Source organism: Medicago sativa, chromosome 6 (assembly GCF_051527215.1).
Source record: "Medicago sativa cultivar Bolivia chromosome 6, Bolivia_mono, whole genome shotgun sequence".
NCBI classification, from domain to species: domain Eukaryota; kingdom Viridiplantae; phylum Streptophyta; class Magnoliopsida; order Fabales; family Fabaceae; genus Medicago; species Medicago sativa.
In genome coordinates, this window is record NC_140754.1 from 97,685,230 (window position 1) to 97,743,270 (window position 58,041).

Sequence of the window (58,041 nt, forward strand, 5' to 3'; positions counted from 1 at the left end):
GGCAATCTTCCAAGAGTAATAGACATATATCAAAGGTGGAAAAATATTTTGAGCAAGTATTTTTAGGTCCAAAATTAGGGTATAACAGCTGCCCCTATTTAAGTTTCTTTGTCCGGAGGGTCAAGAGACGAAGTCTTTGACTTAACGGGACGAAGATACTTAAATATTAACATTTGCACTGTTTTTGGACATAAAAATACGCTTTCAGATTTTCAAAAACATGAATGCCATGCAACATTTTAATTATGAATGCAAGACAATCAACTGGAGTCTACAGAGCATGCCATATCACTGGGGATCTAGGTATACATTAACAAGGTAGACAAGCCAGGGGACAAAAGGGAGGTACAAGCTGTTCTTTGGATCGAACTAGCCACTTGACCATGTAATACAAACAGAAGGTGAGTACAAGCTGTTCTTTGGATCGAACTTGCTGCTTGACTGGGAATAGAAATACAGGACAGGTACAAGCTATTCTTTGAATCGAACTTGTCACTTGACCCGAAACATAGACATATAGGAAGGTACAAGCTGTTCTTTGGATCGAACTTGCTACTTGATCACTAACACAAACAGACAAACAGATACAAACTGTTCTTTGGATCGAACTTGCTATTTGACCTGGGGGCATAGACAAAAAGTTGATACAAGCTGTTCTTTGGATCGAACTTGCTACTTGATCAATATCACAACATGTAAGTTGGTGCAAACTGTTCTTTGGATCGAACTTGTCGTTTGACCGAAAACATAGGCATGTAAGCAGGTACAAGCTGTTCTTTGGATCGAACTAGCCACTTGACCAATAACAAGACATATAGCAAGATACATTGGAGGTTTGATTTAACAAGATACAAATTGAGGGTAGACTGACATTGATTTGATTTGAAGATAGACATGACCATTATTGTTGGCCCAAAAGCAAATTGAGAGTGGATTAGCATTGATTTTAATTAAATTGAAAGTTGACATTGAAAGAGACATTGGAAGTTGAAAATAGTCAGAGACATAGACATAGACATGGTATTGAATTGAGAATTTTAGCAGAGACAAAGACACAGTCATTGAATTGAGAGTTGAAATTGAATTGAATTGGAAGTTGAGATTGAGTTGAATTGAAATTGAGATTGGAAATGCAACATGTATGTATGGTATAACAATATTATCAAATGTATGAGCACATGAAACACATGATTATGCATGTATGAATGCTTGGAAATGCATGATTGGTTTACAGTTCGGCAGGGAAGTTTCACAGAGACAGACAAGACATTGGAAGATTGGGCATGTAGTGGCTCGTGCTATAGCGTACACACACAAGAATCCTCTTTGGAGAGATCATCGTTGAGAGACGTATCGAAGCCATGGCTGAGGGCAATATATCATATCACAAAACCTGTAGAAGAGGGAACCTTGGAAGATTCTTTGATACAGGTCACCATTGCTAGGCGTGTCAGTGCTGGGTAAACATTGGATGTCCGCATCTGTGGTCAATGCTTTTAACATCGTTTATTTATTTATTTTTCAATCCCATTTTTTCCTGAATCGCCCTTTCGGGTTTTCGGTTCACCGGGGATAAATTCTTTTCATTGCCCCATTTTTGCCTGAATTGCCTTCATAGGTTGTCAATCAGCGGGGTACTCATTTTTGCCTAAGCCGCCCTTTCGGGTTTTCAACTTAGCGAGCTTTTCATTTGCATTTTTTCCAAATTTTCATTCTGTTTTTTCATTTTTGCCTTGACCACAGATCATCCTGGGGAACAACCTGCTTGTAACATGTATTGAAATAGACATTGATATACATTTATTCATGCATGTTTCACTTGGATGTATCCAGTTGCTCAGGTTTGCTTTCAAAATAGACAGAAAAAAGGTTTTTCAATTTTCAAAGATGCTCGTTTCAGACATTGACATTATCAAATAGAAAGAAAATATTTTGTATACAGTATTGAAAATAGAAAGAAAATAGAGTTTCAAACAACAACACAAGCTCAAATTGATGTAGAAGAGTGAAAGTCAGCCAAAGACATAACTCTACGGATTTACAAAGCTTGGAAAATGGTAATTTTATTGGTTGGTGGTACATTGAACACGATGACCACTACATTTCATAGAAATTTTGAATTCACAAGTACGGAAGTTTCTGATGAAGACGATCATTGACAGCTGCAGATGCCCCAAGGGGTGATGGTATTTCGCCAGATATAGTTACTTGTCTTCTATTATCAATCTCATTTTTGCATGAACCGCCCTTTCGGGTTTTCGGCTCATCGAGACGCTCATTCTTGCCTGAGTTGCGTACAATCTCAGCGAGCTTTTTCATATTCATTTTTTGTCCCTAACTTTTGCATGGATCGCCCTTTCGGGTTTTCAATCCACCGGGAAGCGCATTTTTGCCTAGGCCGCCCTTTCGGGTTTTCGACCTACCACGCTGTTCTTTTCTTTTTAGACAAAGTATTTCTTGACTATATCGGCATTTACAGGATTCGGAAGTTCAGCACCATCCATGTGTGTAAGGATCAAAGCACCACCAGAGAAAGCCTTCTTGACAACATAAGGACCTTCATAGTTAGGTGTCCACTTGCCCCTTGGGTCGGGTTGCTGGCTTATCCTTCTTTTCAATACAAGTTCGCCTTCCTTGAATTCTCGAGGTCGGACTTTCTTGTCAAAAGCATTCTTCATTCGTACTTGATACAACTGTCCATGAGCCATGGCATCCATACGTTTCTCTTCAATCAAGTTCAACTGATCATACCGACTTTGACACCATTCAGCCTCAGTTAATTTTGCTTCCATGATCACTCGAAGAGATGGAATCTCCACTTCCAGAGGGAGAACTACTTCCATGCCATATACCAGAGAAAAGGGAGTTGCCCCGGTCGAACTGCGCACCGTAGTATGGTAACCATGCAAGGCAAACGGTAGCATCTCATGCCAGTCTTTGTAAGTAGTGACCATCTTCTGAACAATCTTCTTGATGTTCTTGTTAGCGGCCTCAACTGCACCATTCATCTGAGGTCTATAAGAAGAAGAGTTGTGATGTTCAATCTTGAATTCTTCACATAAAGCTTGCATCATGCTATTGTTCAAATTGGAACCATTGTCAGTGATGATCTTGTTGGGAACACCATATCGACAGATGATGTTATTCTTGATAAACTTCACTACCACTTGCTTGGTCACGTTTGCATAGGAAGCAGCTTCAACCCACTTGGTGAAATAATCAATTGCCACCAGAATGAAACGATGTCCGTTAGAAGCTTTTGGTTCAATTCTTCCGATCATGTCAATGCCCCACATAGAGAAAGGCCATGGGGAAGATATAACATTGAGAGCATGTGGAGGCGCATGAATCTTGTCAGCATAGATTTGACACTTGTGGCATCTCTTGGCATGTCTGTGGCAATCACGCTCCATAGTTATCCAGTAATAGCCGGCTCTTAATAGTTTTCTTGACATAGTGTGACCCGTAGCATGGGTCCCAAAGGTACCGTCATGTACATCATGCATCAATTTCTCAGCTTCTTGTTTATCAACACATCTCAACAAGACCATGTCATAGTTACTTTTGTATAGGATTTCTCCGTCCAGAAGGAATCTGCTAGCCCATCTCCTCAGCGTCTTTTTATCCCTGTTGGAAGCATCAGGTGGATATTCATGATTCTGCAAGAATTGTTTGATATTATAGTACCAAGGTTTTCCATCATTCACATCTTCATCAGCCTGACTTGGCATATTTTCAATAGTAAACACATGAGCGGGTCTATCGAGACGCTGCACCTTGATTACGGGCATGTCATTCCAGTGATTCACACGAAACATGGAAGACAACGTAGCAAGAGCATCAGCCATCTGGTTTTCATCCCGAGGGATATGGTGCAACTCAACCTTTGTAAAGTATGTCAACAGACGTCTTGCATAGTCACGGTAAGGGATCAGCTTCTCATGATGAGTCTCCCATTCACCTTTTATCTAATTAATGACGAGTGCAGAATCCCCATAGACGTCAAGGTGCCTAATTCTCATATCAATGGCTTCTTCAATGCCCAAGATGCATGATTCGTATTCAGCCACGTTGTTCGTGCACTCAAAAGTTATTCGAGCAGTGAAAGGAATGTGGTGCCCCTGCGGGGCTACAATAATGGCCCCAATCCCTTTACCGTAAGCGTTAACAGCACCATCAAAGACTAATCCCCACTTGCTATTGGGATCTGGCCCTTCATTGATCAGTGATTCTTCACAGTCTTTTGCTTTTAGATACATAATCTCTTCATCAGGGAAATCAAACTTAATCGGCTGGTAATCATCAAGAGGTTGACAAGCAAGATTCTCAGCAAGGATACTTCCTTTGATTGCTTTCTGAGCCTTATACACAATATCATATTCAGATAACAACATTTGCCAACGTGCAATCTTTCCAGTAACAGCAGGCTTTTCAAAGATGTACTTGATTGGATCCATTCGGGATATCAACCAAGTTGTGTGATTCACCATATAATGATGCAGGCGTTTGGCAGCCCAAGCTAAAGCACAACAAGTCTTTTCAAGCATTGTATACCGAGTCTCACAGTCGGTGAACTTCTTGCTCAGATAGTAGATAACATGTTCTTTCTTTCTAGTCTCGTCTTGTTGACCGAGAACACAACCCACGGAATCATCTAACACTGACAGGTACATATCAAAGGCCTTCCTTCCACTGGCGGGACAAGGTTAGGTGGTTCCAACAAGTATTCTTTGATGCTATCGAAAGCTTCCCGGCATTCATCATTTCATACAACGGGCTGATTCTTTCTGAGCAATTTGAAAATTAGTCCACAGGTAGTGGTCATGTGAGATATAAATCTTGAAATATAATTCAGGCGTCCGAGGAAACCTCTGACTTGCTTTTCAGTTTGAGGGGCCGGCATCTCTCTGATGGCTCGGACTTTGTCAGGATCAACTTCAATGCCTCTTTGATTGACAATGAAGCCTAGCAACTTCCCAGATCTTACACCAAATGTGCAGTTGTTAGGATTCAATCGTAGCTTGTACTTTCTCAGTCTTTCAAACATTTTTTTCAAATACACCACATGCTGCTCTTCATCACTTGATTTCACAATCATGTCATCAACATATACTTCAATCTCTTTGTGAATCATATCATGAAACAGAGTAGTCATACCTCTTTGATAGGTTGCACCAGCATTTATCAAGCCGAACGACATCACTTTATAACATAATGTTCCCCACGGAGTGATGAAGGACATCTTTTCTCTATCTTCAGGTGACATCTGTATCTGGTTATAACCAGAGAATCCGTCCATGAAGGAGAACACTTTGGATTGAGCAGTACTGTCAACGAGCACATCAACATGAGGCAATGGGAAGTTATCTTTTGGACTGGCTTTATTTAGATCTCTATAATCAACACACATTCGAACTTTCCCATCTTTCATTGGTACTGGTACAATGTTGGCAATCCACTCAGGATATTCAGCTGTCATGAGGAAACCCGCATCAATTTGCTTTTGCACCTCAGCTTTGATCTTAAGAGCCATGTCTGGATGAGACCTTCTCAATTTCTGTTTGACAGGAGGGCATTCAGGTCTTGTCGGTATCCGATGTTCCACAATCTTGGGATCTAAACCCGGCATATCTTCATAGGACCATGCAAAGACATCTGGATAATCATGGAGAAGCTGAGTGATCTTCTTTTTCACTTCTGGCTCAAGTGCAGCACCAATCTTGATCTCTTGTTTGTTCTCTTCAGTACCCAGGTTGATAAGCTCAATCTCTTCCTAGTGAGGCTGAACGGCTCTTCTTTCTTGCTCAAGCAGTCGAGTGATCTCATATGGTATCTCTTCATCATCTTCCTCTTCTTCAGCTTCATATACAGGGAATTCAAAATTTGGAGGAACCATAGAGTCACTGTGTTCAACGGGTTTATTATGGTTCAATCTGCATAATATGATTGGGATGATTTTAGAAAAATGTTTTTCATGCAGGTTTTTGAAATTAATAAGAAAATACAGATGTTTTGGTTTTTTCTGGCATTACCATTATTTCCAAGAAAAAGGCATTAAAAAGTACAAAAACAAAGAGTCGCGGAAAAGACGACAATTTTTATTGATAACGGCAATGCCGAAACAAACATGCCCTTACAAGGATATCACTTTCGCCTTGGGCAGAGCGAAAGGATTGTTATTTTGAAAGCAAAGAAAAGCATGAGCAACAAGACACATTACATGGAAGCATGCATGACTAAAGGAACATCAATGGCCTCCCAATTTCTCACGGTGCCTCCTGGTACAACAAACGTAGGCACACAACTACTTTCAGCAGCATCTTCAGCAATAGCATTAATGAACCCAGCACTATAGAAAGTTCCTGTTGAAACGCCTGAGGTCGGGGAGAACCCAAGGCCCTCTTTACGCTTGTTTTCCAAAATCTGTATCACTTTGCCCCAGTCAGCAGCTTGCCCTTCTTGAACAACTTTCTGGGCGTCTTTCAATGAAGTCATACTAGCACTAGCTCTCCGGGGTTCTGCACCTTCAACAGTCAAGCCTTGAAATGACGTCCCTTCAGCGGACCCTGCTTCAACACAAGAGAAAGATGACACTTGGCTAACCAGATACGCTTCTTCACCATGTACAGTGACAAGCTTACCATTCCTCACAAACTTGAGCTTCTGGTGCAGAGTAGAAGTTACTGCCCCAGCGTCGTGAATCCACGGTCTTCCGAGGAGACAACTGTAAGAAGCGTTGATGTCCATGACCTGGAAAGTGATCTGGAACGTCTTAGGACCAATGGTAATTGGCAAATCTACTTCTCCAAGAACATCTTTACGAGATCCGTCAAAAGCCTTAACCAAATAACTGCTTCCCCTTAGAGAAATTCCATGATGACCCAACTGTCTCAATGTAGACTCAGGCATGACATTTAAGGATGATCCGGTGTCCACCAGCACATTGGATATCATGTCAGACTTACAGTACACGGAGTTATGCAAAGCTAAGTTGTGGTATTTCCCTGCTTCGGGGAGCTCATCATCACCAAACCCCAAGTTATTGCAAGCAGTAATGTTACCCACTATTCCATTGAACTGATCCATGGAGACTTCATGATCAACATAGGCCTGTTCCAGTACCTTCATTAACACTTTCCTGTGAGCTTCTGAGCTCAAGAGTAGAGACAAGATGGATATTTTTGACGGAGTTTGCAGCAGTTGGTCCACAATCTTATAGTCGCTCTTTTTAATAAGCCTCAGAATTTCATCCAGATTAGACTCTTCAATAAACTGGCCTGATGGGCCGGCGTTCTTGTCAACAGGAGAAGCAGCTGGTGGAGTTATTGTGGCAACAGGTGTAACCACCTTCTTTTGGAACAAGGGTGGACGGACCTTTCCGCTTCTCAGAGTTGTAATTTCTCTGGCGACGTTATCAACCATAGTTGGGGATACCAGAGGCACTTCCACCCCATTCTCAATTATAGTTGCATCATACTTGTAAGGGATTGCCTTGGTAGAGGCATAAGATACCGGACCAGGTAACCTGATCACTAAGGGTTCAACATTCCTCGTCTGAGGCACACTCCCAGCAGGAGAATCATGAAATACCGGCACAATCACACAAACATCACTGGCAATCAAGTGTTTGCCATCCATTAGGCTTTGTATATCACCTTGCACCACACAATAACCCATAGGATTTTGAAGACATTCTGAACAAGAAGCATAATCGTGATTAAACAAAGAAGCCTGGCAAAGTTTGACATGTAGTGGCACCAAAGGAGTAGCAACATTACGGACATCTAAAGTGGGAGCCTCTCGAGGAACACGAACTCCTTCAAAAGCCTCGATCATGTTAACAGCAGCATGGTTTGGAAGTGGATTGTCGAGAACATGAGGAACACTATTTTCAAAAGTTAACCGTCCTCTGTCTATCAGATCCTTTACAATGTACTTCAGAGCATAGCAACCTTCAACATCGTGGCCTTGAGCGCCCTGATGGAATTCACATGTGAGGTCCTGTCGGAACCTGGGAGGCAATGGCGTAGGCGGAGGCTTGCCTGGTCTAGTGACGCAGTGGCCTTTAGCGAGTAGAGTTGGGAGCAAGTCATCATACCACATTGGTATTGGCGAAAAATAAGTCTTGGGCCGAGGACCCTGTTGTTGCTGCTGTTGCTGTTGAGCAGGAGGCTGCTGTTGTACTTGCTGAGCAATGGCATTAACGGGCACTGGTGGTTGACCCGGTGGCAGAGGATATTGCTGGTAGAATGGTGGGAAGAAAGGATGTTGAGAGTACTGCATATATTGGTAGGGCAGGGGTAACTGAGTAACAGCTGTAGACTGGTTACCAGATACCATCCCTACTTCGGATTCTTTCTTCTTATGGTGGCCATTACCATACTTCTTTGGCGCGCTAGTTGAGGACTCACCCTTTTCAAGAACAATGATACCTTCTCTGACAGCCTCTTCCAGACGAGTTCCCATAGTAACCATGTCGGAGAAATTATTTGGAGCAGAGACTATCATTCTTTCAACATATTCCTTCTTCAAAGTTTTCATGAATGTCTGTGTTAGTTTTTCCTCATCAAGCCGAGGAGAAACACGGGCAGTTGCCCCTCTCCATCTTTGAGCATATTCGCGGAAGGTTTCATCTGACTTATGAGACAAAGACTTAAGAGAATCCCTATTCGGCTTCAAGCGGGTGTTAAACTCATAATGATTCTCAAAAGCAGCAGCGAGTTCCTCAAAAGTATGGATATTGTCTTTACTCAAACCAGTGTACCAGTCTGCCGCATCTTCCATCAAGCTATCCTGGAAGCAGTGGATCATCAGCGCATCATTATCTGCATAATTGGCCATCTTTCGGACGTATCGAATGACATGGCTATGTGGACAAGAAGATCCATTGTATTTATCAAAATCTGGTACTTTGAACTTCTTAGGAACCTCAAATCGGGATACCAGGCATAGATCACGAGCCTTAGCAGAAACACCGTTCCCACGGCTAGCTTTGACCTCACGGAGTTCTCCAGCTAGCTCTCTTAACTGTTTTCTCATGGCCTCCATTATAGGGTCTTGTCCACGCGGGGTATCAACATCGATTACCTGTTGCACAGTGTGTACAATAGGATCGGTAACAACAGTAGTCACTTGAGGCATGGAGGTAGATGTAGAAGCAAAGGTTGTCACAGGAATCTGTCCTTGATTGCTGATACCAGAAATACCAGCCGCAGTATTAGGAGCATAGAAAGCTGAGAGTCCATAAGGGTGTCCATTGGGCATAACAAACCGAGCGTCAGAGACCACAGTGGATAGTAGGTTAGATGGAATCATTTCAGTAGAAGCTGGGACAGACGTGGCTGGTTGTTCTTGTGCAGCCATCAGAGTAGACATAGCGTCATGAGCCTTAGCCAAGTCTTCTTTCATAGCAGCCAATTCGGCACGGAGCTGAGCATTCTCTTCTTCAAAGTTAGCCATGTTTCTTCTCTTGTACAATCTTGTTTGATGAAATCTATCTGGTTGGTAAACTTTACGAGCACGAGCCACTTTTCAGACTGCGGCAGAAGAACCAGGAGGCAATGAGCACGAGGGAAGTCTTTTGTGACCAATGAATGCATATGATGCATGAGATGTGTTAATGCATATGCAAAAAGACTCTTTTTTGTGTTATCGAAGGGTTTTAGACAAATTAGAAATTTGTAAACATTACTAAACAATTGAAACATCAAAACCAGACAAAACAATCAAACATCACAAAGTCTTACAAGATAATTCCCTTTGAAATACTAAGCCAAGGGATAGACTTTGAAATGTAAAACAACATAAACAACTGGAAATAACAACAGGAAATGGAAATCCTCAAGCATAGGAAGCGGAAGGATCCTCTTCAGACTCAGTCTCAGACTCATAGCTGCAGTATCGTGCATAGAAGTTACGAGCACTCCTAGCCCTCTTGGAGTCCCTCATAAATAACTTATCCTTTTCTTCAATTTCTCTTCTAGCTTTAGCCAACTCTTTCTTCAGTGTCAGAACCTCATGAGTCTTCTGCTCATCCTTTCCATCTAAGGTCATGATCAAGTTCTCAGCCTCATAGTATCTAGTCTTCCACTGATGCTTCTCCCGACTCTCCATAGCTAGGTGCTCCTGATACATCTCCTGAGTAGGTGGTAGTAGAGGCAAAGGCATGGTTGGAATAGATGCAGACACATATCTCATGGCGGGGTAAGGCATGCCAATCCTCTCGGCCTGGTTTATCACCCACTGAGTATAGGCCTCGTGAGCAATACCGGATCTCACACCCATATGTTTCACCCCTTTCTTCCGAAGCTTGGACCAGGCCTCTATGAAATCTTCTCTTATTCCTGTGGGAGCATTAGAGTAATGGAAGAAGTAAGGAGATGTAGCAAGATGGATGGGCTTTTCTTTCATCGGGAAACCAAATTGTCGCAAGGCGAGCTCCGGGTTATAGTTGATTCCACCCCGGGTACCAAGAAGAGGTACATTAAGAAACTTTCCACCACCGAAGATGATTTCTTTGACTCTAGCAGCGGGAGTGAGCCAAACCACTTCATTAGGGGTGAGAGCCATGATCCTCTGTGAAATAGTCCAATTATCTGGATTATCATGGAAAGACTTTGGAAGGTGCGAAATAAACCACCTATAGAGGAGAGGTACACATCAAAGAATGTATCCACGACCCTTGTTGGATCGATCGTGAATAGTATGGTATATGTCAGCTAGCAAAGTAGGAACCGAATTCTTGGAGTGGAAGATCATAATAGCGTTCATGTCCACGAAGTCATCAAGATTCGGAAAGAGAATAAGCCCATAGACGAGGAGTGCAAGAATAGCCTCAAGAGTGTCTTGACAAGTAGTTTTGAGGTTGGCTTTCTCAAGTAAGGACTCCAAAGTGAATCCTCGGATGTGAGCCTTAGTGACAAGATTCTTGGAAACATCGGTAGTCTTGAGATAGAGATCACAGGCAATAACCAAAGGAGCAGGAGGATTCTCAAGTCCCACGAAAGGTACCCCCTTAGCAATAGATAGATCCATCAAGGAAGAATAAGCCTCGAGTGTGGGCACCAACTGAAAGTCGGGAAAAATGAAGCACCGATAGTCTCGATCATAAAACTGTACTAGAGTGTGCACAAGCTTCTCATCCAAATTAGTCCGGAGAAGAGTAAGTAAGGCCCCGTAACGATGTCGGAAACCGGTCGGATCCTTGATCTTGAGTGCCAAATCTCTCAAACTAACCAAATCCACTTCCTTGAACTTGTAGGACTTAGTCTTCCCCATTCCTACAATGTTTACAAATTCAATTCGTCTAAGCCCTTCGATAAATGCATGGAAAAAGAGTTTATGCATGTATGCATGTATGCATGATTATGTTCAAGTACGGAGAAAACATGGTGGGTTGAAATTCGAAGTCAAGGAGTCATGGGTGGACACGGTGTCCGGTGAATCTAGGGCTTTGGATAATAGTAACCGGGTTCTAAAAAGTTCCCAAGTTGCAACCTCTCCGACGTATATCATGGTTCCACGAGACGAACACTCGCTCCATGATTATCCGTAAGAAGGTCTAACTTGAGTGTAGCATCGCATGACGACTAAAACTCAAGACAACACTCGGTTTAGCCTCCACACTACATCCTAGAAAATGGCCATGGATGGGTTTGGTTATCTATGGTTCATAGCGTCATAGAACAATTAGAAGTAAAGTGCCTAAACGCGACAACACGCGCCGGCAACATCACCCCCAAAATGCCTCAGCTATGTGGGATTGATCACATAATCCAATACACGAGGCAACCCTCGGAATGAATTGTCGATTATATCCCCCCTAAATCCTAAGTTCACTCAGCCCGGGTGTAGGACTTTTGATATTCTCACCCCACACGTTTGCAAGAATTTAAGCATTTATTCACATAAGAAAGCAAAAAGAAGCAAGTAAAAACAAAAGCGCAAGCGCGAGAATAAAGACTAGGCGTAACTCTCGAATCTCCCCGGTGAAGTCGCCAGCTGTTTTATCTTGGTTTTTCGGGTGTCAAACATTGATTACGTTTGAACCTTTTTAACCTTTGATATCTCATTTTTTCTTGGGAAGGGAAAAATAAGAAAAACCCTTGAGAATCGAGGTCTGGGAGTTGTTTTCGTTACGGGAAGGTGTTAGGCATCCATAACGACTATAGTATCCTATAGGAACCGTCTTTACTTTCTACGCGCGCGCTTTATTTTTAAATGCTATTTGAAAAGAGTTATTCACATCTAAGGTTTATTAAGTCAAGAATTGGAGGGAGAAGAAGATGTTTGAATTTTGTTTTATTGGAATTGAAGGAATATTGGTTCCTTGCCTACGGACCCTTCTAAGTGATCAAATCCACCGTAGTTCTCTTCCAAAAAAATGTTTTTTGTTTTTGTTGATTGATTTTAAGTTTGAAAATGGAATTTTGAAGAATAAGAGAGAGAGAGGCCTCAAGGGCATAAGATTTGGAAAAATGTGCGGTGGAATTAGTTATTTTGCAAAGAAAAAGTCTAAGTATGATTAAAATTCATTAAGATTTTTGTTTAAGAAAATAAAGGGAAAACCAATGGGATTTTGATCCCAAAGTTTATTTAGAAAAATATTTGAGTGAAGTTATTCATATTCTTTGGAAAAGAGAATTTTTCTAAGTATCACGATTCCTAAGCATACATCTAAAGCATACATTCCCTAAGCATACATCTAAAGTAACCATGTGATGTGTGTGCATGTGTCGGTGCTTGTGTCGGTGTACATCATTAGAGTCCATTGTCCTTTACATATGCCCTAGTTTACATGCTATGGTCTTGCAAGAAATTAAAAAACATAAAGAAAATTACAAAATTCCTAGGGTCTTTACATTCTAAGTCTTGGCATGAGAATTAAAGTGCAAGAAATGGAACTAAGATTGAAGGATGAAATATGCTTATGGAATGTATGAAACATGAGATGGAAATGCTAGTAACACAAGATATAGAGCAAGTAAAGGCTATCATAACAAAAGTAAGAAAATATCACAAAAAACAAGTAAAAACAAATCAAGAAAATGCCTAGAATCATCACAAAAATGCCAAGTTCACATGACCTATAATCCTCATAGTCCAACACATTCTCAAAAGCATAAGTTCAGGTTTTGCAAAGAGGATTAAAAGCATGTATCACAATGAGCATTTTTTGGGAGACAATTAGACATATTCTTCATTTATTTATTCACAAACAAAGCTTGCAAAACAAGTAAACACACATAATATATTCACATGCAGTAAAAACACTTCAAAACAGCAAGAAGTTCATTACAAATTCACATTTCACAAATCAATATCATGTATCATGATTGGAGATCAAGAACATGCACTTTTCACAAGTTTTTAATATAAAATATCACAAAATAGCAAGAAAATCATCAGATTATTTTTTATCAATTTTTTTAATATGTAAAATCATCACAAAAATATCACAAAACTAACAAGAAACATACATGAAATTTTTTAGAACTTTTCATGGAAAATTGACATGGCAGGAGGTTCATATAGCAAGAAACAGTGCGTAAGCAGCAAAAACAATTATCAAAACGCATGGGACAAAGGCCCAAGCCCACAAGCAAGATCCAGGTCCATACAGGATGAACAGGAACCGTATGATTGATCCAATTGGATCAAATCATAGATCCTGCGATCCCGAAGGCGAGGGAGCATGGTATGAAACATGTACTAGCACGCATGGGAGAACAGGGAGGTATATAAGCGAGAAACATGAAGGGAACTTCATTTCCCCATGTTGTTTCTCTCTCTAGAACGAAAAGAAGAGAGAAGACGTCTGCAACACCCCCTCGTCTTCTCCGATGAGCTTGAGGACGCCAGCGTGGTGTCTGCCGGCCCAACAGGGCGGCGCCGCCGCACCAGAGATCCCAAATCCCTCCTTTCTTCGTCCTAAACTCGAATCTAAGCCCAGAAATCAAAGAAGACAAGTAAATCGGCGTAGATCGGGGAAGTTCTTCACGGTTTTGATGTTTTTCTTTTATTAAATCCTTTTTACAAATTCTTTGAAAAGTAATGGTTCTAAACACTCCGATCTACGTTGATCCGTAACAACAAACACATACGAAGCAAGAACTTAGATTTGTGAAGGAATAGTGAGAGGAAAGGCATAAGAGCTTGATACCTGTGTTTAGATCGGTGGTGAGACGAATGAAAGAAGAAGAAAGCTTTTCAGTTGCTCCTCTTCTGGTAAGCTTCGAAAACCGAAAGTAAATCGGTTCTTGAACCTCTTCTCTTCCTTCTCTTGCTTCTGTGAGCCTTCGATTTGATTTGAGTTTGTTACGAATAGTAACGAACTCGAGTCGAACTCTGTGATGTTGAACTTTGTAGAAAATGATGAATTCGAAACTGATTTGATGAAATGATTATTGAATCGAATTCGTTTGTGGTGGAATTGATGAGAATTGGTATGAATTCAAGAGGTTTTGGATGAATTGTGGTTCTGGAGAAACGGTTAGGGTTTGAAGATTTCTTCAAACCTTCATCGTGTTCTTGTGAATTTTCTGAGTTTGATCCCTTTGATTCTGGAGAGAGATGGGTAAATGTGTTTGTGTGATGTGGCAATGAATGAATGGTGATTTTTTTGACTTGTACAGTGATGTGGCCTTTTATAGGCTGCCATGTGTATCCCTGGACCAATAACAATTTGACACCTGGACTGGATTGAATAATGGCTCGGCCTTGGATTGTTTTGGACATGGGGACCTTTCTACATATTTTGGAACTTTGGGACTAATCTGCAATTTTAAAAAAACAAAGGACAAAAATGCAATTTGCAAAAAAGGACTAAAAGCAGAATTAGAAATCTAGAGGGACTAAAATGCAAAAAAGGACTAAAATAAAATAACTAAAATTGAATTAAAATTGGTAATTTTGACTAAACGTAAAGTGAAACAAATAAAAAATAACAAAATGGACTAAAATGAACCAATTACACAAATGAGGTACTTTAAAGTAACATCTCTCTGTCAAAATTTCATGTGAAATGACCAAAATGCCCCTAGGGACTAAACTGACTCAAAATGACTCAGATGCAATTTTTGGAATGGATTTTGACATAGAATCAAGACAAGACTTTATCCAAACCAATTGAAAAGACTCAGAGGCAATTTCAGAGATTAAAATGAAGTTGGATACATGAAATGACTAAAATACCCCTTTGTTATGAATTTTACAAAATAATATTGAAATAAAGTGCAGAGAAACATGCAATTGATCAGAGACAACTTCAAAATGACTTGATATGCAAGAAAAACATTTGGATGGTTTTAAATGCAAGAAAACATAGACAAATTCACAGTTTGAAAAGATTTTTAAAGCTAAATTGGGAGATAAAGCAGAGTAAAATATCAGTGTAAAACAATAGCAAATTGGCAATCTTCCAAGAGTAATAGACATATATCAAAGGTGGAAAAATATTTTGAGCAAGTATTTTTAGGTCCAAAATTAGGGTATAACATCAAGTAATCAGCAAGTGAATTATTTTCACCTTTAATATATTGAATATCAAATTCAAAGGCAAATAATTGAGCTTGCCATCCTGCAAAGATTTGCTTTGCAACAATGTTTTTAACTGATGACATGCTGTCATTACGTAATTTTTAGGACTTATTGTGACATTTTGATAGAGTTCTCATGCAATTTATACTGTTCTGGAGTGCAAAAAGCTTAAATATTGAAGTCTGTTCGAAGGAAATCGCGCCACGCCAATTTCAAGCCGTGCTGCGATTTTTGAAGCAAAATTACATCCTCCCTGTTTGAGGGAAATCGCGGCACGCCTATATACATGGCGCGGCGCGATTTTGATGGGTCAGGCCCATGATTTCTATAAATACTGCACTCAATCTGAAGAACAAGGGTTACGATTTTGAAGAGAAGTGCGATTTTAACACCCAGAAGGCTGCAGCGGAGAGGATTTCATCATCTCTAACCCAATTTATGTATGTTTTAATTCTTTCATTGATTATGCTATTTGTAAACTCAATTATGAGTAGCTAAATCTCTTAGAGATTAGGTCAGAGATGAATCTATGTAACCCTAATTGATCATATGTTGCTGTGAAACTCTATTGTTTATTAATGAATTTTTAGTCCTTATTCAATTCAATTGTTCTTAATGCTTTTTATATCCTGATCAAATATAAACATGATTTTGTGAGATCGAATGACTACTGACCATAGCTTTCGACTTAGACCTAATTGAATTGTTCTAATAAACATGGTTAGTCTAGGAATAGATAATCGTTTGTTAGTGATATTAGGTTAACGTTCATAAAACATTCAAGGATTATTAGACCACCTAAGGAATTAGGGGCTGTAGTTTAAGAAGAGGGTCCTAACTCAAGGGATTGATAAGGGCTAATTTGTTAACTATCGTGAAACTAGAAAATCATTAGTAATAATAGGTGCAGTAACCAATTAGGGGAAACATAGAGGATTCGAAGACCTGATCTCATCTCTCTCCATATTTTCTTAATCAAATCTTATTCTTTTATTTGATTTCTTAAAATCAAACCAAATATACTGCCTAGTGGCAAAACAAAATAAACTTTTATACATCCTAATTTTATAACGCAATTGAATTATTGAAGTTAAAAACAGTCCTCGTGGGATCGATATTTTTACTACTTCGATAGTATTTGGTGCACTTGCCAGAGATCTATCATTAACATCCTTTTCAATAATAGATTTAGCAGAACTACAATCAATTCTAAGTAAGAACTTTTGATTCAAAAGATCACTTTGAAATTTAGAAATGCATTTTATAATTGAGAGCATTTCTTTTTTAATCGTAGAATAATTAACTTGAGTGGAATTCCACTTTCCAGAAGTAAAGAGAACTAAAACTTCTTTATTGGTTTCGGGTATAACCTGCTTTAAAATTCCTCCGTAACCTAAATTAGAAGCATCAGTTTCAACTATTTTGAAATATTTAGCGTTAGCCAAAGATAAACAAGGTAAACATTTTACTTTGTTCTTAATTCTTTGGACGGCCTGAGTATGATCCTCAGTCCAAGGCTTTGGGTTAGCCTTTAATCTATTATATAAAATAGCAGTATCCTTAGACAAGTTCTCATAGTAATCTGAAATATAATTTAGACAACCCAAAAATCTTTGTAATTGGGTTTTGTCAGTAATAACGTTGGGAAATTTTGAAGCAAATTCAATACTCCTATAAATGGGAACAATAGTTCCTCTATCAATCTCATGACCTAGAAATCTGATTCTAGTTTGGAAAATTTTCATTTTTGGGGCTGAAACAACTAACCCACTACGTTTAATGACATCTTTAAAAAATTTTAAGTGTTTAAAATGTTGTTCTATAGTCTTAGAAAATACTAAAACATCATCAATATAAATAATTATAAAATCAGAGTAAGGGTTGAAAATATCATTCATAGTATTTTGAAATTCAGAGGGGGCATTTTTAAGTCAAAAGGCATAACAAGCCATTCAAAATGTCCAAAAGGGACAGTAAAAGCAGTTTTATATCTATCAGATTCTTTAATTTGAATCTGCCAATATCCTGATTTCATATCAAATTTTGAAAATATATGGGCAGTAGATAGTCTATCTAACAAATCTTTTTTGTTAGGAATTGGATATCTAATCCATTTTAATACCCTATTAAGGGGTTTGTAATTAATAACTAACCTAGGAACACCTCGTTCCTTTTCAGACGCATTATTAACATAAAATGCAGTACAACTCCAAGGAGACTTGGATTTTCTTATTAGTCCCTTATCAAGGAGACTTTGAATTTCCTTTTTACATAAATCAAGATAATTTTGATTCATCTGAGCCGGTCTGGCTTTAGTAGGGATTTGACTTTCATTAAAATCATCTACATAAGGTAAAGAAACAATGTGCTTCTTTCTATCCCAAAAAGCATTGGGTAAATCATGACAAATCTCACTACGTAATTGTAGTTCAAACTCCTCAATTTGTCTCTTAATATCAGCTTTATTAAGCTGTTCATCAATATTAAGAATATTAACTTCTTCTTGCAAAAAGGACAATTGTTTTTCTTTGTTAATAAGAAGAAGGTTTTTAACTTCATTAATCATCCTAGTATGAGGATCAGAAATAAATTCAAAAGTAATTTCTTTATCTTTAATAAAGGTAGTAATTCCCTTTTGATCAATATTAGTAATAGGCATAAGATCTTGCAAAAAGGGCGTTCCCAGGATAATACGATTAGTCAGGTTTTTAACCAGAATAAAATGAGTGGGTAAACAAATGTCTTGTTTACAAATATAAGTATTGGGTAATTTATAATTTATTTGGAGCCTACCACCTCCGGCTTGAGTTAAAGATTGGGTAGTTTTAGAAAAATATTTGGTAGGAATAATTCCTTCTTGGATGCAGTTGAGATCTGCACCACTATCAACCAAAGCAATTTCATCTTTTAAAATAAATTCTTTATTAACAATTAGTGTAATTTTTATAAACCATTTTTGAGAAGTAACCCTTTGAAGGGCAGTTAAATAGGATTCAGAAGTTGAAGGCATATCTTCTTTAGAAATACTTATCTCTTTAGATTTCTCTAAGATAGTAAGTCTAGAGGATAATATATTATTATCCTTTTTAATCTGGGCTATCTTAGATTTTAAGAGATTTATTTCTCTTTTTAGATCATTAGTAGAAACGGGGTTTCTCTACTATTAGATTCTCGAAATCTAGATAAGACTTCACTAATTTGATAGGGAGCCTCAATAATTTGAGGAGATTCTTTTTTAGAATTGTCTTTTATAAGAAACTCAATCATTTTTCTTCTCAGATTATTATCTGGAATAGACTCTAAAATTTTTAGACTTTTGTCTTGTTATTCAGTAAGAACATTTAGATCGTTCATATTGACTATTGATTTCCAATAATCAATTTCATCGCTACATTGGCAACTCTTATCGTCAGAAGAGGATCCCTCAGACGAAGATTCATTAATGAATTTAACTTCATTATCAACTTCATTATTAGATATTTCTGACTCAGAGTCGGAGTTAATTAAGAGAACCTTTTCCAGTTGAGCACGAAGATTATTATCTTCAATTTCATTTAAGGCCTTTTTAGTCCAACATTGATTAGCATAATGGCCAGCTTTTCCACATTTGTGGCAAGTAATGCCTTTAGAAAACTTATCAGCTTTCCTTTTCTTATTGGATTTAGGAATACTTTCTCTAAGTTTATTCTTAGAGTAATCTCTTTTATGTTTCTTATTTCTAGAAGATCTCTGAGAATTTCTCCGAGATTTATGTATTTTGTCCTTAGAACTTTTTTCCTTACCCTTGTTTTTATTACTGGAAGGTTTACCGAGATCAAAGGCAAATTGTTCACAGAATTCACCCAATTGGTGTTTCTCTGTTAACTTCTGCTTCTTAAGCTGGTTCTTAAGCTTTATGTCATTACATAAAGCTAATCCTTCCTGAATACAGGTGTTGATTATCATACCATAGGTAAGGTTATTGTAGTTGATGTTAATACTGTCATTTTTATTTCTAAGGGTTTGTCTAATTCTTTCGGCAAATAGATGAGGTAATCCATCTATGAATTTGGCTTTCCAATGATTATTATCACAGCCTTCAACCATAAATAATCTGGACAAAAAGGTATCTTTATACCATCTAAAATGTGTCAACGAAGGACATCTAAGGTTTTGGAGTAAGGCAGAAATTCTTTCTCATACTGGAACACCAGTTCCCATAAAATTCTGTAAAATGGCTAAACACAGTGTATAAACTGCATCTTCCTCATTAATGATAGGTTCAGGTTCAACCGCTTGTGGCAAGGTCCACGTTTCAGGAAAAGTTATTTCATTCCATTTTATTAATTTGTTGGTAGCAATATTGGATGTCAACAAATTAGTTTGGACCAGTGTAGTGGATCCTTGAAAATCAATTTGTTTAGCCTTAGGGTTTAAAGTATTTAGAATCTTATAATAAACCCTGTAACAAACAGCCATAACCTCACTTCCCTTTTTAAAGTCATACCCATTCGTATGAATATTCATTTGTAAGGCATTAAATAAATGTTTGTTCGTTAAGGATAAGCTCAGATTAGGAGATATTTCAAAATAAACTGGGCCATGACAAAGGCTTGTCTCGATAACGGCAGCAAGCGATTGTTGAAAATTATTACATCTACCATCTCTGACATATGCCATGAGGCTGGTATTTAGTCCAAGTAGAGTTAAAGGTTTAATAGCAATTTGTATTAACCCAATATGAACAAACTTATATTTTTTAAAAGACTCTAAATCTTTTATTTTTAATAAATAAATAGTCTGAGAACTATTAGAAACTTGAACAGTTTGTTCAATAGTCTTGACCGCTAATCTAGCCATTAAGTCGAACATTCCATGTTTATAAATATGGTTTGAGGGAACAGATGGGATAACCCATTTATTTAATTTTTCCAATTTTTTTGGATATTCGACTAATTCTTGATTTTTGATCAGACTATTCTGATCCTGTTCTTCATAATTTTCTTCCATGTAGAAGATAGGCAAACAGTGTTATGGTTAGTTAAATAACGAAGTAAAAACAGAGTATATGATACTTTCTCATGATCTTATTATCAAGTAATTAAAACATTAAAAACTTTCTAAAAGTCTTTAAACCTATCAACCCGCAGGGATAGAAGAGCAAAGCTCTCAGTAAGACTTCGAACGTTAATCTGACAAAAATTCTTGTTCAAAAGAAGCCTATCTCATAATACTTCCTCCCCGGAAAAAGAGTTTACGGCCAAGAACAAGAACACCAGATCCGTCCCAAACTTCTTTTTGTTTTAATCAAAAGGTAATATGATCATGACAATGTTTCAAGTACTTAGTTTTAACTAAGTATTTAACTAAACTATAACATAAGTTTAGCCTCTAATTGTCATTACAAGTAGAGTAAATAAGAAAAGAAAGTACCTGGATCGGCAAAATTAAAGGCGATGATACCAAACGTGTAAGTAAGAAGACAAACGTGTAAGTAAGAAGATTACAAGTTATGTAAGTAAGAAGATTTTATTATAACAAGAGGAGAAGGTAGAGATTACAAAAGAAAAGTGTACTTAGAAATGAAAACAAGCTTCCCTTATATAAGGAAATAAGGTTCACTATTTGAACCGGTAAAAGACTACTGTAGATATATATATATATATATATATATATATATATATATATATATATATATATATATATATTGATGTATCCCACTCGAGCAACACATGATGTCATAGGTCATCAGTGGCCAATATCATGATCCCAAAAATTGTCACTTGTTGTCAAGTTCATAAATGTAAATTGCCGCAACATGCACTATGATAGATACTATACCATGTGAGGTTTGTATCTGATCCAACCATAGTATAGGCTTCTGATCTTAAACAAGCATGTTAGGTTGTGAGCGATAACAGAGCCGACCCAAGGGGGCTGCCACTAAAGCAAGGGCTTTAGACCCCTGAGTTTTTTAGGTCCCGTATTAGGCCTCATATTTCGTAAGTCAAATTTTATAAACATGTTCACTCGAAGCTCAAGTGGTATGTAAATGAGGAGTCATAGTTCTTGTAGCAAGTTCGATTTCAATCCTAACTATTTTATAGGTTATTTGAACCTTGAATATTCTTTTTGCCTTCATATTAATATCAATCGAATTTGATGTCGTTTGTTCTAAATATATTAGGACAAGAAGTGTGTAATCAAAGTTTGTAAAAGTAAAAAATTAATTTATATTTGTATCATTTAAATATTATTTTGTTATTTTAAGATCACTAACAATTAGTAAATTATGTTTATATTAAATATTATTTTCAACACGCACAAGTGCGCACGCGCACGTGTATGCGTGCACGTGCGCCAACACAGACACATACGCTCACACACGCACGTACATACACACACACACATACATACATATATATATATATATATATATATATATATATATATATATATTAAAATGGTCACACACTAACGGAGTTGATTATAGCGAAGGAGGATATACTCACATAATCTAACAGACCAAAGTTTGATTTGTAGCTGACAAAAAGCATATTTAATTAGTGTCAGACACACGTCATATAAAATTATTTTTGATTGAGAGAATTTATGGAATTTTTTTCTTAATTTTGTTTTATTCTCTCTAACCGCACTTAAAAGGTCTCTATTTAAATTCCGCTTTAGGCCTAAAAATATATTGGGCCGACCCTGAATGACAAATATGAAAGTCAATGTCACACTCGGCATGTATAAAGTGCATATATAGTATCAATTGTATTGATACTAGTAATTGTTGTGTTGTAAAAACTAGTGTTTTTGTGAATGGAGATTGGAAATAAATATCTTGAGATGACTTTGGTATGGACTATTTAGTGTTGTATTTCCTTTTGTTGAGCAATTAATACCTGGGTATACCTCTACGTTCAATGTAACATGGTTTTGTGCTTTTATATTTGAAAAATAGAGGAATATAATGAAGACAAATAAGAAATTGTGGTTTCCTTCAAAAAAAAAAAAAAAAAGAAATTGTGGTTCACCATGACGGTGATATCTTTTTTTGTTACAAAATGATAAATGTTGTGCAAGCAAATACCACAATTGACTTGAATGGGTGATGTAAAATGGATTCAAAAAGTTGAGAGAGAAGTTAGATGTAAGGAAGAAAAAAAAATATGGATATATATATATATATATATATATATATATATATATATATATATATATATATATATATATATATATGGGTTATGATAGAAGACACCTTCTATGAAGGTGTCTTTTATCAAGTTACTCTATGAGCATTTGCGAAAAGACACCAACTTACTTTTAGGAAGGTATCTTTTAGCAAAGTTATAACTAAAAAGTGAAAATCACACCTTAAGGTGTGACTTGATAAAAGACACCACCAAAGGGTGACTTGTAACAAAACCCTATATATATATATATATATATATATATAATTAAAGTTATGATAGAAGACACATTTTATGAAGGTGTCTTTTAGCAAAGTCATAACTAAAAAGCGAAAATCACACCTTAAGGTGTGACTTGTTAAAAGACACCACCAAAGGGTGGCTTGTAACAAAACCCATATATATATATATATATATATATATATATATATATATATATATATATATATATATATAGGGTTATGATAGAAGACACATTTTATGAAGGTGTCTTTTAGCAAAGTCATAACTAAAAAGCGAAAATCACACCTTAAGATGTGACTTGTTAAAAGACACCACCAAAGGGTGGCTTGTAATATATATATATATATATATATATATATATATATATATATATAGGGTTATGATAGAAGACACATTTTATGAAGGTGTCTTTTATCAAGTTACTCTATGAGCATTTGCGAAAAGACACCAACTTACTTTTATGAAGGTGTCTTTTAGCAAAGTCATAACTAAAAAGTGAAAATCACACCTTAAGGTGTGACTTGATAAAAGACACCACCAAAGGGTGGCTTGTAACAAAACCCTTATATATATATATATATATATATATATATATATATATATATATAGGGTTATGATAGAAGACACCTTTTATGAAGGTGTCTTTTATCAAAGTTATAACTAAAAAGTGAAAATCACACCTTAAGGTGTGACTTGATAAAAGACACCACCAAAGGGTGGCTTGTAACATAACCCATATATATATATATATATATATATATATATATATATATATATATATATATATATATATATAGGGTTATGATAGAAGACACATTTTATGAAGGTGTCTTTTATCAAGTTACTCTATGAGCATTTGCGAAAAGACACCAACTTACTTTTATGAAGATGTCTTTTAGCAAAGTCATAACTAAAAAGCGAAAATCACACCTTAAGGTGTGACTTGTTAAAAGACACCACCAAAGGGTGGCTTGTAACAAAACCCATATATATATATATATATATATATATATATATATATATATATATATATATATATATATATATATATATATATATATATATATAGGGTTATGTTACAAGCCACCCTTTGGTGGTGTCTTTTATCAAGTCACACCTTAAGGTGTGATTTTCGCTTTTTAGTTATGACTTTGCTAAAAGACACCTTCATAAAAGTAAGTTGGTGTCTTTTCGCAAATGCTCATAGAGTAACTTGATAAAAGACACCTTCACAAAAGGTGTCTTCTATCATAACCCATATATATATATATATATATATATATATATATATATATATATATATATATATATATATACAGACACACACCTTGACTCTTTGAAGCCAAGTTAATCGTTGTTCATGAAATAACATTAATTTCACATATAAAAAAAGCTATATGTGTGAATGTAACTAAATATTGACAAATGAAAGAGTTTAAAGGGAAAGCTTCTAACTAAACAGAAACTCATATATTAAAACCTTTTCCGTTTCTATAATAGAAAAGCCAACTACAACTAATTTTACAAGATTTCGGTGATGGAGATTTCCTATTGTTGTGGTCTCAAATATAAATTAAGAGGGATGCTATTTATCCTGAGGAAAAACGTCCCGAGATCATCCCGAACAGTTTTCAACCGTTGGATGCTAGCCTGATGGAATACATGGGTTGTGTGATATATAAAGGTGGGTCATGACTGTTGTTAAACAAACATTGTGATTCCTTCGAGACACATATTTTTGCTGCCAACAATACAAGGGGGGCCCACAATACAGGGGGGGCCCACAATACAAGGGAGACATTCATTAAATTAAGAAAAAATATATTCAGTGCATGTCGTGAATTCTTCGGGAATTTTTTTTTCGGGATATTCAGCATTAATCATAAATTAATTGTCACCATTCATACGAGGTCTTGTCATTCTCTTTATTGCAACGGCTTCACCATTATGAAGCACACCCTAAAAAATAGAATTATTAAAAAAAAAGAGATTATAAAAAATAAGGATTCATTTAATTTTAAACAAAAATTTCAAATTTTACTCTATGTGACAAAGTGAAGAAGCAAGCTAATTAACTTAAAATAATGCATTTTCAAAAACACTAGAACAATATTTTAACTTTATCAAAAATTTCAGAAATATTTAATTCTATTTTTCAAATGCATTTTTCAAAAACTTTTATAACCTATTCTTTAAAGTTTAGTTTATCTTTGAAAATAAAAACAAGAATTCTCATAATATAAGTAAATACACACTAAGCAATCTTGCATTTTCTCACCTTGTAAACATCTCCAAACCTGCCCTTGCCTATAACATTCTCCCTTGAAAAGTTATTGGTTGCTTCTTGAATTTCAGACCAAGTAAATTGAAGATGTTGTAGACTGACATATCCATCACCAACTAGATAAAAATTATATGATTTTGTGTTTAAACAATTATTAAACATGTTAAAGTTATTTTTTTTTCCCATAAATTATACTTACAAATTTTGTGAAGAGTTGTATTATCGCAAAGAGGAGGGAAAAGACTCTTTCGTCGTCTTCTCGCTAGTAAATACAAATAGATAGCCAATAACATCGCCAAACTAACAAGAGGGATAACAATTAGGATAGTTTCTATCTTCTCTACACAAAACAAATAACATTTGTTAATCTCACAATTTCAATGTAGTATTCCCTCCATAGAAAAAAATGATCTCAAATTTCATATTTAACATGAAATCTAAAAATAAAATAAAAAAATTTCTCTTAACTATTTTTTTTTAATATTTGTGTATACAACTTTTTTTCCCCTTATGATAGTGACATGGAGCAACCAGTATAAATAAGTCATGGCAACAATCAATTTACAAAAATGTGATTCTATTAATTAAACAAAGTTTACCTGGATCTTCTGATGATGGAGAAAGACTCCCAGACGAAGAAAGCTTCGTCATCCTCCATATAAAATCTATATAGTTCAAACCTCAAAGAGAAGGTGGCATATAGAACTCTCCCCCGAGACTTCCCAAAAAATCAAAGGGTATGTAGTAAAAGATCATATCACCTAGACATCTCTTCCAATCCAGACTAGACATATCTTCAGTACATTGTCCTAGAGAATATATCACCTAGACATCATTCAATTTTAATGTTTCTGTCTTATATCTTTTATTACTCTTTGTTGTATTGTCTCTAAGTTGATTTAAGTGAGTATTTAAAGCTTCAGTGTATGTGCCTTTGATGGAAGATTTGATCACGTTTAATTTTCTATAGACCGGGACTCTTACCTCAACATATGTGTAATCATCACTGTATATGTCCTGGTTAGAATATCGAAGTAGGCAGTGGTTGTACCAAACTATATGTACCCTCTAATGTTGGAGCACACTTTGAGTATATTTGATTTGTTGCGACTTTCACACACTGAATACAAAGGTAAACCGACTGGTCAACTCGAGATAAGAAATTGCCGTAATACCTTTCTAGATTAGTAACTCTATGAGAAGTCTTACCAACTGCGGATTTGGAGACCAAATTAGACCGGAAAAATTCAAGGTTTTTATAAGAAATTGGAGTGTGATTGAACGAGCAGTTATGTGGCAGGTAAACCGAATTATGAGAAAATCTAGAATCTTGATTTTACTCATTTTTTTTGCGGAACAAGAAGACCATTTGGTGAAGGAGTACCAGGAATAGTTGAATAAAAAGGAACTGTGATGTACGTGATAAGACAACTTGTGTAAAAAATGTCTGCATTATCGTTGCCATAACAATCATTCAATGGCAGTTGTTAAAAGACATATTAAATATGGTGTGCATTGTGCTAAACTGAAAAGTGTCATAGTGTTCGAAACATTTACTTGGACTATTGCAAACTACAATTTCTCTACTGCTACTTCAGTTGCAACTTTAATTTATGCAAGGTGGAACGCACTAAGGACATGGCGCTTACTAGGGTTGACACTGCATTGTAGATACCACATGTGAAAGTGAAAGGTCTTGTACTAATGGTGGAAATAGAAATTCTTGTCCGAATAGCGTCATACCAAATGACACCTTCTTTTGACACAGGGCACAATGAGGACAGTTGATTAACTGCAACTAATTTTATGCATTGATGACGACATAGGCATAGAGGACAAAATCATTTCTTAACAACATATCCATCCATCCAAATGCTCTCGATAATGGTTTGTGATAATGAGGGTCTGTCGATTCTCCATGCATCGTTTTGTAAAATCCTTGGCCCCCACTCCTCAGGAGTGATTAAATATCCATGTTTACATCAATATATACTACTCAGTAAACAACATCGAATATGATATTTTTAATAATTACGCGAATAACAATGTGTTATTATTTTAGCTGAAGTAGTGTAAGGTAACCATCCAAATGATTTGTCTTATAAATGGATGCAACATTAAACGTACGAGCCACAACATCCGTCCCCTAGATAAAATTGTGAACTATCTCCAAATAACGAAAGTACTCAAAGTATGTCACATCAACATAAGTTAGCACATCAATTTAGGAAAATGTGTTTGGTTAGTTTTCTAATTGATGATTGCGATATTGATATTTCACGTTTCAAAGAAAATCTGAGTATTGCAAAGGGTTGAGAACAAAGTTTGAACACTTTTAATTTACTTTCATATATCTACATATAAGTATGTTATATCAAGTGGGTTTGGGCTGAAAAACTGGATTTTTTCCACCAACCCACATAGAAAAAAAAAAAAAAAAAAAGGGAAAATCAGTTATTTCCTGGAACAGCACACCCTGGGGCACATGGACCACACCCGAGCCGCCTGGCTCACACCCGAGGGCGCATGTCACTGTATTTTTGTCGCGCGTAAATGCTCGTGTCTTCGTATTTTCGAGTGTTTTCTTCTATGAAACTTGTCATGGAACCTTGAATAGAATTTCCCTTCTTTGTAATGTCTTTAGAGGTCTCTTGAATCTTCATTCGTTGTCTTCTCAAATCCTCACAAGATGTTTTGCTTTGTTAATTTACATGATTTGGCCTTGAATTACATCAAAGACACCAATGTTTCAACATAAAGTCATGCCTTTTAAAATTAACCTTGAAAAGCGATCATTCTTATCTTTAGCTATTTTGATTCCAGCATCATTTCATTTGTAATTAAGATCTCTTTTAGAACTTGTCTATCCTTTATAAAAGCTAATTAGTAAGCCTCGGAGATTGCTATACAAACAACCATCTTAAGTTGTTTCACCAAGATCTTTGGAAGAACTTTGTACATGCACCTAATAAAAAAAAATGAAATTTCTCACTTTTAGATGAACCTGCTTTTTGAAATTATTAGACCCTCTCACGATTGGCCGTTAGGATGGAGGTTAATTCTTATATGACCACAAATACAAATCCAATTCATTTAGTCACACACTTAAAAATACTACACATTAATAAATGTTTTCAATAACAATAAAATAATTTTTTTTTTCTTTTTATTTTTATCTTTTACCTACCATTTGTGAATGTGCCTAAATCCTCTGACGACACACTAATTTGTTTGGTAGAGGAGAAAAAGGAGAGACAGAGATTGAAGAGAGAGAAGTTGAAGAGAAATACCACACTTCTCTTGTTTGGTATAGGTTAGAAAGTGGGAAGAGAGAGTTAGAACATGTGGGCCCCCACACTTTTTAGAGTCTCCCCACATCAGTGAAGAAACACGAGAAAGATACAATTTTTTGTGGCTTTTCCAATTTTATCCCTCCATTGTGTCATAAAAGACAAAAAAACATGAATATGAAAATGGAAACTGTTACTAGTGCTTAGGTCATGTGTATTTGAGAAAATGTTGTGGTACATGGATAATAGAAATTGTTATTAAATACTCCCTCCGATTTTAAATGTAAGAAACTTTTTACTTTTTTGATTCATTCAATAAATGATGTATGTAGTCTTTATTATAGACCAAATACATCATTTATTGAATGAACCAAAAAAGTGAAAATTTTCTTACATTTGAGACCGGAGGGAGTATTTATTTAAAAAGTGAAAAACCAAATGATATGTTGTTTAATTTAATTTGTACAAAAACAACTTAATTAATCATAAATTATATGTTGTTTCTATTTGAGGATATTTTTGTCTTTTCAAAAAATAGTAGTATCTCTTTCTCTACAATTTCTCTCTTCTTTCTCTTATATCAAACAACCCATCAAATCTACTCTATTTCTCATCTATTTCTCTCTTTTCAAACTCTCTCTCACCTATTTCTCTCTTCTCACAACCAAACTATTAACATTGCATGGAGAATGCCTCCTCTAATTAATTTATTTTTTCACATAAAAAAGTTGGACTTGGACGAAAGCAGCCACTTCTTAGGAATATCCACGTTCCTAATTAATTAAGTGGGGTCAAAAAAACTAAGTGGGATATCCACGATTATTTTAAGCTAATTTAAGAAAAATAAGTGACTACCACTAATTTACATTTTTAATTATTTGTTTTTTAAATCCACTAATTTACATTGATAGATAATACTCCCACTACTTTAAGTGAGAGTGTCTAGAGTTGAAGATAAGTGATAGTGATAGTAGAATTTATTTTCTTGGCATATCATTATCATTGTAAAATAAACTAAAATGCAGTATATATGGTCTTGAATCTTGATTGTCTAATAAAGAAGAAAAAACCAAATCAGTTTGTCGAGTGAACAACTGACAACACCTTCAGCATATAATAATGGAGTCTTGTTAAGCCATGCAATTTCTAAATTGGTAAATGATATACAGTGGAGGCATACATATTGCTACTAAAAAAATAAATAATTAAGTAGTAACAGTTTTGTTTTGATATGAATGTTCACGACCACTAAATTATTACATGGCCAATATTAATCCCTCCAATCCATAAGTCAAATCAATAATACAATTACATTTATCATTAAATCAATTTTATTTTTGTTCTTAACCCTCCAGTTTCATGCAAAATGAAATCTTAATTAAGGCAATAATTTGCCTATCGGAAATTTTAGGAAGTAAATACCTTTCCCCACAATTTTGAAGGGTAAATGTATTCACTCATTTTTATAGTATACTCTTATTATTTTCATATTCACTCCTTCCGAGTAAAATATTTTAACATTTTAACTCTTTTATCACCGTCTCACTCCTTTCGAGTATCTACTAATACTACACTATTTTTCTCTTCTAATAATGCTCGCAATTGGCTTAGAAGGGGATCTAAGGGTTCTCAGGCTATCATTTTTTTTTTGTTGGAGTTTGGTGGTCTTGGCGTCATCAGAATCTTATGTGTATGGGTGGTGAAACTTGGTCTTTGCATCGCCTGTCTTCTAACATAAAGAACTCGATGGAGAACATTCTAGTAAGTTTTCTTCCTTCTGCTACTGCTGCTACGGCTAACAGGTACACCAGATGGAATAATAATATCTCGGGTGCGATTCTAAACGTGGATGGAAGTTGTCATGGTACTCCTACTAGAACCGGGTTTGGTGGAGTTCTACGAAACAACTCATGTCTATTCATTGCGGGCTTCTCTGGTTTTATTCCAGATGATCAGATGATATCTTGGTGGCCGAACTCTTTGCTATCTATCACGGTATAATCATGGCAAAAGTTTTGGGTTATACGGAGTTTGCTTGCTATTCTGATTCTCTTGTTTGCATTAATCTTATTAATGGCCCCATTGAGAGGTATCAAATATATGTTGTCCTTATCCAAGACATAAAACATTTTCTCCATCAAACCAATGTGATGGTTTCTCACACTCTTACACTATGTGCAATGGGTGTGTTGAATCTGACATTCAACAAGGAAAAGCAGTCCAATGGGGAGTTGAAGAAGTGTTGAATGGTGTGCTGGACGAGAGAGAGGATGAACTGGTTCAACACAATTTAATCTGCCATCCGATGCCACGTGGCGGCGTCCCATTGGACCGAACAGGCGCGTGCAACACACGCGCAGACAGGGGCATGTGAGCTGCAAACCGGATGAGAAAGGAATTGCTTTTTGGATAAGCTTCCAGACGTGTCGCGCTCTGATTGGTCAGGCAGATTTTATCATTTTAATTTTTTAAATCAAGTATTTCGGTGAAAAATAATTTAAAAAAAAATACCAAAATTCATGATTTTTTTTCCTCTATAAATAGAGACTTGGTTCATTTGATTTGGACACAGAAAAAAAAAACCAAGTTTTTCACTATCTTCATCTTATTATTATCTTTCTATTAGCAAACTAAGTGAAGTTTTAATCTTCTTTTTAGTGAAATGGATCCCAATAATAACACTTTCAACAGCCAAAATTATTCTAATTTCCCATTTAACTACGAAAATCCCAACAATTATCCAAATCCAAATCTATTTTTCAACCGACGTCCTCAAAACATACCTCAAAACGTACCTAATTTTGGTTTTACACCAAATTTCAACCAGTCATCCTCTGTTCCAAACTTTCATGGATATTATGGATCTATGATGAGATATCCATCTCAAACACCCCCGTTGCATGGTTATATGCCAATGGAGAATGAAAATTTTCCCAATGGTAGTGCATCTCAATATCCTGAAGTTTCAACACAAATAACTCATGGTGGCATGGCAGTTGCTGATGAAGTCACTCCAGAAGATTCAACTCCTAAGAGCAAGAAAAGTAAGGAACCAGCATGGAACACTCAACAAGATTTGGTGCTAATTTGTGCATGGATTAAATATGGAACAAGCAGTGTTGTCTGGAGAAACCAGAAAGGAGAAACATATTGGGGTAAAATTGCTGAGTATTGTAATGAGTATTGCTCATTTGATTCTCCCCGTGATCTAGTCGCATGCCGAAACCGTTTTAATTATATGAACAAAGTAATAAATAAATGGGTCGGTGCTTATGATGCCGCTAAGCGTTTGCAAGGAAGCGGTTGGTCGAAAGATGATGTGGAGGCAAAAGCCCAGGAATTATATGCATGTGGGAAGAATGTTCAATTTACTTTAAAGGAAGAATGGCGCGCTCTCCGTGATCAACCACGTTATGTTAGTCAAGTAGGAGGAAATGTTGGATCAGGAAGCAGTGGATCTAAGAGATCTCACGAGGACTCTGTAGGATCTAGTGCTCGTCCAATGGGTAGGGAGGCAACTAAAAAAAAGGAAAAAAGCAAAGCAAGGACGCTGCCTTGGAGAGTGTGGAAAATGAGTGGGTTCAATTCAAAGAAATGAAGGTGCAAGAGATTGAACACTTGAAAGAGTACACTGCAAAAATGGAAAAGTACACCGCAGTGCAACAAGAGAAAAACAGATTGAAGAAAATGGAAATGTACATAAAGTTAAGTTCCCAAGAGCATCTCGATGACAGGAAAAAAGATCTGTTGGAAAACTTGGTGCGTGAGCTGTTTGGAAATTAATTTCACTAATATTTGTTTGTATTCGGTCAAAATTGTCAATGTTGTCTAGTCCCCAGTGTTTACTTTAATAATTGTCAGTGTTGTCTAGTCCTCAGTGATAGTCCCTAGTGTTGTCTAGTCCCCCGTGACTTATTTCAGAAACTATTTGCTTTAATAATTATGCATACTATTTGCCCATTACTAACTGTGTGCCCATTCTACGGTCTTCCTCACTATTTGCTTTAATAATTATGCATACTATTTTCCCCGCGACTTATTTCACAAACTTTAATTTCACATACTATTCTATGGTCTTCCTCACTGTGTGCCCATTACTAACTGTCCACCACACACTATTTGCCCATTAATAATTATACGTGACTTTAATTATCATCACTGTCCACCACACATATTCTATATATAGGGACTCAGATCTACTTCCAATATCACAAATCTCATTCATATCTACTTCCAATATCACCAAAAGTTATCAATGGATCCTTATGATTTCACAACCTCCTTCAAAAAACGTGATGCTGAAGACACTTATATCGTCAACCGATTTATTCAGCGTCGAAAACAAATAGAGGAATGTAGTTTATCTCGTAGTAGAAAATATTTAAATAGAGATCATTCAGCGGCAAACCAAAGACTCATTGACGACTACTTTGCCAATGAGCCTACATATGACGATGCAATGTTTCGTCGTCGGTTTCGGATGCAAAAACATGTTTTCCTTCGAATCGTTGGAGATCTTTCAAGTAGTGATAACTACTTCACCCAGCGAGCGGATGCCACTGGGAAAGAAGGTATATCACCCTTAGCAAAGTGTACCACAGCAATGCGAATGTTAGCATATGGTATGGCAACAGATGCGGTCGATGAATACATCAAAATAGGAGGTACTACAGCATTGGAGTGCTTACGTAGATTCTGTAAAGGAATCATAAGATTGTATGAGGAAGTGTACCTGAGAGCACCTACCCAAGATGACCTTCAAAGAATACTACATGTTAGTGAAATGCGGGGGTTCCCAGGGATGATCGGGAGTGTTGATTGCAAGCACTGGGAGTGGAAAAATTGTCCTAAAGCATGGGAAGGTCAATTTACTAGGGGGGGGGGGTATGGGAACCACCACAGTTATTCTTGAAGCAGTCGCATCTCATGATCTATGGATCTGGCATGCCTTTTTTGGATGTCCAGGAACGTTGAACGATATCAACGTTTTAGACCGGTCACCGGTGTTTGATGATGTGGAACAGGGAAAGGCTCCAAGGGTGAATTTCTTTGTGAATCAATGTCCCTATAATATGGCATACTATCTAGCTGATGGTATCTACCCTTCTTATCCAACTTTCGTCAAATCGATTAGACTTCCTCAAAATGAACCCGATAAGTTATTTGCAAAACAACAGGAGAGCTGTCGGAAGGACATCGAACGTGCTTTTGGAGTGCTTCAAGCTCGATTTAAAATCATCCGTGAACCAACTCGCTTGTGGGACATAACCGATTTGGGTATCATCATGAGGTCATGCATCATATTACATAATATGATTGTTGAGGATGAGCGAGATACATATGCTCAACGTTGGACCGATTTTGAGCAATCTGAGGGAAGTGGATCTAGTACACCGCAACCATACTCGACCGAGGTGTTACCCACCTTTGCAAATCATGTGCGTGCTAGATCCGAGTTGCGTGATCCAAATGTTCATCACGAATTGCAAGCAGATCTAGTGAAGCACATATGGACAAAGTTTGGAATGTTTCGTGATTGAAGATGATTTGTATCGGACTAAATAAATTAGTTGTGTGTTGTGTGCTTGTTTGTTGTCTTGCATTTTAAGCTATTTGTGTGTCGCGTGCTTAGTTTGTTGTATTGCATTTTAAGTTAAGAAAATAAAAATAAATTATTTTACAAAATTTTGTTTTTCCATTTTAAACTAAAAAATAAATTGTTAATTGTATTACTTTAATTTAATTATAATCGATAATTATAATTTTATGTAATTATAAAAACAAAAATTAAATAAGAATAAGAAATAAAAAGTGGTGGGGTAGGGTGTTGAATGAAAACCATTGGAGTGGTAAAAATTGAATGAGTGTTGAATGAAGAGAGAGAAGATGATGTGGAGTTTTGGGAATTGAAAAAGTGGGTGTTGAATGGTGTTGAAAGAGAGTAACCATTGTACATGGTCTTAGAGAGGGGAACCAATTTGCAGACTTCATGGCAAAGCTTAGAGCTTCTTCCGATGTTGATCTTCTTCTTCATGAGTTACCCCCTGCTGATCTGGTTAATCTTCTTAGAAGCGATGTCGATGACACTTTATTTCTTCGGAAGTAGTTAGCTTTTTTTGATCTTGTTTTCTTGTTTCTTTCCATTTAGCATTGTAACAAAAAAAAACTCTCAAAGAAAGAAAAAAAACTCTTTTATGAAGAAAAAAAAACTGAACTTAAATCCAACACGTTTTAAATCGGTCACTAGTAATATTCATGACTTGACTTGTCAATAAATTTGGTCCATGGAAATATATGGGTTATAAGTACTGCCCCTGACCAAGGCAAGCATGATAAATAAAAGGAAAATTGATTCATATACTTCCAAATTATAATAAACTCAGGGTTGGCTTGGTGATGTAAAATAGATTTGATATCTTCGAGTGTATTTATCTTTAAGTTTCATTTTTTTTAGGGTTGTCTTTTAGTTTTATGTTGATAATTTTTGTTTTGGATCATATAAGATTTAACTGTGATTTCAACTTCACTTGCGGTCCTCCACTAGTGAAAGGTGATATCATCTCTAAATTAATAAAAAGAAAACAATCTAAAATGTGTGTCACTTTTATTTTTCAGAAGAATTTTTATTGTAATATTAGTTACATTTTTTTTCCTATCCTACATACCCCCAATTTTTTTTTTTTGAAACAGCCAAATTTTATTAAACAACCAGATCCCTGTTCAAGACAGACAGAGACCGGTGAAATAAAGAATACAAACAAAAGGCGTCGTATATAGGCGGAACACCTGAATAAACACCCTAAAAACACCCCTAAGGACAACACCCACCAAAGTATACGTCACCCCCTAAAACAGACTCCTTCACGAAAACAACCACTGTAAAAACAATATCCAACCATCCATCGTCACTGCTCACCCCCTTAGAAAACACCACTCAAAATAAAACTCCCAGTCCTGAACACCAACGCTGAGCCACATCCGCAAAGCTCCTATCTGAAAGATCATTCAGCTTCCACCACCTCTCGACCTCCGATGCATCGAAAGAAACCATAAAAAGCCCAAAACCTAACTTGAGCCAAAAAATTGACTTCCGATCTCGAATCAAAAGTGATCGGTCCACTAGACTTTATCGCCAAATTAGGAGGGCACCCCTCACCCCCGGTACACCAGAGAAACACCAAATCACATCACACAAGATTGCAGCTAGACACCGACTCCCGATCTCGAAGCAAAAGTAACCGGCCCACCGGAAAACCAGCACACAAAAAGTATGACAAAACGACATGATAAGCTGTGGTGCAAACGACAAACAGATCAAAAGGAAAATGCTCAGCACAAATGAACCCGCTTCCTTCAAACGCCCGAAACACCTTAACAACCCCAATAAAAGCAAACAAGAGCTAGTGACGACGAACAAGGACCCGAGTAATAGAGGCAGCCTCGAAATGAAATCACCCCAACAAACACCCGCCTCATCACCTAAACAACATCGGCTACCCCCTTATAAAGCTCCCATCCACCAACCAAACCGACACCAAATTCGAGTCCTAAAAACCACGACGACTCATCCAAGCGTCACCAAGACAGCCCCACGATCCCTCACACAAAGCCACCACCACCACGCATCACAATCACCACCACAACACCACCACACAAACATCAAAATAGTAAAAATAACGAACACACAGTAACCTCAGGGGGTTAGCCAGCAAACAAGTAAAATCTGAAGCACCACGGCCACTGACGCGAACTACCACAACCACCATGATCCTTACGACAACAAACGATCCAGGAGTTCGTTGAAGGAAGATTAATCGTGAATGTAAGATATGTCGCTACACCTACAGTCTTCGGAAACAAATCACACATATCGGCACCACACATCCCCCTCCACACAACACGTCCGTCACCACTACCAACCACCCCGTCACCACCTACGCTCCAACTGAACCATCCACCAACTATAACACCCCGTTTTCCCAACATATAAATTTTTTATTAATAAATCAGAGTATTCAACTTAAAACAGGATGTCACACTTCTTTCAAAATTCAAATAGAATAAAATTACTATTTATTCAAACAGCACCTGTCAATATTTCAATTACTTGTAGCGGAAAATAAAACATCTTAATTAATTCATCATAATGGCACTATGGCCTCAACATCATTCAACTTATTAAAATCCAAATCAAAGGTTCTTCAACATAATTCATGATCAAACATAGTTCTTGACAAATAACATAGTTCATGATAAAATAACATCGTTCTTGGAAAATACGTATCACATGGAAACAAGCAATCTCCCCATCCCGTTACGTATCAGAGCAACCTAAGACGACACGGCAGAGACTACTCAAGACTGCAACTATTCTTGGTCACCTGCAAGTTACCCATGTAAGGCAACAATTTCCAAGCAGAAGGGGTGAGATTTCACATTCAATAATAATAAGCATATAATTCATCAGCAGAATTTAACAACATAAATAACACTTATTTAACTATGTTACTTCATCATAATACTTCTTAATTCAACTCCTTAATTTATTGGTAACTTGGCAACGACGACAATAAATCAACTTCGACTAGACATCAAGGACGATGCAACAACAACTTTTTAACTTCGACAATGCAACAACAACTAAGACATGATGCATGTGGTACCATTCAGGGCATAAGCCCTCGTCTCTATTGAGCATAAAAGGCTCCCAGAGCTTGAGCCCTCGTCACTTTTGAGCACAAGGCTCCAGGGCTTGAGCTCTCGCCGCTATTGCCCAAAATGCTCCAGGGCTTGAGCCCTCATCGTTTGTATGAATAGACTCAACAACTTGACGTCTTAACATCCTAACAACTTAACAACTCAACAACTTGGCATCTTAACATCTTAACAACTCAACAACTAAGACATCATATAACATTGTATTCAAACATCAACAATTCATCATGCATCTTTGTAAAAACATAATAAATTATACATAACATATTTTCATGTCAAACCAAGGCTACTAGAAAGATATCGCAATTATCAACAAATTTCATGTTTATACCAAAGACCAATTCAAAACAGAAACATATGAACAAAACACAAAAAAACATGAAACAGAGAATGATGTCACTGTGCAATTTTGCTATGACCTACGTGCAGTAATTTGACCATAACTCAAGTTCTATAAATCGTTTTGACGTCAGACCAACGGCAATAGAAAGCTAACATCTATACCTATAACTTTCGTGTTTACATCTAAGACCAATTCCGCACCGATCAATACCAGTTTTCATATCAAAATTCGGGAAAAGTTGTGCTCAAATTCATAAAAATTCACTGTGACCTACATGCAGTAATTTGACCATAACTCAAGTTCTATAAATCGTTTTGACGTCAGACCAACGACATTAGAAAGCTAACATCCATACCTACAACTTTCGTGTTTACACCAAAGACTAATTCCGCACGGATGAATACCAGTTTTCATTTCAAAATTTGGAGCAGAGATGAAAAAAATTAGAAAAAGCAACTTATATTACTCAAACTTCACATTCATTCAAAATCATCACAATCAACAACAACAATCAACATAATTCATACCTAATTCATAATATGACATTAACAACAACAATCATCAACAACCACAACTCATAAACATGAATCCAACCATAAATCAATAACAACATAACTTAAATCATCAATTGAGCATAATTCATCAAGTATCCAAATACATATACCAAGAGCATGCAATTTCATCATCAACAATTCATTTATCAACAAATTAACATACCCAAACATATCACTACAACTAGAGCACGAATTTCATCAATTAAATTGCAAATCAAAACCCTAACTTCTTTTCAAACCCTAACTTCTCTAATCATCAAAATATAACAACAACAAACAATTTCAGAATCATATGACTTAGAATTAGAGAAAGTTAGTCCCACCCTTACCTTAGATTGATTAGCAGCAAGGTCTACAGACTTCTCCTTCTCTGACTCTTCTCTTCTCTTCTCTTCTCTTCTCTTCTCTTCTTCTCTTCTCTTCTCTCATCTCTAAACCTTGTTTTCTCCAAATCCTTGTTTTTGCATATATTAATCTTTCAACCTAATCTCTCCTCTATTTATATTACTAATTACTCTTCTTAAATCTGATTAGGCCCAATAACTCTCTTATTTCTATTTCAGCCCCCAAATCTACTTATTCTTATAATTATATTTCTCCACTAAATATATTCTTCCACTAAATATATTCTAATAAATAATGAAATAAAGTCACTCAATAAAATATCAACATATCACATAATTTAAATAAATCATATAATTCGACTCTATCTCAAGAAAAATAATTAAATAAACAAATATAGGCTACTAATATATATATCAACACATAACAAAAATACCACTTATCAAATAAGTTAATTAAATTATAAAAAGACTCTAAACTCAATCAAATAAATAAATAAATAAATAATAAAATATGGCGTTACACCAACAGCCAACACATCTTCGTCTGCCGAAAACGGACACAAAAAGGCACCACGCATCACCACCACACAACAAACGTGCCCCATTGATGCAATTGGGTGCATCCATTGATGTGCTTGGTGGAATCATACATGTTGGAAATGGTGGCAGTGCTAAACAAACATGTTTTTTTTTGAGGAAAGTGCTAAACAAACATGTTGTTCATTGCTTCAAGGACTTGCGGATTTGGATGCAGCTGTATGACACTAATAAACTCAAGCTTCTCAATAACAACTTTGTTATACCCATTGCTCTTCAGCTACTCGTTGATTGTGGCAAAACTCCATCGGAAGGATTTAAGTGTCCAACATAGTGTCCTTATGCCACCACCGCAACCTCACCAACGGCTCATCCACACCACCTCTAAAACAGATCTGTGACAGATCCACCACCACCGCGGCAGATCCACCACGTAACCTCCACACGCCACCAAAACGTGACCTCACCACCTCCACATGGCTCTGAAAACATGCCGGGACAAAAGAACCGGAAGAAACATAAAAACAAGACAGAAAAATACTGTTTTATCTTGGTTTTCGGGTGTCAAACATTGATTGCGTTTGAACCTTTTAAACCGGTGATATCTTATTTTTTCTTGGGAAGGGAAAAAGTAAGCAAAACCCTTGAGAATCGAGGTCCGGGAGTTGTTTTCGCTACGGGAAGGTGTTAGGCACCCATAACGACTATAGTAACCTATAGGAACCGTCTTTAATTTCTACGCGCGCGCTTTATTTTTAAATGCTATTTGAAAATGTTATTTACACCTAAAATTTGCTAAATGAAGAATTGGAGGGAGAAGAATGTTTTTGGATTTTTATTTTAGTTGAATTGAAGGAATTTTGTTCCTTGCCTACGTACCCGTTTAAGGGATCAAATCCACCGTAGTTCTCTTTCAAAAATGTTTTTGTTTTTGTTGGTTGATTTTAAGTTTGAAAATGGATTTTGGATGAATAGAAAGAGGCCTCAAGGGCATGAGATTAGGAAATAGTGAGGTTGGATTAGTGAATTGCAAAAGAAGTCGAAGTTTGATTATTTTCATTGAAATTTGATTAAGAAAATGGAAAAGAAAATACAATGGGATATTGGATCCCAAGGTTTATTTGGAAAAGGTTTGAGTGAAGTTGTTCACATTTGTTTGGAAAATTGGGTTTTCTCTAAGTGTAAGTCCTAGGCATTCATCTAAACATACAATCCTAAGCATACATCTAAACATGCATATTCTAGCTATATAGTGGTGTGTGTGCATGTGTCGGTGCTTGTGTCGGTGTACATCATTAGAGTCCATTGTCCTTATTACATCATTGACCTAGTTACATTCTATGGCCTCTTTGCCAAGAAATTAAAAGCATAAGAAGAATATTACAAAACTTCCTAAGTGTTTACATTCTAACTTTGGTACAAATTAAATTGCAAAAGAATAGAGATGAAAATGGGATGAAATGGAGATGCTTATGATGAATATGAAACATGAAATGAAAAGGTTAGTAGCATAAGGCAATATCAAGGAGGTGAAGTAAGAGAAATACTAGAATATAAAAGATAGAAAATAAATGCAAACATGGCTAAAATTTGTTCATAAAATGCAAGAACCAAGTGACCTATAATTCTCACATTCCAATTACATTTTAAAGGTTTAGAAACAAGTTTTGGAATGGGAATTAAGGCTACATGATTTACTTGACATTTTTAAAACAAATTTGGAGCATATTTACATTATTTAACTACCTAATGACTTGTAAGCTAAGTAACCTAACAAAATTCACAATTATGCAACAAAATTAAGCACAAACAGTAGCTAAAATTCTATGAACTCAAGTAGTATAGGTCACCAACATTCATCAAGCAATTTGGATTAAAATCAAGTAAATTTTCATTCATTTTTAGCACAAAATATAACAAAAATACCAAGAAAATTAGCACCTTATTTTTTAACCAATTTTCACATGTGAAAATTATCACAAAATGCTACAAAAATATCAAGAAGCCTATGTGAAATTTTTTAGGAATTTTTTAAAGGTTTTTTGGACTAAAAATCACAAGAAAATTACTAATTCTAACAAAAAAATGGAAAAAATGCTTCAAATACTTTTCTCAATTTTTTAGCACAAGAAACAGCCACAAACATGTTAAAAGAAATATTAAGAACACATAGAAAAAATTTTAGGATTTTTTAAAGGATTTTTAAGCTAAAAAGTGCAAGAAAATAGTCAAATCTAATAAAAAAAAAATAGTAAACAAAAAGGAAAAAAACAAAAAATGCTACACATACTTTTTATCAAGATTCACCACATAACAATATCATAAAAAGGTCAAGAAAAATGATCAAGAACATGTAAAAATTTTAGGACTCTTATCATGAAAATCTAACACAACAGGGGGTACGAATAGCAGGAACAGCAAGAAATACCCAGGGAAGGGGGGGGGGCGCAAAGAGCAACAGATGCACAAATACGACAGTTGGGCCTAAGAGGCTGGGTTAAGGCTGGGTACGGGTTGGACATGGATCGAACCGGTTCAAGGCCCTATAAAAGCCTGTGAACCGGTTTTGCCTCATTCCCAAACCGTCTTTCTCTCTCTAAGCCTGGGGCTAGAGAGAGATGCTCTGCGCATCACTCTTCTTCTCCGACGAAGAAGCAAGGGTTCCGGTCATCTTCTCCGGTCCACCGGCGTCTCCGACGCGGCGGCCGGAGAAATTTTTTTTACTTCTTTTCTCAAAACAAATTATAGATTTGGAATCCTTGCTTCTTCCTCTGTTCGAATTCGAGCTCAGTTTCGCAAAACACTCAAAGCAACGGTCTAGATCTACATCTAAACAAAATATGAACGGCCAAAGATTGAAAGTTTACCTTCGTTTGAATTGGAGGAGAATCAACGAAGCAAAGCCGAAAACGTCGAAAGCGCTGCTCCTTTCCCTTGCGTGCTCTCGTTCTTGGTTGTTTCCACTGATTCTTGCTCTGAAACCGTTTATAGGTGAGTGATGAAATCCTGGAATTGGATCTTGCGGTTTGGTGTGTTTGTCGTAGTTTGCGATGAACTTGTGGCTGAGCTTGTGGCCGTTTGCGATGTGCTTGTGGCTGTTTGAGTTCGAAATGCTTGAATGCGATCTTGTTGACACTTGATGATGATTCTGGTGTGAGTCTTGATGGTTTTGGATCGGTGAGATTCAGTGTGCTGGAAAATTTGTTATGAATGTTGTTGGAGGTTGAAGATGAAGATTCATCTTCGTTCTTCAATATTCTTCAGGATTTGTGTGAATTTTCGGTTTTGATTTGTGAATGGAAGAGAGAGAAAAACTGTAACTGTTTCTGAGATTTTTGGAGAAATGTGCAGAATGAGAAAATTGTTGACCCTTTGACTGATGAGGTGGCCTTTTATAGGCTGCCACTTGTGAATGCTGGACCAATAGAATAGTGACACATGGACTGGACTTGTAACTGACTGGACAAATGACAAACTGCCACGTGGCACTGGACTTAACAAACTTTTGGACTAAGTTGCAAATGAATAAAAATAAAGGACTAAAATGCAAAAATGACAAAAGGACTTAATAATAAAATTGGTAAAAAACGTAATTTGGGAATAAACGTAAAGTGAAACGATTAAAATTGACAAAACGGACTAAAACGAACCAATGGCCTAAATGAGGTACTTTAAAGTACCTCTCTGCCGAAATTTCGTGTGAAATGACCAAAATGCCCCTAGGGGCAAAACTGACTCAAAATGACTTCAAATGCAAATTTTGGAATGGATTTTGACATAGAATGAAACAAAGACTTATTCAACCTATTTGAAAGGACTCAAACAAAATTTTGAAAGACTGAGAGAAATTTGACATAGGAAATGACTAAAATACCCTTGCATGTAAATTTTGCAAATAACATTGAAATAAAATGCAGAGAAAGATGCAATTGATCAAAGACAGTTCAAATGACTTAAAATGCAAGAAAAGAAGAATTGACTAGTATTTTTAGGTCCAAAATTAGGGTATAACAGCTGCCCCTATTTAAGTTTCTTCGTCCGGAGACTCAAGAGACGAAGTCTTAGAGTTGACGGGACGAAGATACTTAAATATTAACATTTGCACTGTTTTTGGACATAAAAATACGCTTTCAGAGTTTCAAAAACATGAATGTTATGTAATGTTTGATTATGAATGCAAGACAAACAACTGGAGTCTATGGAGCCTGTCATGTCACTGGGGATTCGGGTGAACATTGACAGGGTAGACAAACCAGGGAGTAGAAAATAAGGTACAAGTTGTTCTTTGGGTCGAACTAGCCACTTGACCAAGGAATACAAACAAAAGATAGGTGCAAGCTGTTCTTGGGATTGAACTTGGCGCTTGACCGGAAACATAGACATATAGGCTGATACAAGCGGTTCTTTGGATCGAACTTGACACTTGGTTGAAGATACAAACAGATAGGCAGACACAAACTGTTCCTTTGGATTGAACTGGCTGTTTGGCTGGAGACATAGACAAAAGGGTTGATACAAGCTGTCTCTTTGGATCGAACTTGCTTGTTGGATTATCACCATATCATGTGGGAGAGTGCAGACTGTTCTCTTAGATCGAACTTGTCGTTTGACCGATAACAAAGCATAAGCTGGGTACAAACTGTTCTTCAGATTGAACTTGCTGTCTGACTGATAACAAAGCATAAGCCGGGTACAAACTGTTCTATCGAACTTGCCATTTGTCCGGAAGCACAGGTATACAAGCAGGTACAAGTGGTTCTTTTTTTTTCGGATCGAACCTGGCACTTGACCAGTAACAAGATACCAGTTGAGAGTCTGGTTTAACAAGATACCGATTGGGGGTAAATTGTCATTGACTTGATTTGAAAGTAGACATGACCATTTTTGTTGGCCCAAGAGTAAATTGACATTGGTTTGGATTGAATTGGAAGTTGACATTGGCAGAGACATAGACATAGACATTGGATTGAGAGTTGAAATTAAAAGAGACATTGGGAATTGGAATTGGATTGAGACATAGACATTGACATTGGATTGGAGAGTTGCAATTGACATTGAAATTGACATTGGAATTGGAATTGACATTGGAGATTTGACATTGAAATTGGAATGAAATTGGAATTTGACATTGACATTGAGATTGGATTGAAATTGGATTGAAAATTGACATTGACATTGGATATTGTCATTGGAATTGGAATTGACATTGGATATTGACATTGGAGATTGCCATTGGAGATTGACATTGAAATTGGCATTGAAATTGGAATTGAAATTGGAGATTGGAAATTGCTTCGAATTTTGACAGTTTGACATTGAATTGGAGTTGGAATTGAGATTGCTTCGAATTTGACATTTGACATGGTTTTGAAATTGAGATTGGAAAGTTGAGATTGCATCGAATTTGACAGTTGAAATTGAATTGAATTTGACATTGGATTTGGAATTGAAATTGAAATTGAATTTGACAGTTGACAGTTGGATATGCAACATGTATGCATGGTATAGCAAGATTATTGGATGTATGAGCACATAAAATGCATGATTATGCATGTATGAATGCTTGGAATGCATGATTGATTGGAAGTTTGACAAGGAAGTTTCACGAAGGCAGACGAAACATTGGAAGATTGGGCACGTAGTGGCTCGTGCCGCAACATATTCACAGGGGAAAACCTCTTTGGAGAGACCGTCATTGAGAGACGTATCGAAACCATGGCTGAGGGCAATACAGCTTGTAAAGGGGGACCCTTGGAAGGTTCTTGGATACAGGTCGCCGCTGCTAGGCGTGTCAGTGCTGGGTAAACATTGGATATTCGCATCTGTGGTCAATGCTTTTCAATTTTCATTCTTTCATTTTTCATTTTCAAACCCCATTTTTGCCTGAACCGCCCTTTCGGGTTTTCGATTCACCGGGGAATAAGATTCTTTTCGTTGCCCCATTTTTGCCTGAATTGCCTTCATAGGTTGTCAATCAGCGGGGTGCTCATTTTTGCCTAAACCGCCCTTTCGGGTTTTCAGCTTAGCGAGCTTTTCATTTCCATTTTTCATTTTTTTCATTTTCATTCTGTTTTTTCATTCTTGCCATTGACCACAGATCATCCTGGGGAGTAACCTGCTTGTAACATGTATTGAAATAGACATTGACATTTATTTATTCATGCATGTTCCATTGAAATGCACCTTATTGCTCAGGTTTGCTTTCGAAATAGACAGAAAAAGATTTTTCAATTTTCAAAAATGTTTGTTTCAGACATTGACACTATCAAATAGAAAGAAAGTATTTTGTATATAGCATTGAAAGTAGAAAGGAAAAATAGAGTTTCAAACAAAAGCACAGGCTCAAATTGATGTGGAAGAGTGAAAGTCAGCCAAAGGCATGACTTCACGGATTTACAAAGCTTGGAAAATGGTAATTTTATTGGTTGGTGATACATTGAACACAATGACCACTACATTTCATAGAAATTTTGAATTCACAAGTACAGAAGCCTCTGATGAAGACGACCATTGACAGTTGCAGATGCCCCAAGGGGTGATGGTGATTTGCCAGATATAGTTACTTGTCTTTTATTATCAACCTCATTTTTGCATGAACCGCCCTTCCGGGTTTTCGGCTCATCGAGGCGCTCATTCTTGCCTGAGTTGCGTACAATCTCAGCGAGCTCTTTATATTCATTTTTTTTTTTTTGTCCCTAACTTTTGCCTGGATCGCCCTTTCGGGTTTTCGATCCACCGGGAAGCGCATTTTTGCCTAGGCCGCCCTTTCGGGTTTTCGACCTACCACGCTGTTCTTTTCTTTTTTAGACAAAGTATTTCTTGACTATATCGGCATTAACAGGATTTGGAAGCTCAACACCATCCATGTGTGTAAGAATCAAAGCACCACCAGAGAAAGCCTTCTTGACGACATAAGGACCTTCATAGTTAGGTGTCCACTTGCCCCTTGGGTCGGGTTGCTGACTTATCCTTCTTTTCAATACAAGTTCGCCTTCCTTGAATTCTCGAGGTCGGACTTTCTTGTCAAAAGCATTCTTCATTCGCACTTGATACAACTGTCCATGAGTCATGGCATCCATACGCTTCTCTTCAATCAGATTCAATTGATCATACCGACTTTGACACCATTCAGCCTCAGTTAACTTTGCTTCCATGATTACTCGAAGAGATGGAATCTCCACTTCCAGAGGGAGAACTGCTTCCATACCATATACAAGAGAGAAAGGAGTTGCCCCGGTTGAACTGCGCACCGTAGTACGGTAACCATGCAAGGCAAAAGGTAACATTTCATGCCAGTCTTTGTAAGTAGTGACCATCTTCTGCACAATCTTCTTGATGTTCTTGTTAGCGGCCTCAACTGCACCATTCATCTGAGGTCTATAAGGAGAAGAGTTGTGATGTTCAATTTTGAATTCTTCACATAAAGCTTGCATCATACTATTGTTCAGATTGGAACCATTGTCAGTGATGATCTTGTTAGGAACACCATATCGACAGATGATATTATTCTTGATAAACTTGACAACCACTTGTTTGGTCACATTGGCATAGGAAGCAGCTTCAACCCACTTGGTGAAATAGTCAATTGCCACTAGAACGAAACGATGTCCATTGGAAGCTTTTGGCTCAATTCTTCCGATCATGTCAATGCCCCACATAGAGAAAGGCCATGGGGAAGAGATAACATTGAGAGCATGTGGAGGCACATGAATCTTGTCAGCATAAACTTGACATTTGTGGCATCTTTTGGCATGTCTGTTGCAGTCACGCTCCATAGTTATCCAGTAATAGCCGGCTCTTAACAGTTTCCTTGACATGGTGTGACCCGAAGCATGAGTCCCAAAAGTACCATCATGTACATCATGCATCAATTTCTCAGCTTCTTGTTTATCAACACATCTCAACAAGACCATGTCATAGTTCCTCTTGTATAGGATTTCTCCGTCCAGAAGGAATTTGCTAGCCCATCGTCTCAAAGTCTTTTTATCCCTGTTGGAAGCACCAGGTGGATATTCACGATTCTGCAAGAATTGTTTGATGTTGTAATACCAAGGCTTTTTATCATTCACATCTCTATCAGTTTGACCTGGCATATTTTCAATATTAAACACATGAGCGGGTCTATCAAGACGCTGCACTTTGATTACAGGCACATCATTCCAGTGGTTGACACGAAACATGGAAGACAAAGTAGCGAGAGCATCAGCCATCTGGTTTTCATCCCGAGGGATGTGGTGCAGCTCGACCTTGGTAAAGTATGTCAACAGACGTCTTGCATAGTCACGGTAAGGGATCAGCTTCTCATGATGAGTCTCCCATTCACCTTTTATCTGATTGATAACAAGTGCAGAATCTCCATAGATGTCAAGGTGTTTAATTCTCAGGTCAAGGGCTTCTTCAATGCCCAAGATGCATGCTTCATATTCAGCTATGTTGTTTGTGCATTCAAAAGTTATTCGAGCAGTGAAAGGAATGTGGTGCCCCTGCGGAGTCACAATGATGGCTCCAATTCCTTTACCATAAGCATTAACAGCACCATCAAACACCAATCCCCACTTGCTATTGGGATCCGGCCCTTCATTGATCAGTGGTTCTTCACAGTCTTTTGCTTTCAGATACATAATCTCTTCATCAGGGAAATCAAACTTAATTGGCTGGTAATCATCAAGAGGTTGGCAAGCAAGATGCTCAGCAAGGACACTTCCTTTGATTGCTTTCTGAGCTTTGTATACAATGTCATATTCAGACAACAACATCTGCCAACGTGCGATCTTTCCAGTAACAGCAGGCTTTTCAAAGATGTACTTGATTGGATCCATTCGGGATATCAACCAAGTTGTATGATTCACCATATAATGACGCAGGCGTTTGGCGGCCCAGGCTAAAGCACAACAAGTCTTTTCAAGCATCGTATACCGAGTCTCGCAGTCGGTGAACTTCTTGCTCAGATAGTAGATAGCATGCTCTTTCTTACCAGTCTCATCTTGTTGACCGAGAACACAACCCACTGAATCGTCTAACACTGACAGATACATAATCAAAGGCCTCCCTTCCACTGGCGGGACAAGGATAGGTGGCTCCAACAGGTATTCTTTAATGCTATCAAAAGCTTCCTGACATTCATCATTCCATACAACAGGCTGATTCTTTCTGAGCAATTTGAAAATTGGTCCACAGGTAGTAGTCATGTGAGATATGAATCTTGAAATATAATTCAGGCGTCCGAGGAAACCTCTGACTTGCTTCTCAGTTTGAGGGGCCGGCATCTCTCTGATGGCTCGGACTTTGTCAGGGTCAACTTCAATGCCTCTCTGGCTGACAATGAAGCCTAGCAACTTTCCGGATCTTACACCAAATGTGCACTTGTTAGGATTCAGCCGAAGCTTGTACTTTCTCAATCTTTCAAACATCTTTTTCAAATACACAACATGCTGCTCTTCATCACTTGATTTCACAATCATATCATCAACATATACTTCAATTTCTTTGTGAATCATATCATGGAACAAAGTTGTCATACCTCTTTGATAGGTAGCACCAGCATTTATCAAGCCAAACGGCATCACTTTATAACAGAACGTTCTCCATGGAGTGATGAAGGACGTCTTTTCTCTATCTTCAGGAGACATCCGGATCTGATTATAACCAGAGAAACCATCCATAAAGGAGAACACTTTGGATTGAGCAGTACTGTCAACAAGCACATCAATATGAGGCAATGGGAAGTTATCTTTTGGACTGGCTTTATTCAGATCTCTGTAATCAACACACATTCGAACTTTCCCATCTTTCTTTGGTACTGGTACGATGTTGGCAATCCACTCAGGGTATTTAGCTGTCATGAGGAAACCCGCATCAATTTGCTTTTGTACTTCAGCCTTGATCTTAAGAGCCATGTCTGGACGAGACCTTCTCAATTTCTGTTTGACAGGAGGACACTCAGGTCTTGTCGGTATCCGATGTTCCATAATCTTGGGATCTAGTCCCGGCATATCTTCATAGGACCATGCAAAAACATCCGGATAATCATGGAGAAGCTGGATGATCTTCTTTTTCACCTCTGGCTCAAGTGCAGCACCAATCTTGATCTCTCGCTTGTTCTCTTCAGTACCCAGGTTGATGAGTTCAATCTCTTCCTGGTGAGGCTGAATGGCTCTTCTTTCTTGCTCAAGCAGTCGAGTGATCTCATACGGTATCTCTTCATAATCATCATCCTCATCTTCAGCTTCATATACAGGGAATTCAAAATTTGGAGGAACCATAGGGTCACTGTGTTCAACGGGTTTATTATGGTTCAATCTGCATAATATGATTGGGATGATTTTTAGAAAAAAGTTTTTCATGCAGATTTTTGAAATTAATAAGAAAATACAAATGTTTTGGTTTTTTCTGGCATTACCATTATTTCCAAGAAAAAAGGCACTAAAAAAAGTAAAAACAAAGAGTCGTGAGAAAAACGACAACTTTTTATTGATTAACGGAAATGCCGAAACAAACACGCCCTTACAATGATATCACTTTCGCCTTGGGCAGAGCGAAAGGATTGTTATTTTGAAAACGAAAAACATGAGCAACAAAACACATTACATGGAAGCATGCATGACTAAAGGAACATCAATGGCTTCCCAATTTCTCACAGTGCCTCCTGGTATAACAAATGCAGGCACGTGACCACCTTCAGTAGCATCTTTAGTAATAGCATTGATGAACCCAGCACTGTAAAAGGTTCCCTTTGAAACAGCAGATGTCGGGGAGAATCCAAGGCCCTCTTTACGCTTGTTTTCCAAGATCTGAATCACCTTGCCCCAGCCAGCAGCTTGCCCTGCTTGAACAGCCTTCTGGGCATCTTTCAGTGAAGCCATGCTAGCACCAGCCCTCCGGGGCTCTGCACCCTCAACAGTCAAGCCTTGAAACGACGTCCCTTCAGCGGACCCTGCTTCAACACAAGAGAACGATGATACCTGGCTAACTAGATATGCTTCCTCACCATGCACAGTGACAATCTTGCCATTCCTCATGAACTTGAGCTTCTGATGCAAAGTGGAAGTTACCGCTCCAGCGTCGTGGATCCACGGTCTTCCGAGGAGACAGCTGTAAGAGGCATTGATATCCATGACTTGGAAAGTTATTTGAAATGTCTCAGGACCAACGGTGATTGGTAGGTCTACCTCTCCGAGAACATCCTTGCGGGATCCATCAAAAGCTTTAACCAGATAGCTGCTACCCCTCAGAGAAATTCCATGATGGCTCAATTGCCTTAGCGTGGATTCAGGCATTACATTCAGAGATGATCCAGTGTCTACCAATACGTTGGATATCAGGTCAGATCCACAATGTACTGAGATATGTAGAGCCAAGTTGTGGCGTCTCCCTGCTTCGGGGAGCTCATCGTCACCGAACCCCAAGTTGTTGCAGGCAGTAATATTACTCACTATCCCATCAAACTGATCCACAGAGACCTCGTGGTCAACATAAGCTTGCTCGAGTATCTTCATTAACACTTTCCTATGGGCCTCAGAGCTCATGAGGAGAGACAGGATGGATATCTTTGAAGGAGTCTGTAGCAGCTGGTCAACAATCTTATAGTCACTTTTCTTGATAAGTCTCAGGATTTCGTCCAGATTGGACTCTTCAATAGATTGGCCTGCTGGGCCGGTGTTCTTGTCAACAGGAGGGACAACTGGTGGAGTTACCGTAGCAATGGGTGTCACTACCTTCTTTTGAAACAACGGTGGACGGACTTTTCCACTTCTCAGAGTTGTAACTTCACTAGCAACATTATCAACTGTAGCTGGGGATACGAGAGGCACCTCTACTCCATTCTCAATCATGGTTGCATTGTACTTGTAGGGAATTGCTTTGGTAGAGGTATAAGATACCGGACCAGGTAGCCTGATCACCAAAGGCTCAACATTCTTTACCTTAGATACACTTTCAACAGGAGAGTCATGGAACACTGGCACAATCACACATACATCACTGGCAATCAAGTACTTGTCATCCATCAGGCTTTGGATATCATTTTGCACAACACAACAGCCCATAGGATTCTGCAGACATTCTGAACAAGAATCATGATCATGTTTGAATAGAGAAGCCTGGCAAAGCTTGACATGCAATGGCACCAAGGGAGTAACGACATTGCGGACATCCAATATGGGATCCTCTTGAGGGATAGGAACCCTTTCAAAGGCCTCAACCATATTGACAGCAGCATGGTTTGGGAGCGGATTGTCAAGGACATGAGGAACACTGTTCTCGAAAGTCAACCGTCCCTTTTCTATCAGATCCTTCACAATATATTTCAGAGCAAAACAACCTTCAACATCATGGCCTTGAGCACCCTGATGGAATTCACATGTTAGGTCCTGACGAAACCTGGGAGGCAATGGATTAGGCGGAGGCTTGCCTGGTCTAGTGACGCAGTGTCCCTTAGCCAGTAGAGTGGGGAGTAGCTCACTGTAAAGCATTGGTATTGTCGGAAAAGAAGGTTTGGGTCGGGGACCCTGTTGTTGCTGCCGTAGCTGTTGAGCAGGAGGCTGTTGTTGTACTTGTTGGGGGATAGCATTGACGGGCATTTGTGGTTGACCCGGTGGTAGAGGATATTGCTGATAAAATGGTGGGAAGAAAGGGTGTTGAGAGTATTGCATGTAGTGATAAGGCAGGGGTAATTGTGTAGCAGCTGCAGATGGGTTACCAGACACCATCCCTACGTCAGATTCTTTCCTCTTGTGGTGACCATTACCATACTTCTTTGGTGCACTGTTTGAAGATTCACCCTTCTCAAGGACAATAATACCATCTCGGACAGCCTCTTCTAGGCGAGTTCCCATTGTAACCATATCAGAGAAGTTGTTCGGAGCAGAGACTATCATTCTCTCCTTATATTCCTTCTTCAGAGTCTTCAGGAATGTCTGCGTTAATTCTTCCTCATCAAGTCGAGGAGAAACACGGGCAGCTGCCCCTCTCCACCTCTGAGCGTATTCACGGAAGGTCTCATCTGATTTCTGAGATAGGGCTTTGAGAGAGTCCCTGTTTGGCCTTAGACGGGTGTTGAACTCATATTGACCTTCAAAAGCAGCAGCGAGTTCCTCAAAGGTATGAATGTTATCTTTGCTCAGACTAGTGTACCAATCTGCTGCATCATCTGTCAAGCTACTCTGAAAGCAGTGGATCATCAGTGCATCGTTGTCGGCATAGTTAGCCATCTTTCGGACATACCGGATAACATGGTTATGTGGGCAAGAAGTCCCATTGTATTTATCAAATTCTGGCTCTTTGAATTTCTTAGGAACCTCAAATCGGGATACCAAGCACAGATCACGAGCTTTAGCAGGAGCACCATTGTTTCCTCGGCTAGCCTTGACCTCACGGAGTTCCCCAGCCAACTCCCTTAACTGTCTCTTCATAGCTTCCATTGCGGGATCTTGTCCACGCGGAGTATCAACATCAATTACCTGTTGCACAGTGTGTACAATAGGGTCGGTAACAATAGTGGTTACTTGAGGCATAGCAGTAGACACATGAATCTGTCCTTGACCAGCAAAACCAGAGACACCAGCAGCAGTATTAGGAGAGTAGTAAGCTGAGAGGCCATAAGGACGGCCATTGGGCATAACAAAACGAGCATCAGTAGCCACAGTAGATAGTGGGATAGAGGGAACCACCTCAGTAGTAACTGGAACAGAAGTGGCTGGCTGTTCTTGTGAAGCCATCATAGCGGACATAGCGTCATGAGCCTTGGCCAAATCTTCTTTCATAGCAGCCAATTCGGCACGGAGCTGAGCATTTTCTTCTTCAAAGTTAGCCATTATCCTTCTCTTGTGAAATCTTGTTTGATGAATTCTATCTGGTTGGTAGACTTTGCGAACACGAGCCACCTTTCAGACTGCGGCGGACAAAACCAGGAGGCAATGAGCACGAGAGAAGTTTTTTGTGACCAATGGATGCATATGATGCATGAAATGTGTTGATGTATATGCAAAAAAGACTCTTTTTGTGTTATCGAAGGGTTTTAGACAAATTATGAACTCGTAAACATTACTAAACAACAATTAACATAAACGGGAATCAAACAACTAACATATAGTTTTACAAGATAAGTCCAACATGAACAAATGGAAATAACAACAGGAAATGGAAATCCTCAAGCATAGGAAGTGGAAGCGTCGTCCTCAGAGTCGGACTCATAGCTGCAGTATCGTGCGTAGAAGTTACGGGCACTCCTAGCCCTCTTGGAGTCCCTCATAAGCAACCTATCTTTCTCCTCAATCTCTCTCTTAGCCTTAGCTAGCTCTTTCTTCAGTGCCAAGACCTCATGAGTCTTCTGTTCATCCTTTCCATCCAAAGTCATGATCAAGTTCTCAGCCTCATAGTATCTAGCTCTCCACTGATGCTTCTCCCGACTCTCCATAGCTAGGTGCTCCTGATACATCTCCTGGGTAGGTGGGAGTAGAGGCAAAGGTATGGTAGGAACAGTTGCAGACACATATCTCATAGAGGGGTAAGGCGTACCAGCCTCCTCAGCTCGGTTTATCACCCACTGTGTATAGGCCTCATGAGCGATACCGGACCTCACACCCATATGCTTTACCTCTTTCTTCCGAAGTTTGGTCCAAGCTTGCATGAAATCTTCTCTAATGCCTGTGGGAGCACTGGAGTAGTGAAAGAAGTAAGGAGCTGTAGCAAGATTGATGGGCTTATCTTTCATCGGAAAACCAAATTGTCGCAAAGCAAGCTCCGGGTTGTAGTTGATTCCACCCCGGGTACCAAGAAGAGGTACATTAAGAAACTTTCCACCACCAAAGATGATTTCCTTGACCCTAGAAGCGGGAGTGAGCCAAACCACTTCATTAGGAGTGAGAGCCATAATCCTCTGTGAAATAGACCAATTCCTCGGATTGTCGTGGAAAGACTGCGGAAGGTGCGAAATAAACCACCTATAGAGGAGAGGCACACAACAAAGAATGTATCCACGACCTTTGCTGGAACGATCGTGAATAGCATGGTATGTGTCAGCTAGCAAAGTAGGAACCGGATTCTTGGAGTGGAAGATCATAATAGCATTCATGTCCACGAAGCCATCAAGATTCGGAAAGAGAATAAGCCCATAGATGAGAAGTGCAAGAATAGCCTCAAGAGTGTCCTGACAAGTGGTATTGAGGTTGGCTTTCCCAAGAAGATACTCTGAAGTGAACCCTCGGATGTGTGCCTTAGTGACAAGATTCTTGGAGACATCGGTGGTCTTGAGATAGAGATCTTTAGCAATAACCAATGGAGGAGGAGGGTTTTCAGGTCCTGAGAAAGGTACCCCCTTAGCAATAGATAAACCCATCAAGGAAGAATAAGCCTCTAGAGTAGGCACCAACTGAAAGTCTGGGAAAGTGAAGCACCGATACCCCGGATCATAGAATTGCACTAGAGTGTGCACAAGCTTCTCATCCACATTAGTATGGAGAATAGGAAGTAAAGCCCCGTAACGGCGTCGTAAACCAGTCGGATCCTCAATCTTGAGTGCCAAATCCCTCAAACTAGCCAAATCCACTTCCTTGAACTTGTAGGATTTAGTCATCTTCATCCCTACAATGTTTACAATTTCAACTTGTCTAAGCCCTTCGATAACAATGCATGGAAAAAGTTTATGCATGTATGCATGTATGCATGAATGCATGATTATGTTCAAGTTCGGAGAAAACATGGTGGGTTTGAAGTTCAAAGGCGAGGAGTCATGGGCGGACACGGTGTCCGGTGAAACTAGGGTTTTAGGATAATAGTAACCGGGTTCTAAAAAGGTTCCCAAGTTGCAACCTCTCCGACGTATCTCATGGTGTCACGAGTCAACCCTCGCTCCATGATTATACGTGGAAGGTCTAACTTGAGTGTAGTATCGCGTGACGACTAAAACTCGAGACAACACCCGGTTTAGCCTCCGCACTACGTCCTAGAAAATGGCCATGGATGGGTTTGGTTATCTACGGTTCATAGCGTCATAGAACAATTAGAAGCAAAGTGCCTAAACGCGACAACTCGCGCCGACAACATCACCCCCAAAAATGCCTCAGCTATGTGGGATTGATCGCATAATCCAAAACACGAGGCAACCCCCGGAATGAATTGTCGATTATATCCCTCCTAAATCCTAAGTTCACTCAGCCCGGGTGCAGGACTTTTGATATTCTCACCCCACACGTTTGCAAGAAATTAAACATTTATTCACATAGGAAAGCAAGTAGAAGAAGCAAGTAAAAATACAAGCGCAAACGTGGAAATAAAGACTAGGCGTAACTCTCGAATCCCCCCAGCGGAGTCGCCAGCTGTTTTATCTTGGTTTTCGGGTGTCAAACATTGATTGCGTTTGAACCTTTTAAACCGGTGATATCTTATTTTTTCTTGGGAAGGGAAAAAGTAAGCAAAACCCTTGAGAATCGAGGTCCGGGAGTTGTTTTCGCTACGGGAAGGTGTTAGGCACCCATAACGACTATAGTAACCTATAGGAACCGTCTTTAATTTCTACGCGCGCGCTTTATTTTTAAATGCTATTTGAAAATGTTATTTACAGCTAAAATTTGCTAAATGAAGAATTGGAGGGAGAAGAATGTTTTTGGATTTTTATTTTAGTTGAATTGAAGGAATTTTGTTCCTTGCCTACGTACCCGTTTAAGGGATCAAATCCACCGTAGTTCTCTTTCAAAAATGTTTTTGTTTTTGTTGGTTGATTTTAAGTTTGAAAATGGATTTTGGATGAATAGAAAGAGGCCTCAAGGGCATGAGATTAGGAAATAGTGAGGTTGGATTAGTGAATTGCAAAAGAAGTCGAAGTTTGATTATTTTCATTGAAATTTGATTAAGAAAATGGAAAAGAAAATACAATGGGATATTGGATCCCAAGGTTTATTTGGAAAAGGTTTGAGTGAAGTTGTTCACATTTGTTTGGAAAATTGGGTTTTCTCTAAGTGTAAGTCCTAGGCATTCATCTAAACATACAATCCTAAGCATACATCTAAACATGCATATTCTAGCTATATAGTGGTGTGTGTGCATGTGTCGGTGCTTGTGTCGGTGTACATCATTAGAGTCCATTGTCCTTATTACATCATTGACCTAGTTACATTCTATGGCCTCTTTGCCAAGAAATTAAAAGCATAAGAAGAATATTACAAAACTTCCTAAGTGTTTACATTCTAACTTTGGTACAAATTAAATTGCAAAAGAATAGAGATGAAAATGGGATGAAATGGAGATGCTTATGATGAATATGAAACATGAAATGAAAAGGTTAGTAGCATAAGGCAATATCAAGGAGGTGAAGTAAGAGAAATACTAGAATATAAAAGATAGAAAATAAATGCAAACATGGCTAAAATTTGTTCATAAAATGCAAGAACCAAGTGACCTATAATTCTCACATTCCAATTACATTTTAAAGGTTTAGAAACAAGTTTTGGAATGGGAATTAAGGCTACATGATTTACTTGACATTTTTAAAACAAATTTGGAGCATATTTACATTATTTAACTACCTAATGACTTGTAAGCTAAGTAACCTAACAAAATTCACAATTATGCAACAAAATTAAGCACAAACAGTAGCTAAAATTCTATGAACTCAAGTAGTATAGGTCACCAACATTCATCAAGCAATTTGGATTAAAATCAAGTAAATTTTCATTCATTTTTAGCACAAAATATAACAAAAATACCAAGAAAATTAGCACCTTATTTTTTAACCAATTTTCACATGTGAAAATTATCACAAAATGCTACAAAAATATCAAGAAGCCTATGTGAAATTTTTTAGGAATTTTTTAAAGGTTTTTTGGACTAAAAATCACAAGAAAATTACTAATTCTAACAAAAAAATGGAAAAAATGCTTCAAATACTTTTCTCAATTTTTTAGCACAAGAAACAGCCACAAACATGTTAAAAGAAATATTAAGAACACATAGAAAAAATTTTAGGATTTTTTAAAGGATTTTTAAGCTAAAAAGTGCAAGAAAATAGTCAAATCTAATAAAAAAAAAAATAGTAAACAAAAAGGAAAAAAACAAAAAATGCTACACATACTTTTTATCAAGATTCACCACATAACAATATCATAAAAAGGTCAAGAAAAATGATCAAGAACATGTAAAAATTTTAGGACTCTTATCATGAAAATCTAACACAACAGGGGGTACGAATAGCAGGAACAGCAAGAAATACGCAGGGAAGGGGGGGGGGGGCGCAAAGAGCAACAGATGCACAAATACGACAGTTGGGCCTAAGAGGCTGGGTTAAGGCTGGGTACGGGTTGGACATGGATCGAACCGGTTCAAGGCCCTATAAAAGCCTGTGAACCGGTTTTGCCTCATTCCCAAACCGTCTTTCTCTCTCTAAGCCTGGGGCTAGAGAGAGATGCTCTGCGCATCACTCTTCTTCTCCGACGAAGAAGCAAGGGTTCCGGTCATCTTCTCCGGTCCACCGGCGTCTCCGACGCGGCGGCCGGAGAAATTTTTTTTACTTCTTTTCTCAAAACAAATTACAGATTTGGAATCCTTGCTTCTTCCTCTGTTCGAATTCGAGCTCAGTTTCGCAAAACACTCAAAGCAACGGTCTAGATCTACATCTAAACAAAATATGAACGGCCAAAGATTGAAAGTTTACCTTCGTTTGAATTGGAGGAGAATCAACGAAGCAAAGCCGAAAACGTCGAAAGCGCTGCTCCTTTCCCTTGCGTGCTCTCGTTCTTGGTTGTTTCCACTGATTCTTGCTCTGAAACCGTTTATAGGTGAGTGATGAAATCCTGGAATTGGATCTTGCGGTTTGGTGTGTTTGTCGTAGTTTGCGATGAACTTGTGGCTGAGCTTGTGGCCGTTTGCGATGTGCTTGTGGCTGTTTGAGTTCGAAATGCTTGAATGCGATCTTGTTGACACTTGATGATGATTCTGGTGTGAGTCTTGATGGTTTTGGATCGGTGAGATTCAGTGTGCTGGAAAATTTGTTATGAATGTTGTTGGAGGTTGAAGATGAAGATTCATCT

General features: G+C 37.8%; 3 protein-coding genes, 1 long non-coding RNA gene and 1 pseudogene across 4 annotated transcripts; 3 read left to right on the forward strand and 2 right to left on the reverse strand.

The window, feature by feature from the left end:
• Positions 1-24,396: 24,396 nt before the first annotated feature.
• On the reverse strand, positions 24,397-26,099 carry LOC146918733 (cysteine-rich receptor-like protein kinase 10). The gene is made up of 4 exons (XM_085717476.1): positions 25,839-26,099; positions 25,439-25,579; positions 25,234-25,355; positions 24,397-24,914 (listed from the first exon to the last, which is right to left on the reverse strand). Exons 1-4 carry the CDS (start codon positions 25,888-25,890, stop codon positions 24,843-24,845), a joined length of 387 nt encoding a protein of 128 aa, XP_085573602.1. The 5' UTR covers positions 25,891-26,099; the 3' UTR covers positions 24,397-24,842.
• A 5,092-nt stretch (positions 26,100-31,191) lies between these two features.
• Positions 31,192-32,443, forward strand: LOC146918734 (uncharacterized; annotated as a pseudogene).
• A 341-nt stretch (positions 32,444-32,784) lies between these two features.
• On the forward strand, positions 32,785-33,441 carry LOC146918735 (uncharacterized). Its single transcript, XM_085722080.1, has one exon. The coding sequence runs from the start codon at positions 32,785-32,787 to the stop codon at positions 33,439-33,441; it is 657 nt and encodes a 218-aa protein (XP_085578206.1).
• A 145-nt stretch (positions 33,442-33,586) lies between these two features.
• On the forward strand, positions 33,587-34,070 carry LOC146918736 (uncharacterized). The gene has a single exon (XM_085720362.1). It carries the CDS (start codon positions 33,602-33,604, stop codon positions 34,067-34,069), a length of 468 nt encoding a protein of 155 aa, XP_085576488.1. The 5' UTR covers positions 33,587-33,601; the 3' UTR covers position 34,070.
• A 2,579-nt stretch (positions 34,071-36,649) lies between these two features.
• LOC146918737 (uncharacterized) lies at positions 36,650-38,569 on the reverse strand. Its single transcript, XR_015014359.1, has 2 exons — positions 38,471-38,569; positions 36,650-36,910 (listed from the first exon to the last, which is right to left on the reverse strand). It is a non-coding gene; the product is annotated as an uncharacterized LOC146918737 (long non-coding RNA).
• Between the last annotated feature and the right edge of the window lie 19,472 nt (positions 38,570-58,041).

Excerpts from the sequence above, each read along its gene's own strand:
- LOC146918735 (XM_085722080.1), top strand. The coding sequence starts at position 32,785 with ATGGATCCTTATGATTTCACAACCTCCTTCAAAAAACGTGATGCTGAA.
- LOC146918736 (XM_085720362.1), top strand. The coding sequence starts at position 33,602 with ATGGCATACTATCTAGCTGATGGTATCTACCCTTCTTATCCAACTTTC.
- LOC146918733 (XM_085717476.1), bottom strand. The coding sequence starts at position 25,890 with ATGACGAAGCTTTCTTCGTCTGGGAGTCTTTCTCCATCATCAGAAGAT. Across the intron at positions 25,580-25,838 it reads TCCATCATCAGAAGATCCAG|AGAAGATAGAAACTATCCTA; the intron begins GTAAACTTTGTT and ends TGTTTTGTGTAG. Across the intron at positions 25,356-25,438 it reads TACAACTCTTCACAAAATTT|TTGGTGATGGATATGTCAGT; the intron begins GTAAGTATAATT and ends ATTTTTATCTAG.